This window comes from Netta rufina (assembly GCF_964035555.1).
Source record: "Netta rufina genome assembly, chromosome: 12".
Classification (NCBI taxonomy): Eukaryota; Metazoa; Chordata; class Aves; order Anseriformes; family Anatidae; genus Netta; species Netta rufina.
This window is the reverse complement of record NC_140135.1, coordinates 6,540,183-6,609,551: the sequence shown is the minus strand read 5'-3', so window position 1 is coordinate 6,609,551 and position 69,369 is coordinate 6,540,183. Positions and strand designations below refer to the sequence as shown.

General features: G+C 47.1%; 4 protein-coding genes across 6 annotated transcripts; 2 read left to right on the top strand and 2 right to left on the bottom strand.

Moving 5' to 3' along the window:
* Nucleotides 1-11,597: 11,597 nt before the first annotated feature.
* Nucleotides 11,598-18,034, top strand: LOC311214019 (endothelin receptor type B-like; the record flags this gene model as incomplete). The annotated part of the gene is made up of 7 exons (XM_084294394.1): nt 11,598-12,095; nt 13,979-14,091; nt 14,594-14,798; nt 15,483-15,632; nt 16,296-16,429; nt 17,010-17,118; nt 17,885-18,034. 7 exons carry the CDS (start codon nt 11,598-11,600, stop codon nt 18,032-18,034), a joined length of 1,359 nt encoding a protein of 452 aa, XP_084150520.1.
* Nucleotides 18,035-22,979: 4,945 nt separating this feature from the next.
* On the bottom strand, nt 22,980-25,415 carry LOC311213725 (DNA-directed RNA polymerases I and III subunit RPAC2-like). The gene is made up of 5 exons (XM_084293921.1): nt 25,368-25,415; nt 25,181-25,278; nt 24,686-24,762; nt 23,690-23,772; nt 22,980-23,143 (listed from the first exon to the last, which is right to left on the bottom strand). Exons 1-5 carry the CDS (start codon nt 25,404-25,406, stop codon nt 23,096-23,098), a joined length of 345 nt encoding a protein of 114 aa, XP_084150047.1. The 5' UTR covers nt 25,407-25,415; the 3' UTR covers nt 22,980-23,095.
* A 153-nt stretch (nt 25,416-25,568) lies between these two features.
* Nucleotides 25,569-42,050, top strand: VAMP7 (vesicle associated membrane protein 7). 3 transcript variants are annotated; one of them, XM_084294302.1, is made up of 9 exons: nt 25,569-25,620; nt 25,895-25,960; nt 28,417-28,575; nt 31,560-31,617; nt 32,189-32,326; nt 35,569-35,659; nt 36,203-36,270; nt 37,722-37,814; nt 38,426-42,050. In XM_084294302.1, exons 3-9 carry the CDS (start codon nt 28,430-28,432, stop codon nt 38,471-38,473), a joined length of 642 nt encoding a protein of 213 aa, XP_084150428.1. In that variant the 5' UTR covers nt 25,569-25,620; nt 25,895-25,960; nt 28,417-28,429; the 3' UTR covers nt 38,474-42,050. The 3 variants fall into 3 exon arrangements, with proteins under 3 accessions (XP_084150428.1, XP_084150429.1, XP_084150430.1); XM_084294303.1 differs by lacking the exon at nt 25,895-25,960 and having other exon boundaries at nt 25,595-25,620; XM_084294304.1 differs by lacking the exons at nt 25,569-25,620; nt 25,895-25,960 and adding an exon at nt 26,447-26,522.
* A 1,188-nt stretch (nt 42,051-43,238) lies between these two features.
* LOC311213979 (SLAIN motif-containing protein-like) lies at nt 43,239-68,557 on the bottom strand. The gene is made up of 8 exons (XM_084294333.1): nt 68,480-68,557; nt 66,780-67,504; nt 57,049-57,185; nt 49,534-49,674; nt 47,237-47,554; nt 46,883-47,020; nt 46,403-46,721; nt 43,239-44,391 (listed from the first exon to the last, which is right to left on the bottom strand). The coding sequence occupies exons 2-8, from the start codon at nt 67,484-67,486 to the stop codon at nt 44,325-44,327; spliced, it is 1,827 nt and encodes a 608-aa protein (XP_084150459.1). The 5' UTR covers nt 67,487-67,504; nt 68,480-68,557; the 3' UTR covers nt 43,239-44,324.
* Nucleotides 68,558-69,369: the final 812 nt, after the last annotated feature.

Genomic DNA, 69,369 nt, shown 5'->3' with positions numbered 1-69,369 from the left:
ACCAAACTCCTGACCCAGGCTTCAAGATGGGTGAATATCCAAATTAACCCAAAACTTGAAAAGGCTCTGGCAGAAAATCCCTACTAGATGCAACACAGAGGATACTGTTCTCAGTTTCCTGAGAACAGTTGGACCTTTAGCATCTCCCTCCCTATGGAGCTGAAGGTCAACATGCTTCTCAGCCCTTTACATCTCACTGGCAATGCAGAGGTGGCTGGAACACCAGCCTAACACCTGGCAGATGCTTCCTGTCTCTGCAGTATCCAGAATTTGTGGAGTGCCTGGAGAAGCAGGTCCCCTCTCCACATAGGTTGGGATCAACATTCTCCCATCACGCTGGTTTCAGTGGTATCTGAGGAGAATGGAGATGGCCACAGTTTCTATGACTTCCTTAAAGGTTCCCTCCACCCATGAGGAATACAGAGTTATCCTGAACCCTGACAGCTTCTAATCAGTGCCTTGCTTTAAGGCATCTGAAGGAGACGAGAGGCTTGTCCACACTGCAAGTCCTAATTTATCCAGTGTCAAGCAGGAAGTCACAGACGTGCTCCCTCAGCCCTGAGGCTAGGACCTGATGGACAACCTTCAAAGAGAAGAAGCTGGCAAGCATCCCTTTCTACTTGTGGCTACTGTCATGGAACTCCCTAAGGCTCAAAAGTCAGAGCTGCAAACCCTCTGTCATCCGCAGCCAGCTTGACTTTGCTTGTCCCCAGCTGATAAGAGCATTGCAAGCATAAAAAAACATCAAGTGCAGGGTCAGTGCAGGCTCGTGGGAACAGCGGAGGTCTGGCTTTGCGGCACGGAGATGCTTTTTGATACATCCCCTCCTCCAACAGGAAGGAAGAGGAGGAGCACCCCATGTGCTTTAAGTGAGCCCATTCCGCCTCACACCCATCCTGACTGGTGGAAAGGGATGTGGCTGCAGGCACACTCACAAAATTACTATTTTCCAGCCCTTTGCAGGGGAACACACTGAAAACATTTGGTGGGGTCCAGCCATGGTGCTGCTGGTGGTTGTGTTGTGTGGGGCCCACACAAGGCTACCTGTGGTTCTTGAGCTGATGCAGACCAGTTGTGGGGACCACTGACTAAAGTCTAGGGGGCTGGGGCTTTCCATCCCACTGCTTCAAAGCTTTCCCAAGCCAATGGGACATCTCTTTGGGCTCTTTAGAAGAAAGGAAGAGAGCAGAGGGTAAGAAAGGTCTTATCACTATTGTTTGCTCTTTACTGTCCATCGCTACAGCAGTTGCACCAGGGGTTAAAGCTGGAGCACATCAGCCTGGAGAGGGTAAAGAATAAGACAAACATCAGAGTGCAGCAGCAGCAGAGTGCCCAACACGAATGAAAACGTTTGCAGCAGGAAAGCACCCCTGGAAAGATGCCAGAGCTGTGCTCCAGGACTCCAGAGCTCCCAAGCAAAAGTAAAAGAGTAAAAAGGAAAGCTGGTGGCAAAATCTAGAGAGAACTAGAAACAAAGGCACCTTGCTCTTCCTCTAGTGGAAACATTGGTTTGCTAACAGGTTTCTGAGCTGTTGACATCAGCATTCCTAGAGCCCCAGAACTAAACCCAAACCTTCCTGGAGCATCACCAAACAAAACCACACCAAACTTGTAAATCAAATGAGAACAGACCCCACAAAGGCAGGAAGATTTGCCTCTCACTTCCCTAGGGAAGCATACCCCTAAAGGATTTGTTCATGCAGGTCCCTAGCAGGCTCCTCTCCTTAACATTTCACCTCTTCGAATTCCTGTCTGTCTCTGAGCTTTGCTGTGCAAGTCCCCAAGGAGATCCAGTGCACTGACACCTGCAGGTGTGCCCTGTCCTCCCAGAACTACTGCACATTGCTTCCTACAGCACACTGCTGGAATTTGGGATAACACAGACTCGCATTCCAGGAGATACCAGCTTGGACAAGGGAAAAAGCAAATAGCTATTCCCCCAGCTGATTACACTGACTAATTGCAGGCAGTCTTAAAATGATATTGACTGAATTATATTACTTCCTAGTGGCAAGATAACTCTTCATCATATTTGTTTTGGAGTGGAGCATAGGGGAAGATGAGGACAGGACAGAGAGGAGGGGAAGGGCAGGATCTGTGGGAGTGGATGAGGAGACAGCCATGGCACTGTGACAGGCAGGGAGGAAAAGGAAGGGGAAGATGAGACAAAATGAAGGAGCAGATGACAAGGTGGCCCTTGGGGCAGATTCCTCTTGCTTCCTTAAGGGGAGATCGAGGAGAACCAACTTTAATGCAGTTTCTCCCCATTGAGACAGGTTTTTCCTATACACACAGTGTCCACCTCCCCATCATTGCTCATGCAGTCAGGCCACCATCCCATATGGCACCACAGTGGCAAGCAGCTCCCCAAAAACCATAGAACCAAAGGGATACCCCATGGCAGTGCATCATCAGCTGTTGCTTGTCAAGCAGGAGCTAGCTCCAACCAAAAGCCCAGATCACTGGGTAACAAAGCAAGCCCTGAAGTCAAATCAACCCACAAACAGGAGTGCAGCAGAGAGGAACCCTCTTATAGCTGGGCTGAAATAGGGCTTCTGGGCTAGGGCTGCAGGTGGAGGTCTCAGGTGAGGCTGCTCAGGGCCATTAAGGCCAATTAGTGCCCTCAATCACCTCCAGCCCAGGCCTGAATGTACATCAGGGTACAGAGCTGCTTTTGCTTGGCAGGATGGACATGGGTGTCTGTGTGTCCATATGTCAGGGGCTGTAAGTTGAACCTCTGATGATTCTTCCAGATGTTCCTCAGCTCTATGACCATATCCATATGATCTGTGTGACATACGATTGCACAAACACACAGAAGCACAAAGAAAAAAAAAAAAAAAAAAAAAGAAAGTATAAAAAAAGAGCACAATTGACTCTTCGGGGGACAGTTCCAAACTTAATTACCTGCAGGCTAAATCCAGTGATTCCGGCTCAGAGTGGAAGTGATTATTTTTATTTACCAGCACTTTAAGGACTGCAGTTCCAGTGGCTTTGACTAGAAAGCCATCAACATAGATCCTCATTTCCAAAGCTAAGGAAGGAGGGACATCCTAATCTGTGCCTCTCTCTAGACAACAGAGGAGAGCTGATCACACCAGTAAGGGGATTTCCTGCTGTAGCGCAGCACAATGGGACTGGGGTTTTCCTTGGTTTAGCAGCTTTAAAACATTCAAAGTTAGCTCCCAGGCAAAGCTGTGCATTGAGATGCCTAACTCTGAGACGAGCAGGAGGCTGCAGGCCAAAGGCTGGCAGCAAATTCCAGCTGAGCTCAGAGCTCTGGAGAACTGCTTCCCAGGAGTATCTCAAACTGGGAATGCTGGACCTCAAGTTACCGGCCAGAGATGGTCCCAGGGGGCACAAGCAGCCTGAAACTTGATTGCCATTCATTTAATCTTGGATTGACCTCTTCCATCACAGTAGGACACTTTTAGTTATGCTTATTCACAAGACCTTTTCTATGACGTAAGAAATTCATGCTTCTTAGGTTCTACCTATTAGCCCTTCCTATTGTGAACGTCAAATATTGTGATATTCGAGTACCACAAGGACAGGAATAGGTCAGGAAAGAGCAAAGGCTGTCAAGGTAGATGGCCACCAGCTGATCCAAAGCCTATGATAAGAGGAACTAAGGGATGCAAGAGGATGAGCACTGGACAAATCAAAGGGATGATTCAGGTGCTTGAGAAAGCTACGTTCAGGGTAAAAATGTGGTTTTTCCACAGTGTAGCTTCTTGCATAAAAAACAAACTGGAGAAACCACAGAAGTTTAGTTGCAGAAATCCATTTTTACAGTGCATCCTTCCAGCAACTCACTAAGTTAAAAGCGAAAGCTACATGTTTTTTCTTGTGGTGTGATTAAACCGTGGTATTTCATTTCACCACAGACCCATCGTTTTTCTCAATGACAATGACTGAAGCATCAGCAGGAGACACTGATGGGCAGATGGCAGTCTTCAGCAAGGTCTCATCCAGATGCTCTCTCAAGGACTTGACAGCGCATCTGATTTCCAAATGAAACCTTAGCTCCAGGCTGCACATCAATCATCCAGGCTTAAAGGTAGAGCGAAGACAAAGTATCTGTCTTCATCCCTTCTAACATGTCAGCAAGGACTCTGTGTATTTCTGAGCCATGGTTCCCCTGAGCTTGCCATGCATGGGACTAGCCAGCTTTGCCAAGCCACCTTCAGTGCTGAATGCACAGGAACAAGTTAAGGACAATAGTAGCAGAAAGCAAAATTAATTATACTTGATGTGTTGTTTTTAAAATGGAAGGACAGTTTGTGCCAGACATGAAGCTGTTGTTTGCCTGCATGATGCTGAATGGTTCAGAAGTAGTTTCTTCACTCTGATCGTTCAAGTGACCCTTAACATCAGCCCTGAATTATGTTTCGGGGACAGCAGTTGACTGTACAAGAAGATTGCTATTTTCCTGGGGGTCTCCAAAGGGGGCTGGAGCCGCCCTTTGTCTCCAGCAGAACAGAAAGTCCCATTCATCCCCCTGTCACATGCCAAAACATGACCATCCCAGAATAGGGCTGCAGGATGCCTCCCCCATGGGGTGAAGAGAGAGGTGCTGTGCAGACTCGTGTGTGCTGGGAAGAGAGCCAAGGAAGGGCTGCAGCCCTCCAAACAGTTTCCAAAAGGTTGCAGGAGGGGGTGACCGATGTGCAGTGACTCCTGCCCTAGGCTGAGATGAGCTGTTGGGGGTGCCTGGGGAGCATAAGTGTGCAGGGGAACAGATTCTCTTGGGGACTGGGGAGAGGTCACCTCAAAAGCACCCCAACCCAGGCCTGTCTGTGTCAGGGACATCCACCAGGGTGTAGAAAGAGTTCACCAAGGTCCAGAGTCAGGCAAGCTGGAGACATCTGTGAGCATTGCTGACCAAGGCAGAAGGTACCAGATGAATGCCTCTGGCATGGGCTGTACCCATCCAGCACAGTCCACTAGCTGCCTTTTCCCTACACTTCCACCCCCAGAGGTACATGGGGGCTACCTGGGAGAACGAACATTGCGGGGAGAAAGAAGCTAAGCTGAGATAGGCAATGAAGCAGGAGAAAAGAAAGCAAAATGATGCAGTCCAATCACTACGTGGCAATATCAGCACAGAGGGTGAAAAGCAGGATCTACCCCCTACAACAGCATAAAGTGGTTTTAAATAAAGCATTCAACTTAAAAACAAAGGGTGAGCAAGCAAAAATAGATCCCTCAACACCTGTGCATCACCTCTGTTGCTTCTTGTACCTGAGCAAAGTAGTGGTGGGAATGTTTCATCTCCATCTGCAGAGCAGGCATGTGCCAAGGCATGAGAAAACACGGAGAGGCAGTAGTGACAGGCCTTCCAACTTGGGATGCTTCATAGGCTGAAGAGAGGAGAGTCTAAATGGAAGTTTTGTTCCCCTCTCTACTGAGCAGGAGTCATCTCTAATAAACAAGGGTTAGCACTAAATAAAGACATTAACTTTTCTGTGGATTATCCACAGCTCTGATTCATCAAAGCTGCAAGGAATCGTGGAGACAATTAAGCGGAGAAACATGATAATTTGCTTCCACACCAAGAAGAAAGTTCCCAAACAACCAATGTAGATTATCTATACCCTATTTACAAATCTTGACCACTGAGAAAAGCTAGGCTGGTCAAATTCTCATTGGCTTCTTTGGCCAAATCTCGAGATGAAAGGGAGTTTCTTTCCAAGTCCAATCCATTCTTGTGCCTTGGTCCACTCAGGAAAAGGCTGTAACAGCACATAAATGCAAAAATATTTTATTATAAACTTCTAAAGCTTTCCCACAAGTAGCAGAGCCCCCGCACAAATTCAGTCATGATATCCATGAAAAGGGATAGCCACAAATTTGAATGCTATTGGAGTCACGTAGAAGTAAAGGCAAATGTAGCGTCTTCCATCATATTGCTTGGCAAATGCCAACAGTAATGCCAGCAAGTTTTCTCTGCTGAGAGTTGTCCAAGTTGTCATGGTCTGATTCTCTTTTCCTCTTGAAATTACAGGTCCTTTAGAATCACAGAATGGCTCAGGTTGGAAGGGACTTTAAAGATCATCTAACTCCAACCCCCCTGTCACAGGCAGTGGTGCCACACATTAGATCTGGTTGGCCAAGACCCATCCAGACTTCAGGAATTTGTCCCTCATCAATTTGGTTCTTCTTCAACACTAAGCTATTTTGTTACTTTCTCAGTTCCTGAAGGAGACTTGAACAATCTGACTTAATCTAGTTTAAAGTCTATGATTCATGCCAAGACCACATAAATCACGTATATATCTTTATTAAAAAATAAAATGGAAAGAATAATTAATTTATTTTTTTTTTTAAAGAAGAAAATAAACCAGACCAGAAATAATCATCATAACCACAATCTGGTCTCTAGTGTGGGAATGGACAAGATTTGAAAGCATGTACTTATGCCAGATGTAGGTCTAGGAAACTAAATGCTACTCCAGGGTCTTAGGAAGTCACGAACACCCCTTGGATAAATGAAGTTTGGGCAGCACTGGGGGAAGAAGGCATGCCATCAGAACAGTCGGGCTCTTTTTAGCTGAGGGAGCAACTGAGAGAGACATTTATAGCCATGAGAAGCAGAAAAAGAGGTCGCTAGAACAGAGGAACACTGGCAGGAGAAAAGCATCCACATATTTTAATCCTGTGTGTTAATCTGTCCATTGATTGTGTTACTGCAAGAGAAGAGTGGTCCCACGATTTCTTGCAAAATCCACAGAAGGACCTTCAACTATTCTGTGTCCTCAGAGTACTAAATGGTTAAAGATGTATGAAAACATGTTTTAAGATGCAACAGCTGAAGACCAACAACGACTAGTGGGGCTGAAAGGAGCTGGAGTCCAACCACTTCCAGTAGCAAGCAACAATTTGCTCCCAGCCAGAAGGCAGGACCCAGGAGGGTGTTGTGCAGGAACCTGCTCAGACTCAAAAGTCACAAAGTCACAAAAAGAAGCAGAGTAGAAGGGAATTAACATTTTATTTGCCATTTTCAATGCTGGGCACACTTAACTGGCTATTACATTTGAAGACTATGGTAATGGAAAGGTAATGGAAAACGTAGCAAGAAAAGAGAGTAGAAAAGATCATAGCTTGAAGATAAAACAATATTCAAACAACATGATGCAACTGGACAATGTTCAGAGATGGGCAACAAGGATGAGCAAGGCTGAGGGATGGCTTTCTAGGAGAGAGCTAGGTTGTTCCTCCCTGGGGTAGGACTTGGGCTTCCCTCTCCTGACCTGTCAGAGGTTGCTGCCTGCCCTTCCCCAGCCTGCTCCTGTCGCTCTGGATGGCAGCATGGCCCTCTGGTGTACCACAACCATCATCTCCTTCTACCTGAGATGCATTCAGCCTGGGAAGGAGCCCAAACCCATTCTTTCTGTCCTTGTTTTGGGCACTAAAAGGGCAAAGAGATTCCTACACCTAAGTGAAGTTGCTTTGATTTTGCCAAGACACCTTCCTGAGCCATCGAGGACACTTAAACAAGGTGATTTGTCTTTTTTTTTTTTTTTTTTTCTTCTATTTTTTAGTAAAACAACCTGCCACATACCAAACAACCCCACAGTTCTGAGCAAAGCCAGCTTCAGAGCATGGTGAGGAAAGAAAGTCTTCCCCAAGCAGCTGAGCCAAGGAGGTCAGGAAAGGCTTTGTGCATGAGCTGTGCAGCAGGACAGGTTGTCTGCAGGCTCACAGGGGCTGGAGGAGGACAGGAGGAGTCCCACGGATGAGCTGCTTGTGATCTGTTCACAGGCAGGTGGAAATCAGAGGGAAGTCTTTGATCCAGAACCGTGTTCAGAGACAGGACCGGACAAATGGCTTGTGGGGGAGGCTGGTGGGACCCCATGGCAGCACTGACGTGTTGGCCATGAAGAGCTCTGCCCTGCATCTTGAGCAACTGGATGAGGCTCCTCAGGCAGCTCAGGATGCTCAGAAACAGCAAAAATCAGAAGGGCTGGCATGTGAAAAAGCACCTCCTGGCAGATGGCACTGCAGTCCGAAACCTGTTCTCAGCCTGCTTCGCCCAGACCAAGGCTCAGGGAGGGAGCAGTGGGGTCTGCCACCTCCAGCTCCTCACTGGGGACTTCTTGTCCCCCGTCTGCTCAGCCAGCAGGGAAACATCATCACATCCCCTTGAGCTGCCTGTGCTCCTGAAAGCCCCTTCAGAAGCTCCATGCAGAGCAGCTGGCTTTCGAAAAGGCTTCGATGCCTCCCCAAATCCTTTCCCCAGAGGTGTTTGGGGCCACAGGTCCCTCTGCCAAGGCGCAGCCCCTCAGAGCTGTCACAGCACCGTGCCGTGCAGGCACGCTGCCTGCAGTCAGCAGCCGTCCCCCAGCTCCCTCCCTCCGCCTGGAGCTCTGTTTGGTTGTTATTTTCATCCCTCCACGGGGCTGCCCGTGTTTCTCCCGCTTCGCTCTCCTCCTCCATCCCTGTCCTGCTCTTCACTTATTGGTCACAGCAGCTGCGTTCGGGGGGAGCCCTGCGATCTTCTATATAACCAAGTCCTCTGTTTGGAGAGACCTCAGCAAGTCACGAGAGGGAAGAAACTTCCCCCCCCCCCACCCCCCTGAAGCACCAGCCCACAACGCAAAAGCAAACTGCAGGATCTACAGCGCTGCCGTCCTCCTGGGACCTGCAGGACATGGCAAGGGGCCGTGAGAGGGAGAGAAACTGATCCCGAGAGCACCCAAAGCTCGTGGCCTGGAGGAAGGTAACCTAACGCTGATGAAAAGCTTTGCTGTGCCGTGCACTGATTTGCAAACAAAACGATTTCCTGCAGCTGGGTGAGTTTTCACACGTTTCTTGGTGGGACCCGAGCAAGGTCTAACAGGTGGTGCAGGGGCTGGAGAAGACATCCACCCGGCACGCCTCTGGGCAAAAATCAGCCAGTTTTGGGACCATGGTGGGTCCAGGTCGGGGAAGCAGCTGGGGATGTGGTGCTCATATCTGCCTCTCCCCCCCCTCTTCCCACTCATTGCACTTTTGCTGCAAGAGATGTTTATTTGCAGAAAAGAAGAGCCTCAGCTGGGCAGGTGGGATGGGGATGTCGGGCGCAGAGTCACCTCCCTGGAGGATCAGAAACACAAGGATTTGGGATCAAGTGATGCTGACTTTGGTTTCACATCTGCTGGGCACCCAGCAAGCCTCTTGGCCCTTTTGTGCCTCAGTTTCCCCCGCAAATGAGAAAGAGTTGTGTTTGCAAGCACGCTGAGATGAGGGAGGGGAGAGGCAACTCGGAGGACAAGAAGTCTGCGGGCTGTTGAGCAGGAGAAAACAATGCTCCCCTTTTACTAAATTGTTGTATATTAAGGCAAGAAGGGGGAGAAGCCCTTATTTTTTTTTTTCACTGTGGAAGGGATGGGCAGGATCCAGTGAGCCGTGTCCTGTGATCCTTACTCACATGAGCTCTCCTGCCAAATACCCGGGGGCTGAACAGCACCAGGCGGAGCAGAGAGGAGCAGCCTGCTGCTGCAGAGGGCACAGGACACCAGAGCTTCCCAAGGACGCTCTGGTACCTACACAGGTAAATATCAGGAAGATGGTGCTGGAGAAGCTTCTCCAGCCACAAGGTCCCAGGCTGGGCAATTGGGACTTAATGGATGTACTGGGACCTTCCTAGCCACCACCACGGAGCGAGGTTCTCCTCACAGCATTTTACAGGTGATAAGCTGGCACCCCAAGGTCCCTGCCTCAGGACATCAGCTCTGCCCACGCAGGATGGGCAGGAGGGGCTGAGGGTTCCCCAGCTTTTGGATTATTTTGTGCTTAGGAGCAGCAGGACACACCTGCAGGCATCCCTTGGGGTTGGGATAGCCACATAAACTGGGTGCTTATAGGACAGGTGGCGGTCCTGTAAGATATTCCCCACCATCACATGAAGACACTTCTAAATGCTCTTGAAGGCATTGAAAACTTGCTTTTTTTTTTTTTTTTTTCTTTTTTTCCCTCAGCCAGAGGCAGGCAAATAACTTTGTAGAGGCTGTTCTGGCTCACACCAATGTGGCTTATCTGCCAGATAAGTTTGCAAAGCTGCTTTAGCCTGCAGAGATTAAAGGTACGGTGAACACACAAGATTGCTGTGCACCAGGCATGAATATTTTAGCACAGGGAAGCATGCTGATGGTGAGCTGAAAAGAAAAGCGATGGGATCTTTAACTTTCCTGTGGTGAAACCATATCTGAGGTGCCATCACAACACAGGGGTTCAAACTAGAAAGAAAACATCTTCAAAATTTGGCTGCTTTAACAGAACTGAAAGCTAACCTGTCTAGTTGGTGAGGTCTGAACTGTGGCTGAAGGGATTTGGTTATTTTATTGCCTATGTTTGATGTGTAACTGAGAATAATTTGCAAGTTTCCTCCCGACACTGCCTGTTTACAGTGGCACGCACTAAGGACCTGGCCGAAGGACATAAGGGGGTCGGCGAGAACCGAGCCTGATTTAGATTTTCTGGCAGGAGCAGTGGGGTGAAACCGAGAAAAGGGTAGGTCAGGTTAGGCTGGTTCCTTGGGAAAGAGGCCAACTTCACGTTGATCACGCTTGGAGACTTCCAAACAAGCAGAAAGGTGCACGTGCTCCTACAGGGCCTGGGGGGAAGCCCTAAAAGGTTCCCATTTTCAGTCCAGGCATAGCAACTTTTCCTCCCTTCAAAGCTGCAGTTTTGTAGCTTGAGCAATGTGCTCTTCACCCACTCCTACCAGCAGAGCCAAGATCTGCCCAGGTGGCTCAGCTTGGCAGGGTGCTGGCACCTTCCCCTCCCTCCCTGGGCTCATTTTCCACCAGTGGCCATATCTGGATCATCCAGAAGCCCCTTCCCCAAATCCACATCGTGCCAGGACAGTGCTACAGCATCCTCAGCTGTCTCATCAGCCACTTGTGGCCGCAGAGCTGCCACTGGGCCAGTCCTGCCTGAGAGCATTGCCTGAGATTTGCAAAGCAGAGCCTGCTCGGGTGATATTTATTAGCAGTGCTCCAGCCTTGGTCAGCTTGAGAGACCTTTTACTGTGCTCAGCAGCCAATGCCACAGCCAACACAGAGAGATTAATGTCCCCCGGTATGGAGCTGAACAGCGTGGTGGATTTGGAAAGGAAGCAGTTCAATTAACAGCGATAAGGATGGGGAAGGAGGGGCCACTCTACTAGCACATAAATCCGAATAAGATGTCAGGTATCAATACAGCATTTCTGGAAAAACCCTCGTGGCATTTTCCCAGCACGTTTCCCAGCAAGACCGCGCTGAGGGTTGTCTCTTTGCGCTGAGCAATGCCGCATGGGCTCTGCTGACGTTAGCACTGCTCCGGTTTTCCCCTTGGCACGAACTGGAAGAAAAGCTCCCCTGGTTCCATGGACCCAGAGATGGGGTTTGCAGAATTACCCCGATGCGTTGGTGGGGCAGGTGCCTCAAAACTGCTGCTTGTGCTCCACTGGCTGCAGGTGACCGGAGCACAGGCCACCACCGCCTGCTTGCAGCCAGAAGAAACCCTCTCCAGCACTTCCTCGAGCACTACCAGGCCCCCTTCTCTTCTAACCCATTTTCCCCCTTGTCCCTTTCTCCACCCACAGATCCAGACCCAAGCAAAGACGCCCCATGAGCATCCCAAGGGCTCCCAGGGCCAGCTTTGCCTCTCAGTCCTCCATGGCGAGCATCCCAACTCCCATCACTCTCGCCATTCTCCTGACCTGCCTCTTCTCCGGGGCATGCAGCCAGACCCCGGGGGTTTTCCCGGAGAGCACCATCCCCTTCGAGGTGCTCAGCCAGGAGCAGGCGTACAGCCTGCTCCAGCCAAGCCTGCTGCAGGACCCCAGGCTGCCCAACCGCTCCGAGAGCCTCCCCCGGAGCAGCGGCTCCGAGCCACCCCTGCTGCCCGTGTGCATGAAGCCCGCGGATATCAGGCACATCTTCAAGTACATCAACACCATCGTGTCCTGCACCATCTTCATAGTGGGGATCATCGGCAACTCCACGCTCCTCCGGATCATTTACAAGAACAAGTGCATGAGGAATGGGCCCAACGTCCTCATCGCTAGCCTGGCGCTCGGAGACCTCCTCTACATCCTCATTGCTCTGCCCATCAACGTGTACAAGGTAGGTTTCGTGCGGCAGGAACAGCGTCTGCTCCCACCTGCCTCAGTGCCCTGGGGAATATCTATCTTCCGCTCTTTATTTCAGGCTCCAATTTGGGCAGGAAAGGGGGAGGGAGATCCTGCTCTCCAAAGGAAAAGGAAAACATGAGCTGACGCAGTATGTTCCTGGGAAAGCAGAGGTGTTCCCACCTACTGCTGTGTTTTCCACACACACACCCATCCAGATCTTTTAAATCTCATTTAACATGTCAAGAAAAGAGCCACTTGCAGTCTCCCGACATTACAACCCAAAGTTTATTTCAGTCGAGCAAAACCCGCTGTTCTCGTGCGCTAGGCACACCACTCCCAGCACAGCTCACAAACCAGCCTCAGGCAAACATCTGCTTTATTCCAACTAAGCAGAAAGACTCACCCAGGAACAAGGAACAGGGCTGTCCTACAAAACAGGGGGCTTCTTTCAGACATTGCTCCCCGTGCTAGAGGGAAGAGACGTGACGAAGAAGCGGAGGAACCCGAGCTCTGCCCGCTGCAGCGGGGCAGAGAGGGGTGGGCAGAGGTGGCTGTGGGGCTCAGACCCCAGTTAGGAGCAACAGTCGTGTGGCGTGAGATGTGCTGGGGCTTGTGTGGCTCCTTCTCGCCCACCACATTAGATTTTGGTGGGCCGGGTCTTGAAGGGATGCCATGGGGTGAAGGACGTGGATCTCGGCTTGATTTATATAACTGGCTTTACACAACAGATACGTTGGATATAGAGCTGTTATATAGCTGATTTATTCAACAGGACCAGCCGTAGAGATGTCTAACGGCCCTCCCTTTTGGGATCTGTTTGCCATATTTCGTAAGCCTGTGCTATAGGAAGGTCCTGTGCTTCATAAAAAAAAAGGTGTGGGACCAGATGGAGGCTGCAGGAATGACCCCCCTGAGGAAGGTGCCACAGGCTGAATACCCAGCCCTGCATCCAAGACAGGCAAGAACCGGGGGGCACAGCTCTTCATGCTCATGGCTTATACCAAAGGCCTCACCTATGGGATGGTTCATGTTAACATGAGTTCTTGGCTTGGAGACACAGCTAGCCATCTCTTGGAGCTCCCTTTTTGCTGTCTCCGATGCATATTGTCCCCAGTGATGCCCTCTGCTTGCCCCAGCTGGGTTTCAGGCCGTGAGTAGGTAGTAGCTTCAAAGGGAAAACCAGATCAAATCAACTGCCAGAGGTGAAAAAAGCTGGGAGCAGGAGTGAAGAAGGCTGTTGGCATTGGTGGTAGATTGGGGCTGGGGTGAGGGAAGGAACCCTCTTCAAATTCATGTGTAAGCAAACCTTGCTTCTTGCCTTGCCCAGATTTGTTCAGGGTGTTCTGACATACAGGGGATGCCCGATTGTTTGGTGAAATCAACCGTTGCTTTCCTTTGGTCTCAAGCAACCAAACATCATTAGTTTCAAATAATACTGCACAGAAGTTTGGAGGAGGGTTTGCACAAAGGCATGGCAGAAGGGCAGAGCACGGTGAGGATGTGAGCCTACATGGCTCTGAAACAAGCTGTCCTTGCTGGACTTCGGCTGCTCAGAGCACGACACCCTCCAAAAGTGACCCAAAGCCCATTGTGGCTTTTCGGATTCCAGTCCACCCAAAAACACCCAGGGTGTGGGTTCAGGACCTGTTGCCTGGACCATCCCTCCACATAGGTGTCAACCACGAGCCCCTGGGGAAAGGAGTGGTTCCCAGCATGACGCAAAGCACCGGGAGCACACACCGCACAGCCCCGGTGGAGGTAACCTCAGAGTGCTTTCAGCTGCTCCTTGTGGGCTTCTTGCACCTTGTGGGCAACCACCAGCCATTACGGGACTCCAGAGGCACTTTTCCTGTTAACCCTGTGGTTCTTCTCCAGCTCCTGGCCAAGGACTGGCCTTTCGGCGTGCAGGTGTGCAAGCTGGTCCCCTTCATCCAGAAGGCGTCGGTGGGCATCACGGTGCTCAGCCTTTGTGCTCTCAGCATCGACAGGTGAGAAACAACTCCTACAGATGCCTTGCCCATCCTGGCCCATATTTAACCACAGCATAGCCCCCTCCGTCGTCACTGATGGGAAGACTGCAGGGCAGCTTGGTTCTGGGCCAAATTCAGAGAAGGGAATAGGGTGTTGTCACATGCAGCTGAAATCCATCAGGAATTGACTCCTCTCTGTGGGGATGAAGTGTAAATCCTGCTGGAAAAGCTTGAGAGGAGGAGCACAACATGTGAAAAGAGCTGCCAGGGTGGTGGGGAAGGGTGGCACCCCTCCCACTGGGAGGTGGCCATATATTGGCCAAGGAGCGCTGCCCTCACACTCCTCCCCTGAGCCCCTGCTCCTGATCCTCCCCATTCCATGGAAGGAGAAAGCTCAGGGGTGGTGGAGGAAGGGGCAAGGGAAAGGGGACAACTTTAATACACACCTTCCAGGCCCCTTTCCTGTTGGTGGCTCTTCTCACTCTTCTCTGCTCCTGTTGTGTCCCCACGCATTGAGCAGGTACCGAGCAGTGGCCTCCTGGAGTCGGATCCAGGGGATAGGGATCCCCATGTGGAAGGCAGTGGAGGTGACGCTGATCTGGGCAGTGGCCATCGTGCTGGCAGTCCCCGAAGCCATAGCCTTTGACATGGTAGAGCTCAACTACTGGGACCGAGACCTGTGGGTGTGCATGCTCGCCTCCGAGCAGAAATCCAGCTTCATGATGGTACGTACGCTGCCCCATCCCGGCTGCAGCATGAGGGAGGCATGGGCAAACGGGGCATCCTCCCTCCTCGATGAGAGGTTGGATGCTTCTGCAGATGGTTTCCAGGCATCGGGGTGAATTTGGGGAGAGCAGTATTAGGCAAAGCACAGAAGACTCAGAAAGTATTAACGGGGTAGAGTTGCTTTGAGCGTGGGGGCCAGAAAACAGGCAGAAGGTCCTGAAGCTGTGTTGTGTCCTCATTGCCCACACCAGGTCATGACCCATCTCAGGAAACCTCAGCAAGATGCTAGGCTGTCACAACAGGCCAAGGAGCATCTCCACAACCAGGCTACACTAGTAGCCATTAGCACAGGGCCAGCTAAGGGTGAGCAAGGGGATGAAGACACTTGCAAAGCATCAGAACTTACCCTCCCAACCCTGTATCTGCCAAAATGTGCTCCTTGAAACTGGTTCTTGTACAAGAGTGATAGACCAGCAGCCAGATGTAAAACAGCCTTCACTTCTTTGGGTAAAACATGAACCAGCCTCAGGGCAAGATTACCCCAGGTGTACTTAGCCTGGGGCAGTTACACTTTCACCTATCTGAGGTGTCGGAGTGAGCTGATGGGGGCAGCGTCAGCGTCAGGGACCGATGCCCCATTACCCCCTTCGCCCAGTTTTTGTTCCTCTCTGCTTTGCACGTAGTTCTATCGTGACGTGAAGGACTGGTGGCTTTTCGGCTTCTATTTCTGCCTGCCCCTGGTATGCACCGGCATCTTCTACACCCTCATGTCATGCGAAATGTTGAGCAAGAGAAACGGCATGAGAATCGCTCTGAACGACCACATGAAACGGGTAAGAAAGCCAGGAGGGCAGAAACCCCAATATTTCCCAAAACGAGAGGTAGTGTTGTAGAAGAGGAGAACAATCCCAGCTTCCTGTAGAGGACACGAATGAGCTAACGTAACCTCACAGTGGTCAATGACTTCTTGACCCATCAATGCATGGATTCAACCAGGGAGAGGGGCCCTCAGCTCCAGTCCCCCACCTCAGTGCCAACACAAGCCACCAGCACTGTGGCCATGGACCAGCTTGCTTTTCAATGTCTATGGCCATTTATTTCTGGCCTTGCTGTAGCTTCCCATTCCCTCCCATGCTTTTCTGAGGAGCTGGTTGTCACAATAACCTAGCGTGAAGAGTGGACAGATGAGGGTCCATGCTCCAGGGTCTAGCAAAGCAACCAGGAGTGATGGTAGGATGGGGTGAAGGAGACCCTATCCTGATCTATCTCGTGCTACTGGTACCTTACTGCTTTCTGCAGCCTGGATCTCATGAGTCGTCCTCCTGAAGCAGGAGCTGGGAGTGTGCTTTGGACTCAGAGGGGTGCCCAGCCCTGCTCGGGTTGTAGAAGTAACTCGAAGGGCCCTTGCTCAGCACGGGGAGATGGTGCTTGGCCCCGGCCGCTCTCCAGTGCTCAGCCAGAGCATCCCTTCTCCCCTGCCCACCTTCTCCTCGCAGCGCCGGGAGGTGGCCAAGACCGTGTTCTGCCTGGTGGTGATCTTCGCGCTCTGCTGGCTGCCGCTCCACCTCAGCCGCATCCTCAAGAAGACCATCTACGACCAGACGGACCCCAACAGATGCGAACTGCTCAGGTAGGGGACCCAGACAATGTTCCGCTGGGCTCATTGCAGGCTGGTGGAGCTGCCTTCCAAAAAACTTTCAGGCCGCTTTTCTGGATGGCGTCGCCCCCCCAGAAAGGCACAGAGAAAGGAGGTGGGGGGCCTCAGGAAAAGAGGAAATTTAATTCTGAAACGTCTCTGTAAAGCCTATGGGTTAAAGAGGTCTCCCGGGCAGAGAAATGTTCTCAGCAGGGCCAAAAGGACTGTAGCACACTTTCCGCTACATGGCAGGTGCCCATCTTCCCCTCTCCTCCCTGCCCATCACCCCGAATCCAGCTCAGGACAGACCCTGCTACTGTGCTTGAATGTGGGAGCATCAAGGCCACCGGGGGAAATCAGATCTCCTGCTCTTAGGTTCCTCAGGAAATGCTCCTTACAGGAAAAATTGTTGTGCCACTGCTGAACCCCAGGAGGGACGGTTTTGTGCTCTTCTGTCTGGTATCTGTCACCGGTCCCCCCATGGAAGCAGGTTTCCAGGCCAGGTAGCTTGGAAACTCTCCTTCAGGGGTCCCCTCGGCGAGCTCCCAGCCCCTTCTCTCCCCTCTTGTCTCAGTTTCCTCCTCGTGATGGATTATTTTGGGATCAACATGGCCTCCCTCAACTCCTGCATCAACCCCGTGGCTCTCTACTTCGTCAGCCGGAAATTCAAGAACTGCTTCCAGGTAGGGCTGGCTCCTGGAGCCCCTGGCTGTGCTCATTTTGGCTGCAATTTCATGCACGGTGCGTGCCCAGACACCGGTCCCAAGGCCACCAGCTCCCCCAGACCAGGCACTCCCATCACCATGGGCTTCTGGGCGTCCTAGATGGGGAGAAAGGCAGGCATCAGGCACATGCTGGGGCTGCCAGCAGCTCACAGCATTCCCTTTTTTCCTCATTTTCCTCATTTCCTCCCAAATTTTCACCCTGCTGGGTGCCTCTCTTCCCAGCTCCAAGCACGCTAGAGCTTCCTACCCTCTTCTGGTGGGGCTTTTGCCAGTGCAAGACCAGAGAAGACTGCTATTCTGGGTGAGAAACATCCCCACACGCCTTTAAACCAGGACTGGGGCTGCTCTAAACTTTTGAGCCCAAATCGCTCGGAGAAAAATCTCAGGAGGGGAGGCTGGGGAAAGGAAGGGGATGGGATGGGAATCACCTCCCAGTGGCTGTGGCAAGGGGCTGAGCCCAGGCAAGCATCAGCCCTATTTGCTGATGAGAAAGCACAGCTGCAAAAGGTGCACAGTGTTTTCCCGTCTTCACTTCCAAGACTCACCAGCCCTGTCTCGACACACCTGAGCTGCAGGAGAGCCGCGCTCACCGTGCCTGTGACTCCCAGCCCAGCACCGTGCGGGTTGACCCCCAACATCACTGGGAACTTTCCCACATTTCCTCCTCTTTTACCCCATAATCCACACGTGTAACCTCTGTCTCCCCCTGCTTGTCTCCCCACAGTCCTGCCTGTGCTGCTGGTGCCAGAGACCCGCTCTGAGCATCACGCCGACGGACGAGAAGGGCTCTGTGGGCAAGTGGAAAGCCAACGGGCAGGAGCTTGGCTTGGACCGGAGCAGCTCCCGCTTGAGCAACAAGTACAGCTCTTCCTAAAGCTCCCCACGGGGCAGAGCGGAGAAGGCACTGTGAAAAGACAGCAGGACACCTCCATTTCTCTCGCACGGCCATCTCCTGGCTGGGCTTGAGTTGTTTTTGCCTCCACGTCGTAACCCACCTGGCAGGAGTTGCAGCATTTCACTGATGCCTGGGACTAGCTCTGAACACTGCCTCTGAGCTCTGCTTGTCCTTCCTCCCGTCCAAATTGCCTCTGCAGGAGGAGAGGAAGAATGGGATCCAGCCCCTTGTAGGATTTTTCAGTTCCCTGCGGAACAGCCGAGTGACTTAGAGCCATTCGTCTTGGGTAGCAACATGGGGTGGGGAGATGGGTGCGAAAAGGGAAGGAAAGTTGAGATGCTGTCACCTGGAGATGGATGTGGGATGGGGAGGAGAGGGCAAGGCACCTGAGTGACAAATTTCCAGCTGAAAAGGCCAAAAAGACACCCCTTATGATCTCCCTCTGCTGCTGGAACAGTTTGTCCCAGGGCAGAGAGCCAGGATAAGACCCAGGCACACATAGGCCTCGTAGACCATCAGTGGCCTGAAATCTCCCCGCCTGCAGCCACGGCACGGAGGGATGGGCAGCAACCCAGCTTTGTGATGTGACCAACCTCACCTGGGACTCCTCCTAAAGGACTCCTCCTCTTTCCCTTTTCCTGGGAAGTCTGCCCCAGGTTCTCAGGAGGTGACTGCACACATGCGACAGCACAGCTTAGGAGGGCAGTTGTCCTAGGCAGGAACCAGCAGCAGCATCCAGGCACACCAAACCATCTGCCCCAGCTTCCCCCTCCCCAATTCCTCGACCCCACCACATCCTGGACACAGCACTGTGACACCCCAGCTCAGATCCTCACCCTCAGGGTCAAGCTAAGGTACAAAAGGCAATGGGGAAGGGGCAATCTCAGCTGAAAGAGCTGCTGGAGCTGACCGACACACGGCAAAGAGACTTACAAATTTACTAATCAAAATGATTAATCCCCAAGTGCTTTTTCCTGCATGACTTCCTAAAAATCATGCTTGTACCTCTTGCCAAAACTTCAAGAAAACCTACATGAGGAAGCTTTAGTTGCCAAGGTTTTGATGATGTCCCTGTTGTTTTTTTCTTCTTTTACCTCTTTCTCCTCTCCTCTTTTCCCTTTTCACCTTATCATGGAAAAAAGGGAGAAAGGAAAAAGGGAGAAGAGAAAAGACCTGCAAATAAAGCAGAACATTTTTGAGGTGATGGTGCTTGTTTTTTGATTTTTTTTTTTTGTAGCTTTGCTTACACTGAAATGCAAATTTTTACAAACAGATCGTATTTTTGAAAGACGAATGGGTTTCAGTGGAAACCAAAAAACTGAGGGTTATCTAGACCAGCATGTTTTCCATAACCTTACCTCCCCACTGGAGGAGATTTGTCTGTATCCATTTCACAGCACTGCTGCTGTGTGCCAGAGCTGGACAAGTGGAAGTTGATGCAGAAATGGTTTAGACTGAAGTGTTCTAACACAGGTATCTTAGCAGAAGGATTTTTTTAAACGACTGTGCTTATTAAAAAAATACCTAAATTCTGCATGTTTCTATATTTGTCCACATTTACAGGCGAAGGGATTCTGTGGCCTCAAAAGAGCACCCCATACCACTCCAAGGATGTAGCAATGGGTAAGCCAGCAGCACACCAAGCCTTGTTCCAATTCTGCTCTATCCTAAATTGTGGCAGATGCAGCTCTGGCCAGCCCAGCCTCTCAGCGGTCTCCTGCCAGGGCTGGCCCCGACCCACCAGGACCTGTCCTGCTGGCTTGCAAGCAGCTGCCACGGGGTGATTTGCTTCAGGTCAACACCTTCGACGCTGCATCTCGTTGGTGCTCCCTGAAACTCCTTCACTCGCCTGGATTTAGCCAGCTCAGGAGGTGCCAAGGCAGACGTGCAGTGCTGGTGGCTGGAAGGGAGGGTGGGAAGAGGCAGGTGGGGCGCAACGAGGAGGCCCATGGAAGTGTCAAATGGCTTGTCAGGGAAAGAGGTCCCGTAAAAAGCAGTGATGGGGATACAGGCTGGCAAACCAGGCTACAACCTTCCTCCCACTCACCTGGAACGGCTGGTGCCTCGGTCACAGGTTGAGCCAAAAGCTTTTTCAGGGTCCCCGTTACATTGCATGGGCCTGGAATGGTTGGAAGTCCTGGCTGGTGGGAGCCCCAGAGGTGAGCAACCCCGCATAAGCCCAGGACTTGCTGGGGGCTGATTTGGGCCAGTGCCTCCATAGCCGGGATGGCCTGGAGGAGGCTGGCAGCTCCGGAGAGCAGACGATGCTGGGGGTCAGATTTGGAGATGGAAATCTGGAGAAGTGTCAGGCTAAGCTGGTAAGTCTGGGTCACAGCAGGTACCTCAGGGACAGCGGCTGCACTGCCTCTGAGCAGGGCCAGCTGCAGCTCCAAAGCAGAGCCAGTTACACATTAGGTCAGTCCCAAGTGGTAAGATTCAACCTTCATCATGCTCTGTTTCAGCAAATGGTTCCAAAACGTCAGAGCAAAGCATTCAGGAGTCCTTTTCCATCCAGGACAGCCCCAGTTATGTCAGCCTGGCTTCCTCCTGCTCTATCCAAACCAGCAATCAGCAGCCAGGCCGTTTGGTGCCTGCCAGGAGCTGGGCAAGGGTTGTTCTGTCTCCTGCTTGCATGTGAGCTAGCAGATGTAAATGCACAGCTCCCATTCATTTCAGTGAAGACTGAAGCATCTGAACAGCGCCCCAGCAGTGACTTTTGGTAATGCCCCAAGGAGCAGAGTCCTAAACATTCAAGATTCTCTCCTAAGGTCAGCTAGGACCTGCTAATGCTCACAAGACAGACAGCAACTACAGGAACACGGGGGAATCCTCTTACCTTATTAACATCCTGGGCCCCACATGGCTAACATCTCTTTTTATGCTCCAAGAGCAGATTTAATCATTCCCGCATTAGCAGCTATGCTCAGATCAACATTTTCACCTTAAATGCTTCAAAACCAGTCTCAGAGCTGCACACAATTAATATTGCAACAAGCAGGCTGCGCTGTGCTCCTCCCAGCTCTGGACATTGCTGGCACTTGCTGTGTGTCTGCCTAACAGGGACTTTTGTCTCCTTCGCTTCCCCCTTGTGTTCTCCTCCCAGGTGCCTCCTGTTATAACCAACATCACAAAATTTGTGAGAGGGGAGGGAAGAGAAGAGAGTTATCAGCTGGAAACAATATCCTTTTAGAGCTCTTCTGTTGTGTTGGCATTCTCATGGCACCTTCCCAGCCCTCAGGGGTCTCTGTAAGGATACAATAAGCCCAGGATCAGCTCAAAAAGAAAGCAATGAATGTCAGAAAAGGGGTGCACGCGCAGCCTCGTTTTATCTGCTTATGGAAGTGTAAAGACAGCTCCCTGCTGCCAGCTCCTGGCCTTCGAGACCTTTTTGAAGGGTTGTCCTCCGTGACACCAGGGCTGAGAGGTCACAGCACCGAGCACAGGTGGATCTGGTTTATCCAAACCTCCTCCCCGACCCCGCCAGGCCAGGAGGATGAGCCAAAAGCAGCAGGGCCACCGCAGCCACTTGCTGGAGATGTGGGGGCCTTTCGACAGGGGCAAGGTGAACCCATCACCAAGCAGGGAGGTGAAGGAGCCTTATTACTGAGTGTAGGGTTCAGCTGGCCTCAGGGCCCAACGCCTGCCAACACAACCCCACTGCCAGCCTGGCAGAAATCAGGTCTGTCAGTTTGTATTTGAGAGAACAGTTTTCTGGAGAAAACCTGACATTTTACATCCTCTGCGTGTTAATAAAACATGCTGGCGTTTGAAAAGGAGAGGCTCCGGGTGTTTCTTATTAAGCAGCAGGGGGTCTGCAAAGTCTGCTAAATACTTAATTGGGTGCCAGCAGGTTCCTTTGGTAGCGGCAGACCTCCGCGGGAGAGACAGAGGTGTCCCCCTGGGCAGGGCACAGTGGGAAGGTTCACAGGCCTGCACCCCAGCACGGAGCAGAAAAGCTCCTGTTATTTCATGCCACATAAGGCTGGATGAAAGGCTCTCCCCCCTCGGCCGGCTGCCAGCAGATCCGAATGAGGCCAGGGCTCCAGCACTGCACTCTTCAGACCTGCTCACAAGGAGCGGTCTCGGCTTGCAGCTGCCTGCATTCCTCAGAGGTTTAAAGAGGAGAAAGCGTTGTGTTTTTTTTTTTTTTTAATTATCTCACCCCCAAATGAGCAGAGGAACCATTTTATAGTGATCTGCTAACAAATGAAGACTGGCTGTGTTACTGAACGCCTCCAGAGGAGGGCAATGAAGTGGGTAAGGCAGGCAGGTCCTGTGAGGAGAGGCTGAGGGAACCTGGGATGTCTCGTCTGAAGAAAAGGAGGCTGAGAGGTGACCTCGTGTCTCTCTGCAAATTCCTGAGGAGAGGAAACGGAGCAGGAGGTGCCGGTCTCTTCCCCCTGGTCAGCAGTGATAGAGCACAAGGGAACAGCACAAAGCTGCCCCAGGGGAGGCTCGGAGTGGGCATTAGGAAAAATTTCTTCACTGTGAAGGTGGCCAAACACTGGAACAGGCTGCCTGGCGAGGTGTTTGATGGCCTATGGTTGTCAGTGTTCAAGAAGGACTTGGATAACGTCCTCCTCAATACACTTTAACTGCTGTTCAGCCCTGAGGTGGTCAGGCAGTTGGACCCTACCTTTTAGGTCCCTTCCGAGTGACCCAACTCTTCTAATTCTCACCTGTTGGAGTCAGGAGCCCCCAGTAAGAGGAAGATTTCGATCAGGAGAGGGTGCTGCCTCTCAGAGCCTGGCTGTGCACAGCACTCTGCTCCCCGTGGACGTTGGGGCAGCCTAGTTCTGTCACCTGACCATCCCCAGCAGAAACCAGCAACATTTGGAGAGGGGAAGACATGAAGAGCGAAAGAGCTGCCTTCTAGCTAGCGTTCACACAGCAACAACTCCGCACGTCAAACTTTATATGCTTTATTATTAGAGAAAATACAGATTTGCAGCAAAGTAGTCATAAAAAAAGCACCTCCTGACACAAGGAATTGGACACACAGACATTACACACATCCATGGGGACTGCCAGCCCCGATTGCTACTGCATCTCTTCCTCCTTCTGGGCTCTGTATTCCTTCATGCTCTTCTGTGAACAAGAACAAAGAATAAAGGTTAACAGCACGCATCTGAGCAATTCACACACCTCTGCCCCCACCCCGCTCTGTGCTGTGACTTCTCTGCCCAGCCCTTGGAAAGGCTGCGGGACCCAAAATGCTCTGACAGAGCTCCAGGTGCTTTCAGAAGCGACTGAGCCCTGCCCCTGTACCCAGCTGCAGGAGCGCACCCTACAGAGAAGCTGTGCAGGCGCTGGCATCCTCCTGCTGGAGACCCTGAGGCTGCCCCTTTCCTTGGAGCAGACAATCCAGCACGCTGGGTCTCCTCACCAGCCCACAGCTCTACCTCTCAGCCTCTCTCGTGCTAAAACACACGCGGCAGAGGCAGCACTCAGAGCTGTGCAGCCCACAGACTTGGAAACCCACAGCCAAACCAAGGTCAGGCAGAAAATGTCTGAAAAAAAATACATTTTTTGTGTGTGTCAGAAGTGCCTACGACACAGTTCTCAGCCCCCTCCTTTCCCCTGTGAGACCAAGAGGCAGAAAACGCTCCCCAGCTCTTCAGGCAACAATCTCACCTCAAAGGTGTTGAGCACGTGCTGGCAAACTCCCATCAGGTCAGTCAGCCCCTTCCGGAACGGCTCAACAGCAGGGAGGGACCCTTGAGGAAAGGAAATGCGTTAGTGAAAGGGGGGGGTTGCTGAGGACCTCTCCCTCATCACTGCAAGGCAGCGCAGCTCTCACTGAGTCCCTGTGACGGGGAGAGGCTCTCACACAGCACCCAGAAACGTGCCCGCACCCTCCTGCCTCACAGCCCAGCCCAGCAGCCTGAGACCTGACCTCAGAGGGGTGGTCCGGGCCATGCAGGAGCAGCAGACACTTACCCTGCAGTCAGTCCCATGAGGAAGAGGTGGTTTTGGTGAGGCTAGACTAAGCAGGAATTATTTTTTAAGAAATTAAAGAGTCAGCAAGCGCAGACTGACTGCTTTGCTTCCAGGAACTGGCTTCTATGGATCTGATGCTCAAGGGAACGGCCCCGTGGGGAAGGAATGAAACAACAGCACCCCTCCAGGCAGCAGGCACAGCTGCTGGGTTGGGGTGCTGGGAGCAATGAGCGAGTGCCAGAGGCTCAGAGCTGTCAGTGCTACCTATTTCCAGGGGACAAAGTCCTCTTTGAGAGGCAAGCCAGTGGGACAGCACAGGCAGGGGAAGCTTTTCAAGAGAGCCTCATCCCATAGCTGGCAGGGAGAGGGAGGAAGGAGCTATCCTGCTGCAGCCAGGTATGTCAGCCCCATTTCCAAACCCCACGCTGATTTACAGATGACCAGCCCTGCCAGGGAGCAGCAGATCTGTTTCATCCTTTTGTTGCCGTTCAGGGCCTGCTGCCAGCCAACCCAGACACCTGGGCCACGGGTTCCTCAGGCCTCGGCTGGCAGGATGCTGCAGATGGCTAGCAGAGAAACGAGAGGAAAGAGCTGTTCTTTGTTAGAACAACCCAGGGCTGAAACCTGACCCGAGCAGGGGGGATTTCCCCCAGAAGAAGCCCAGACACAGAGGGAACCTGGTGTCCGTACCTCTGGTCTGGATGCGGAAGTTGATCTTGCTTTCCGAGGGGTGGGTGATGCAGTAGCCACAGAACTGCACGTCGGGGCTGCAGGAGGAGAGAGAAGCGAGCAGTGAGGGCCAGGCCTGCCCACGGCACAGCTCGGGGAAGTCAGAAGCTTGGGCCAGCCAGACCCACTGGGGCTTGTGGAGTTGACAGAACCGGGATCTCACAGGAGGGGTACACTGAAGGGGAGCAGCCTGCGTGACTTTATTCGTGTTCTCCACCTCGCTGCAGCTTTGCAAAGGAAAAATACGCCCAGGCACCAGCCTCGCACCACCAGTCCAGTGGCGGGCCAGAGGAGCTAAAACACCTCTGACATATCAGACATTAAACTTCTCCCACAGCTAACCACGGAGGAGAAGAGAGGGGCAGCCGTTACCCAAGGGGCAGCGAGCTGGGGGCCATAAACAAGGCAGAGCCACCCCCAGAGCCCCCTCAGCGCCCCCCAGCGCCCCCCACTCACTTCTTCATCACCATGTACCGCAGGGAGTTGCCCAGCGTGTGGTCCTCGTCGTGCAGCACGAAGGTGACGCAGCTCCCGTCCGTCCCATCCGCCTGCACCTGCCGCAAACGAGGAAAAAAAAAAAGGATTTGAGGCCCAGGGAGGGAGGGGGGGGGTTCCGCGGAGCCCCCGCCGCGCCGCCCCTCACCATCTCCAGCGCCGCCTTCCTCTCGCCCTCCTCCGCCATGCTGCGCCGCCGGACTACAACTCCCAGCATGCCCCGCGCTGGGCTAGGGGGAGCCTTCCGGGATGCTCCCCATGGTGGGACTACAACTCCCAGCGTGCCCCGCGCGGCGGGAGGGCTTAGCGGGGACGCCGCCGCCCGCGGGACTACAACTCCCAGCGGGCACCGCGCCGCAGGCCGGAAGCGCGTCTGGCGGGGCGGAGGAGCCGGGCGGGCGGTGAGCGGCGGGGCCGTGAGGGGCTGTGAGGGGGGAGGGGGCGCGGGGGGGGGGGCTCCCGTGCCGTGAGGGGGGTTATTTTTGCTTTTTTTGAGGAAAATTCATGCGCTCCCTGCCTGGCAGGCGCTGCCTCACGGGGCTGGAGGGGCCTGGAGCGGCTGCGCGGCTGCTGCTCGCGCCTGTGGTGATAACCGCAGTTACCGAGGGTTTAATCGCTGCCCGCCCGCTCAGCTCTGTGGTGTTTTTTTTGTTGTTTTCCCCCCGGCTCCTTCAGGCGGAGGCAGCGGCTCCTGCAGGACGCCCCCAGGCAGCTTCCAGCCCCCGTTGGCCCCGTCTGCAGGTGGGTGGCTCCGGCCCCGCGTTGCAGGCCTGTGGTGCTGCGGCCCTGGGGGGCTGAGGGGGGCCCTGGGGGGCTGAGGGGAGCTCCCTGAGGCAGCAAAATGTTTTGGGACCTGCCACTGCTGTGCCTGCTGTCACACAGGCAGCGTGTGGCTGATGCAGCAGGTCAAGGCTGGCTCAAAGTGATGGATGCACCAGCTTGGCCCACCTGAGGTGGGATTTTGGGGAGCTCCGGGTTGGGGGCAGCCCCTCTGGGGGCAGCTCTCTCTGCCCAGGCGGCCCTAAAGCCCTCTGGGTGAGCTTCGAGCCAACAGGCAGGGAGGAAACGCTGTGGTCAGGCGTGTGAGAGGCTGGCAAATGGCTGGGCGCTCTGCTCTGCTCGTCATATGATGTGCTGCCTGCCCGCTGAGCTCGGGGGAGCCATGCGAGGAAGGACGGGGCGCTTTGGAAGCGGGTTTTGAGGCTGCTGTAAAGCACCTGGAGTGGTGGGGCGGGGGCAGTGCTGAAATGTGAACGCTGGGAGGGTCCCTGCCTCAAATGGGGCTCTGACGTGAGTGCTTGAGGTAAGCTCTTAGGCTCCAGTGAGCGGCTGCTCGGATGCGTTTGGTTTGATGGGATTCTTTTCCTCCCTAAGCCTGTCAGTCGCTTTCTGAGCCCGTGGGAACCGTTCTGCTCCTCGGTGTGGTGTGGGAATGAGCTCCGGAGGATGCGCTGTGGGAACAGCCGCTTCCTTCTGTGGGACCTGTCCTTGAACTTCTCAGTTTTGTGTTAGAAACGGCGAGCAATCACAGCTTTCTTCTCTGTTTGTATATTCTGTGCCCGCAGTGATCTCCAGGTGGGCGCTGACATGGATTGGCCTTAATAAGCGCCGGCTGTGCCTGCCTGCAGAGATCCTCCTAGATCCGGGACGCGAAGCCGTGGGGCTCGCTCGCTGTGTTGCTGACAGACTCTCTGCTAGAGGGCAGCTGTGAGCCTGCAAGTCCTGGGCTGGGGGAGGAAACCCAAACCTGGCTGGTTTTTACCTCTCTCTGCTGCCACTTTTAACCGTGCTGGAGTTCCAGCCCGGAGGGGAGAGGGAGCAGGCAGGGGAACGCCTCTGAATCTTCAGTAGTGAGAGGGGACTGCTGGTGTGGGCACTCCTCATCCTCTTCCCTTACAGTGCAGTTGTTTAAGTCCCTGAACTGTGTCCAGATGAGGATGGAGAGGGGAAACAAGCAACGTGTGGCACAGGGAGGGCAAGGGGAGCTGTCATCTGGTGAAGAGCAGCAGGTAAACGCAGCACGCTGCCTGTGCTCCGAAAATAGGCCTTGCTCTGAGGCGGGGTAAGTGAGAGGCCGGCCATGCAAAGCAGCACGAGGGGCTCCCCCGAATCCCTGGTGGAGATGCGTGGGGCTGAGAGGTGCCAGGTGTAAGCCGGGGGAAGTGAAAGCAGCAGCTCTGCCTGAGGAGGGGCTGCAGCCCAGCGTTTCCTTCCCCCCGCAGTTGTTGGTGTGCTTTTGTGGTACCAGGCAGGAGCAGCAGAGAGCAGCTTCTGTCTGCACGGCGCGGGGCTTTCTGGGTGTCCTCCCTCCCCCCCTGCTGACACCGAGCTCTGGCAGTTTTTCTAGAGCGTGCTGTGCTGGAGCTGCATGCTCTGAGGGCTTCTGCTGCTCCGGATCCCCCCTGGCTTGCTGTGGTCTCTTCTCAACCTAATCCTCTGCCTTCTGCTCCCTTAGGCAGTGCTGGTCATGAGTTCCTTGGTGCTCCCAGCTGGTTACAGATTGGGGATTAACCATGGGGTGTCTCCTCTGGATTAATCCACACCTTTATGCTTTTCCCCTCTGATCTGGAGCTCTCACACCTGCAGGAGGTTACCTGCTGCTGGCCGAGCCTGAATCCCTACAGCTCTGGCTGACAGAAAGCAGAGCCGTGAGCCCTGGTGCACTGCTTGGTTGTCTCTTAACTTCATGGTCTTGCTTGTGGTTGCTTTTTCTACCTGTGGTCTTTGGATCCTGAAGCTGAACCTGTTGTACTTACTTCTGGAGAAGTCTCCAAGCTTTTGTGTTGCCCTGCAGCAGGCGTGCAGACATCCCAGAACACAGAGACGGCGCAGTGCAAGGCAGGCAGAGTCGAGTGCAAAGTGAAAATATGAGATTGCATTGATTTATTGCTTTATTTTGGTAAGGTCAAAAGTCTTTCCGAAGCAGAAAAGAGGCTGACGGAGGTACTGAACCGGGCATCAGTCACAGCTGTGGTCTGATGTGGTTTCATAAACGCTCTTCTAGAGGTCGTGGTAGCATTGGTGGTGTTGTGAACAGAATGTAAAAGGGGGAATGAGAGAGGTTTTCTGCTAACAATATCCCGTTGGAGCACTGACCACGCTCCCTCCCATCATGCTGAGGGCTGGGAGGATGTTGTGAAGGTTGCAGTGTGTTGTCTGCCAAATAACAAGCCAAATTCTCCTGTTTTTATTTCCAGATAGCGTGAAGTCATGGCTATCCTGTTCGCTGTTGTGGCGAGGGGCACAACCATCCTTGCCAAGCATGCCTGGTGTGGAGGAAACTTCCTGGAGGTGACAGAGCAGATCCTGGCAAAGATACCTTCGGAAAACAACAAGCTGACCTATTCGCACGGGAAGTGAGTCGTGTTTCTCTTCTGGGTGTCGGAGAGCCTGGCTGATGTGCGGGAGGATAGCAATACATGGAGGCAGCGAAACTGAGTTCTTAGCAACGTGTCTGGATGCGTTATGTTAGTCTTTCCTCTGGGTTTGCAGAGTAACCAGGATTTGAGCTTAGCTTAAGAAATGAGTCCCAGGGCAGCTGGTGTGAAATGAAGTTTCCTGTCCTTACACAGCTTCCACAGTGAATGGGAGGGTGCTCAGCTGTGCGTGTGTGTTTGGCTTGTTGTGTCTGCTGGCTTTTCCAGTGCTTTAGGCAAAACCATCGCTCATCTCAGAGCAGTTGTGCATCCTGGTTGCTTTAAGGTAAGTCCCCCAGGTTGTTTCTCTGAAAGGCAACCTGAGCTACCACGAGTCCAGTGTCTGGGACAGGCGTTTAACTCGGGCTGGTGTTGATAGAACATGTTAGATTCAAACCCTCCTGGCACTCTGCTGATTTGTTGCACGTGAGAAGTAAATAAGTTAATGTGCTGATGGGCACACTAAAGAAAAGGGCGGAGAAAACAGATCCAGCAGCACTGGATGCTATGTCAGCTGTCTTTTGAGTTAGCATTGTGGTTGGATTCTCAGTATTGTCCAAGCTGTTTTCTTAAAGCTGTTTTGGCTGCCTGAGGATTCAAAAGATAAGAATTTGGGCAATCTTCCTTCGCCTTTCTCTGCCTTGGGACCACTAAGAGTCCCCGTGGAGGAGCTTTCTGAGGAGGCTGCCTGTTCTGTGGTCTAAAGTACTTTGGATGCTGAATCATTTTCTACTGTAATTTTCAGGGAATGGTCATTTCCTTTTGTGTTACCTTCGCCTTGAGCGCTGCTCACCCAACTACAAAACTGAGCTTTAGGAGCGCCACGGTGTGTTCGTAGAGCTGAAAGCTGGAATTGTGGTGTAGAGGTTGATTCTCTGTGCTGGCAGCACTGAGAGGCAGTTAACTGATGCATCTATACTTGCAAAGCGTGCTGTGAAGTGTATAATCTTTGTGCTCACTTCTGAAGGTTTCCTTAATGAGGCTCCAACAAAAGTTGCAGAAGATCAGAGCATCTTGCAGTGTGGTTGTTCTGCTTTGCATTGTGCTGTTAAAAATCAGCTGGGGCCCATCTGCAGCTCTGGGTGCTGAGCTTAGCATCAGTGTCTCCTCTGCTGACGTTCAGTCTCTTCTGACAGGTCTTCTACAGCTTCACTTTTCCTGTGCTCTGGAAGAACACCCTTCTAGGTCAGAACCTGCTAACCCTGCCTCCCCGCTGGCAGAGGGGGGAAGGAAGAGTGCCTAGCCATGTCTTTGGGCACAGCATTCACTAATATCTTCCACATGCATGCTTTGGAGCTGGCGCTTTCTTCCTATTGTCAAAAAGCAAGGATTTTGGTTTGTAGAGGTGCAGAATAGGCACTCTTTTTTTTTCTTTTATTTTTTTTTCCTTTGCATGATCACAATACCTGGGCAGATCGTTACAGTTTTAGTGAAGCTGAGTGTGCTCAAGGAGTTGTTGTTCTTCCTGTCTGCAGGATTTCAGAGATCTGCCTTGTCAGGGCCCCAGCCAATAGGCTAGAGAATTGTACCATTGCCTGTCCTGGGTGATTGTTTTGCAACAGGAGGATCTTCTTCTTTTGCAACAGGAAAAAAATCAGGTTATATTCCATTTCATGAGGGTTGTTGCCATTGGTTGTTGGTTTTTAGAAGAACTTCTGGGTCTTTCATGTAATCTCCAAGGAAAATCAGCCTTCTAGCATCAGGAGTTCTGGGTGGTGTTCTGTCTCTGCTGTTAAGATTCTTCTACAAGTCACTGGGGAGTCCGTAAGGCAGTGCCAGGTGAGCTTTACCTCTCCCTTCAGAACAGAGGGGCAATACCTGTAGGTATGGAGGGATTTTTTTATTTTAAGAGAAGTCAGCTTAAGGACAGCAAACTATTCCTACAGCATGCTCCCGAGGCTTATTTCAGTGTCTAGTTATTCATATAATATAAACCCTGAGTTTTAAAGCTACAGAGCTGCATCCTTAAAGCTGTACAATGCAACTGCTCTGCAGCAGTTTTTTGCAGCATTAACTCCCCTGTATTGTAGAGGCTTTGTGAAAGGGTTCTGCAGTGGGTGGTGAAGGGACAGTGTCAGGAAAACAACAGCTAAAGCCAGTGAGTTGGCAGCCAGTGAGCTGCTCTGAGCAGTTCTGGTTTGCATTTTGTTGTGTATGAACTTTGCTTGTTTTTTCTTCTTGTCATGTGCCTCGAAACAACAGCCTGGTTTTACTTGGAGAAGAAGATCCTGCTTTCAACCATGGGTTGTTTGTTTTGCATTTACCTAACGTCTGGTTGCACCACACCTCCCAAGGCATTAACACAGCCACGTGCTTCAAGCCAGTTTGCCCTGATTACTGTTCTGTCAAATTCTTTTTCTTCTGTGGCTGCTTTTGTTTCGTAGTCTTTGCAATAAAAACTTGAGGCAGTGCAAGGTGGTCATACAAACACGGCTAAAGCAGCAAGGCACTGTTGTAATGAGGTTCGTTAAAGTATTAACTGGCCTGTCACCCCAATCAACTCATCTCTCAAGCTAACTATGCGTGGATGCTTGGATACCCTGACGAGGGTTAGACAGGAATCTTACCGCTGGGTATCCCATCGAGGTTTTGTTTTTCACAAGTAGCTGGAAGAACATGGAAGTGAACTTGTTCGGCAGCTGAATGTCCCACAGTTACTGCAAAGCACAGGATGCTGACAAGTGCACGATGTCAGGGATCCCTTAATGTGTAAGTGGTCTCTCAGTGGAGCCTATAGGAATGGAGATGCTTAGGATCTGAACAAAGGTGGCTGGGGTATGTTGGCATCTGTGCCTTTTCCTGTACTGTAACTGGAATTTGCCCTTTTACAGCCCTTGAAGGTCCTGCAGACACTGGCACCTTCCAGAAGATTAGTCTTGTGGCAGCTTCAGATGACTTGTTTGGTTTTTTTTTCCTCTTTGCAGTTATCTGTTTCACTACATCTGCCAAGACAGGATCATATACCTCTGCATCACGGATGATGTAAGTATTTTGGGTACAGCTATTGCGTATACAGGCTTTTCACGAGATTTAGCTTTTCCTGTTTGTCTGTCAAAGAAAAATCAATAATGGGTGCTAATTTGAGATGCCTTTTTTCCACTGGAGCTTTTAACTGATAGGAATGAAAACGCAGCTCTGATGGCTTAGCCTGAAACTCAAATGCACTGAATAGTTAGCCTGAAGTTAAATTCTTGTTTTTCTTGGTTTCTCTCTCAGCAGCCCCAGTGCGTAGAATCTAGATGTAGAGATTGGTTTTTAATGGTCATTGTACTCCAGTTCTAGAAATGCTAAAGCAAAAACTTCTCCCTCATTAGAAAAAGATACCAGGCACAGAATGGGAACTACGTATATTTAAGTAATGTCTGCTTCCAGCTGATGTCCAGGAAGGTGCCTGGGATTTGGCTGCTATTAAAACCCCGGGATAACCAGTCAGATCCTGCAGTGTCGTGCATGGCGTGCCTGCTAGGAACTGATAACTGTGGTGTCTTTGGCTTCATGCCCCGTACCCTTCATTATCTAACTGACTGGCTGTGGTTTGCTCTTTCCCTTTTAGGACTTTGAACGTTCCAGAGCCTTCAACTTCCTGAATGAAATCAAGAAGAGATTTCAGACCACGTATGGCTCAAGAGCACAGACAGCCCTTCCCTATGCAATGAACAGCGAGTTCTCAAGTGTCTTAGCTGCGCAGCTGGTGAGATCTGTTGCTACAGGGGATATTGCTCTGACAAATTAAACTTCTTCCCAGAAGGTCTTCCTGTATTTGTTCACTTGTAACCGAAGTGCCACGTTGAGACTGTAAAGCCAGGGGAATTGGCTGTTTTCCCTGTGCTCTCCCTACAGCTGGGTTGCTTTACTGCTTCAGTGATTATTGTCCCCAATCCCCCTTTTTTTTTTTTAGGGATGCATTCACTGTTTGCACCGTATAGGTGCGCTTTAGATCTTAAAGATAACATTTGAAATCTCAGATTTGAAATCTCAGGGCATCGCTGCAGCACAGATGCAGTGAGGAAAGCCGCTGTCTGCAAGGGAGCTGCCAGCAGCATAGTGCATCTTCTTGCCCAGTTCTTAAGAAGTTGCCAGGTTTCAGAAGAGTTTATTCTAGCTACCCTGTGCCTGATTTTGGAATCCTGAAGGGACAGGTTGATCTGGTCTGGAGTCCCTCTCCAGCTGGGAGCGCAGAGGAATTGCGTGCTTATTTCACTCGCCACAAGATCCTGGTACAGCCCTGGAGCTACATTCCCACTTTCAGAGAAGTGCTTTGCTCGCTGCTGATTTGAGGTGTGGCAAAGCCCACAGCTGCCAGATGAGGTTTCAAATACCAGTATTGATTTGTGTTTTATTCACAGCAGTGTATGGGTATAGCTTCTGAAGTATTTAAGTGCACAGCACAGTGTTTGCATTTTCCTTCAGCTTCTGTAGAATGAGATGAGCTGCATTTCAAAGACAGCACTGACTTTATGGGTAACCTGAGTCTGCAGACAACATCCTGCCCTTCTTCAGTGTTTTTTTTTGTGTTGGAAACGCAGAAAGCAGTTGCTCTAGAAAAGAGAAAGGATGCTCTGAAAATACAAGGTTTCTGGTAGTGGCAATGTTGTGGTTCCTGCTTATCCCTGGTGTTTGGTTTGCAGTGGTAAAGTTCAAGCACCTGCAAAGAAAAGAGTCCTGTGGAAACGTACAGGCTTGGTCGTGGTTGCTCGATGTAATGTCAAATTAGAGGAATGAAGTCAGATAGGAATAGAGACGGAATAAATAACTGCCCTGTGACTCATGATCAATAATGTTATTAGTGCACAAAGCCTCAGGCTACATGGCCTGCAAGAAAAGTGTTTTTAATCTTGTTTAAAGTTCAAGTCACACTTCTAAGAGTTCGTAATTGACTACAGACAATTTCATAAGTTGAGCAATGCTATTTTTTTGAGACCTGTCTGAAATTAAAAGGAGGATGTCCTTGGAATATTGGCTTTCAGAGCCAGTACACAGGCTGTATCTGGGGCAGCTACAGCTGGCACTGTACACAAGGTGTAGGAGGCTCCTCGTTTGCTTTGCTGTGACTGGTGAGCATGTTAGTGTTGCTGCTGCTGTCCTCAAAGCTTGTTTGTTTTTTTTTCCTGTTGATTTGCTAAAAATGCCAAATTTCATGATATTCCAGGTGCAAAAGGAAAAGTGCTTTGCTGCTGGTCTGGGAGCATAGCTTGAGTAAGTGCAAAAACCAAACTTAATAACGCCCTCCAGCAGGAATAGTTGCATTTTGGGATGCAGAGTGTAGCTGTTTTTTTGACGTGGGGGACCCTGAAGGAAGGATTTGTGCTCATACTGTTACTACCTGAAGCTTGTACTGGAGCCTGTGAAAAGAGTCGTTTTTGTTGGTACCTTCAATGACAAGCAGAGGTGATTCAGAGCATGTAGAAGTGCACGTAGTTTATTGCACAAACTGTTCTTTGGCTTACGCAGCAGACAGAAAGCAGTGAATAACAAAGCCAGTGTGGCTTCAGAAGAGCCCAAGGAGTTGTGCATAATAAATTAGATTCAGTCCTATCACAGATAGGAAGTTCGTTTTTTCCCTTGCCACCAAGCCTTGATGTGTGGAGTCTGAAAGTGAAGCTCCTCGAAGTGATGACTTGTCGAAATGTGATTCTGGGCTGCAGTAAGCCTAATGAATTGCCTTATGAGAAGAGCCATGGTGGCATTACTCCTCTAAAAATCCCAGCCTTTCCATCTCTTTAAAGCACGGAGTAGAGCTGCTTTCCTCAAGTTTTGCATATTGATGAATTCCAAGCATCGACTGATAAAGGTTAAGCAGTAACAGAGAGCTGTTCCCTCAGGTGGCTCTAAAACTCGCTGAGCTTAGAGCCCCTAACGATCAAAGGCCTCATAGTGCAGGAGCAGGGCTGTATCGAGGTGGTTACAGAAGTATCTTGAGGATGCTGAGTGTGGAGGAAGAGACCATGTGGCAGTTCAGAGATCACACTACTACTCAAGTACTGTTGCTGTTGATTATGGCATGAGCATATGGACACCGTTAGAAACTTGCTTCTTCCCATGTGGTCAGAAATGGATGCAAATTGAGTGCTTAGGGGGGAGAAAACGGGGTTAAGAGGCCACACGGGTTGTCATGTAGTACAGCAGATGTGATGTCCTGGTCTCTGCTGTCAGCAAGAGTGGTCTCTTATTAAGAGGTGCTTTGTGAAGGCCTTCAGATATGAGTGCAGTGGCTGCAAGTGTAGAGCAAGCTGAAGGTTTATCCGTGAATTTTTTGAGAGAGACCTGTTCCCCTGGGTGAAGGAGACTTAGGGAGCAGGGCAGTGGAGCTGTAGCCAGTGTTACTTGACTGCAGAGGACCTGTGAGGTCAGCAGACTTAAAGTCAATCCAGGAATAGCAGAACGTAGTTATCTGATACTGACTTCACCTCAACTCCCCTCCTCTGCTTCCGCAAACATCGTGAGACTCCTTTTACGCTGGGGATGTTGGCTGGTGCTTCTTCCCCCTAGCAACCCACCAAAGAACCCACCAAAGGTTCACTGGTGACCTGCTTACATCTTTGGAGGGCAGCTCATACCGGCCATCCCAAACACTGTGTGGTGTTTGCAGTTCACAGGCCCCCTCTTCTCCTTTATCAGAGCTCCTGCTTGGTGCTCACCTACAGAGAGACGCGTTCTGCCTCGCGTGTGAAGTTGCAGGGTTCTCCTGATACATTTCACAGTGAATTATAGAAGATCGTGACAAGTACTGAAGTATTACAAAGGCAACAAAATGGTGTGTGGGAGTGGGAACGGTGTCCCACCTTTCCTCACTGCAAACTGATTAAACCTTTAGAAGAGGCTGTTACTTTTTGGGCACTCTGGAAGTTGCTGGCACTCGTCTGCTGCCTTCCCTTTTTGTTTGAAGTGCTGTGTGTGCAATGCTTGCTGTCACCAACTATTCATTTTTTACAGAAATACCACTCGGAGAGCAAGGGCACTGACCAGGTGGCGGAGACGCAAGCCCAAGTTGATGAACTGAAAGGAATCATGGTTCGAAACATAGGTACCCGGCTGCTTCTTGTGCCTCCCCTGCAGGGAGAGTTGCTGCGAGCAGAGCTGGTGGTGGGCTGTCCTCTCCTGACAGAATAAACTGGGGAAGCTCGGAGTTTGTGAGCTGTGAACTGTGTTGGATTTGGTACAGGGGGGCTCACGGGGGCAAGGAGCACTGCTTGATGGCACTGCAGAGCTCACGATGGGGTGCAGCGTGCTCTGGACTTGGTCTCTTTGTCACTGTGGCCTTCCTGCAGCTGCTGTGAGGAAAATGTTCTCAGCATTTTGTCCCATTAAGACTTTGGACTGGATTTGGACAACTCTGACCACTTAAAAATAGAGGAGTAGATCTGGGACTGACCCAAATTGAGTGGGCTTAGTCCCAAAGCATGTGAGACTGTTCCTTAAGTACCATTGCCTGGCAATCTGGAAGTGTTGAGGACCACTTCTTGTCTCAGACACCACTGCCAAGAGCTCCTGGCTTGCACTTGAGCTTTGGGTATTACAATCACAGTGCAAAAAGCTTCTACCTACCAATTTTTCTTTCTTTCTTCAGACCTCGTGGCACAAAGAGGAGAGAAGCTGGAGTTGCTGATTGATAAAACCGAGAACCTCGTGGATTCGGTAAGGCTGGGGAAGAGCTTTAGAAATGGGGAAATTGGGGCCCTGCATCCGTTGTGTTCATTGAAGAGCAGCAACTAGAGCTGCTTTTAAACAGACCCTGAAGCATCAAGATGTAAAGGCTCCCTGTGTCAGAAACGAGTCCTGTCTCATTTCCACCCTTCTTATAGCTGTTTTACCTGCTGCATACCAGCCTTCCAGCTCCTTAACAGAATGAAGGAGTAAAGTAAGTAAGAAATGGTTTAGGAGGCAAATTTAATGCAATTACAAAGCATATGCTACTCAGTAAAATGGCCTAGGCTCTGGGAACTTTTCTGCCTTTTCCCTAGGAATCCCTAGACCTGACTCAGCATCTTCCTCTGCAGCGTCCAGGAGAGTCCAGTGGGTCCTGTATGGGGCCTGAGGAGATGTAAATGTCTCAGAGCTGGCAAAAAAAGAGTAATGCTTTAAGAGAGAGACACTAGAGAAGTTCGTGGTTACCCATTTGGGAATACTGCCCTCCAGCACTGGGTGTTTAAACTTCACCACTTTCTCAGATAGTGACAGGAAGCGTCGGTATCCAGCAATCCTAGAAACACCTAAAGACTTCACAGCTGGGGAAGAGAAGTGTTCCCAAAGTTGAGGTGGGGGTTGAGCCTGGAAATCAGCTTTAAATCAAAATTATAGTTAGGGATGCAGTTCCACTCGGTGTCGCCTTATCTGAGAACGCTGAGGGGTGCTTTGTGGGGAAAACTTGAAAATAACCAGCAGAGTGTGCTGCTGAGCTGGCTCAGCGCAGGTTCTGCAGCCTTTCTCTGTGCAGGCATCTGGCATGCATGTGAAAAACGTTACGCTAACGCAGCCTGGTGGGTGTTCAAGGTCATCTAGCAACCACTGCCTGTCTTGAACAGGAGAATTGCGGGATATTGGGCAGACTCGGAGCAGGACAAGCATACTGGGGGAAAGCTCTAGCATTATAGGGCTTGTTGACCAGCCTGAGTAGATTGGCTGTTGAGTGTAGGAAATATCATGAAGTCCTTAAACATTTTGGAGCACTTCAGTTCTCCAAAGTTTTCAAGTGGAATGAGAATCCAACCAGATGTAATCCAAGGTAAACTAGTCCTTGTGGACAGCCTACAGACCTGGTGATGATCTGTGTGCTTAATTCTCCCGAGCTAAGTGTGGGAGGGCACAAATCCAAGCTGGTTCCAGACTTACTGTTATGCTTTTTTGTTTGTTTGTTTTTTGATGTCACCCCTACAGTAGCATGGGAGAGAATTTTTGTCTTGATGCCTGTTTGGCTTTGCAGTATTGTGACTGCAGGAATTAAATGACTGGAGGAGATAACTGTAGTGCTCTGGGTTGTTAGGGAGGTAGGATGGTATGGGTGAATGCATCTTCATCTAGCTGCCTGGGATGCAGCTTTCTTTACAGTAGGTTCAGGAATGAAACAGCTGCTTTACTTTCTCTTGCAGTCGGTCACTTTCAAAACTACCAGCAGGAACCTTGCTAGAGCCATGTGCATGAAGAACCTCAAGCTCACCATTATCATCATCATTGTATCAATTGTAAGTACAGAGCTCTTAAGTCAGGTTTAACTACTGGAAAATGCCACCAGCACGTAGCTGTTGCATGAATGCATGCATGCTTGGAGTGGTCTTCACTCTAAAACAAGTGTTTCGGTGGTTGTATGGGAGGTGTGGAGAGAGGAGCATTGTGCCAGGCAGCTTTTCTTGTCGAGGCAATAGGAAAAGCTTTCTATATAACTTTGTCTAGCTTGTAAGAACCTGAGACATTAAGCTCATGGCTCCTCCACCTCTATTGGCTTTTTAGGCCTTATTTCTGTTGGTATTTAGTTAATTAACTCAGGACGGTGCACCTCCAGCCTGCAATAAATGCAAATGGTGCTAATGATGCTGAAGTGTAACTTCAGGTTAGATACGTGAAGTACTTTGTCAGCACTGAACCCTTTGCTGGAGGACATTTCTCATCCTGTGTTGCTGCGTGGATGTGGAGGAGGAGGTCTCGGTGCAAAATTGTGTAGGGCATCTGACAAGTTATTTCAGGGTGTTGATAACCTGGGGTTTCTAAACTTGTTTTGATTGCCAGGCCAAGTCAGCAGTTGGCTGAAGGACAGAAATTTGATTCTCTACTGAACTTTACTGTTCTCTTTCTCCAGGTTATCATCTATATCATTGTATCGGCTGCCTGTGGTAAGCTTGCATAGCCAACCTGTGTGCAGAAGTAACCGGGAGCAGTTGGTGCTGGTCAGTTGGAGATGAGAATCACAGGAGTGTGAAGAAGCGACCTACAGAATAACTCTTAATCTTTCACTACTGACACCTTCTCATTCTTCATCCCTCCAGGACTTCAGACTTCTTTGCCTTACCACCCCAAACAGGCCCAGCTGGTCGCTGCTTCTGTGCAGCTGTAACCTCACGAATGGGCTGTTTTAAATTACTTGAAGGGATTTTTGTTCTGTTTTTCTGTCCCATCTACAGCCTTCTCAGCTGGGTAGGCAGTACAGCCAGCTCAGGAGGGCACGCGCATGCTTGCCCATGTGCCCCTGCAGCTTTGCACTTCCACGTGAGTGTGCAAGTGGAGAACTACGGTTTAGCATCCTACCCACAAGGATGGCACTGGAGGGTAGTTCAGGGTGGGCTGAGCCAAACTAACAGGAGAGACACGAGATGGATGTGTGTATTTCCCACAAAGGGTGGAGATCCAGGTGCCCCTCCCTGCATATCTGGCCTCTTGCAGTGTTCCAGCATGTCGCGGTTGCAAGTGCAATATTGGTAGGAAGAAAATGGCTTTGGGGCTGGGCTTTATGCACTGTAAGATGTAGGTGCTGCTTCTGTATGAAATCTCCCTTTTTCCTGGTGGTCTTTCTGCAGTTGGTAGGAGAGGGTGTTAGGTCACCTTGGCGCTTTGAAATGGCCTCCTCTTCATCAACATTTCTTCCTCGCCCTTTAATTTGTGGCTAAATCAATCCAGTAAAGGAGAGTGTTCCATATAGTTAAGGTTGCAATAATGCATATGCTTTGTCACCTATTATTTCTCTTGTTCTTTTGAGGTTGGACTAAAATGAATATTAACATTCTCACTTGCTAAGGTGAAGTTGGGGGGCCAGTCAAGGCCAGACTATCAGTCTGGCTTAAGGTGTCAGGTATTAGCTGCTTGTGCTTCTACTCAGAAGGTTTGTGCTAAAAACTGAAGACAGAGAAGGAACAGAAGGCTGGAGCTGAATGGATGGTTACTTTCTCTATGGTCTGAAGCAGAAAAGCTCTTTCAGAGGATGTAGTAACAGGTATTCCTGTGTGCAAAAAAAAAATAATATATATATATATATACCCAAATCTCCAAGGCTAATAACCAAATGTAGGATCAGGTACCCTGGTAATGTGCTGCTATCAAGAGTATAGGGACTGCTCTGCCTAGCGTTGGAAGCTGTGATCACTATTTTTGTCCCATCTGGATATCTGAATTACCAGGCCACGAGCCCCAGACAGCCCCAGGATGGGGGCTGCGCAACAAGCAGGCGGGGCAGTGTGGTGGCTGGGAGTCCTGGCTGACTGGAAAAGAAGCTGTTGTTGCCTGGGGGGCGAGGAGCATGGGGCTTCCATCTCATATCTTAAAGGATTATTTCCAAGAGAAGACATGGGAACACCTGAAATCTCACAAAAGCATCAAGTGGTGTAATGAGGAAGCTGCATTGCTTTGGCACAGGGAAGTGACTTTTAAGGGTGGGTGTAGCTGTGGGAAAGGGAGGCTCAATTTGGTGACTAAACTCTGACACTTGGTGCCATGGGTTCCCTGAGCCCTGCAACATGGGCTTGCCACAGGCAGGATAGTGATGTTAAATGGCTGCTCCTTCACATGCTTTGCTTGGTGTATGGTACATTGACCTTGGAGCTTTCCAGCAGGTGCCAGGTAAAAAGTCTTCCTGTAAGCTTGCATGGTTTTGACTAATTTTGCTGATGGTAATCAGATCTTGGATATCCAGGAAGTGCCAGTGGTTCTGATCAGTACTGTGGTCACTGGCCTTGGTTTCTATTTTGTGTTACGCCACTGTAAAGCAGAGACTTCCTCTTACCTGGAAGTGGATGTGGAAGAGAGCCCTTCTTCCCCTCCTTAGTATCCGTACAGCCTCCCCCGGCTCAATGTACAATTGTGCATGTTTTAGGGATTGTTGATGTTACTGTGTTAATTTCTATGATTTGTTGTCTTATGTACAAACACTTTTTAATGAAGACTTCCTTTTCTTTTAAAGGATGCACTGAGATATTAGTGTAAAAACAAAGTTAACCTGATTTAAATAAAATTACTGTACAGAAAGCAGGTTTCCTTAGTTTTGTGAAAGGCTGCCTGATGCTAGATGTAGACCGTTGATAGGAGCTACTCTGTGAAAACAGTGTGTCTGTGGGGACGTGGGTCTCCCTGTGTAACACTGCAGCTCTGAGCCTGGTGTCACCCTGTGTGGCTGCTTGACAAATCACACGTAGAAATCCTGCTGTGAAACAGTTCCCACGAAGCCCGTGTGTAATTTCTCAGCTTTGGGAGGGTTCTGACTTAGCTTTGATGCAGGTGTTAGAGCCTGTCATGACTTGACAGTGGCTTTCTTTCTGATGATGGAAAGAATCTGCTTCTGCCTGGTTTTAACTTAGAGCATCTGTGAGTCCCTGGGACAGAGGGATGCTGAGAGATACAGGACAGGATGCCTGCTTGCTCAGGGCACTTGTGGGGGTGGAGGGAATATAAAAAGAAGTGATGATACAGGCAGTGGTGCTGTCACTTGGAAGCTAAATAAAAATTTGTGTGAAAACATGTTTTAAGGCAATTGTCAGCAACATGAGATAAAACCCCTGTGTTAGGCAAAATCCCTAATAATGGATATCTTTCCTCTCTCAGTCTTAGCGAGGAAGAACCCGTCTTTTCTGGAAGAATTTATCATACTGTGCTGGACTGGTTTACTGCAGCAGCAGCTGGTGCCTAAGCTCCCTGCCTTGCACTTGAGTCTCCATGTTTAAAAGAAAAAAAAAGGCAATAAAGCTTGGTAGCCTTTCATCTACCTCAGGAATGTTAAGTGGCTGGAGTAGTGTTAGGTGCTGGAATCAGACTCATGCATCGGTATGAGGGGGTTGGATTTCCTCTTAAACTTGCAGAAACTGTTCAAGTTCAGTTGATTGTTATCTTGGTGTGAGGTAAAGAAAACTTGCATCCTAACCCTGGCTGCTAGGGCTTAGAGATGATACAGAAGATCAGACTCTGAATGAAGATCACCTGCTCTAAGCCTGGCTGGGAAAATGAAAGGATTTATCTTGAATTAACATCTCTTTAGTCTGGTAGTTCTTATAGAGCTGGGTTTTGTGCTTCATGCTCTTGATCTGGACCATATGGCCCTCCTCTGAGGAGGGATAACCATCTTCAAGTGCTTGTTGGTGTCAGGTGTATATTGAAAATGCCCATGAATTCAAGCAGAAGCTAACCTCAGAATATGGGCAGGGCCTGATTAACCTTTTGGCTTGTTTCTTCTAAATTAGCCTCTGCTCTGTCTAGAAACATGTATCTAAAACTGACTCTGTAGACAGCTATCTTGCTGTTCACAGAAACAGTTTCAAAAAGCTGTTAAACTTTATCTCCAATATAATCTTAAAGTATTTAAACACTTTTACTTTCTCTAGAAAGCTTTTGTTCTTTATTTTCTATTAAGTACCTGATTAAATAAGTAGCAGCTGTCTCAACTTAAGCGGCTGCAGAGAACTGTAGTGCATGTAAAATGCTGGCATGCTCTTCACTTTGGAATATAAACCCCAATAAAGACAAAAGAAAAAGTCTACATAAAAACAATAGAGAAATCTAGCTAAACTGTTGCTAGTCTCTTATTTACTTTCCAAATGCACAGAGAGATGAGTCCAATGTAATGAGGTTTCCCTTTTTTCCACCAGACAGATGTGTTAAAAAAGAATCTTCTCCACAGAGAAGCTTTTACAAGACCATCCTGTACACTTTCAAGGCTTTATCAGGAGTAGCAAGAAGCCTGTCTGTCTAACAGCAGTCATCTCTGGCCTTCTGGCATGTGGAGGGCAAGTGCTTATATTCAGAGATGAGGAGTTGTCTTAATTCATTCTCATTGGGCTCTCTTCTGAAATGCAGCTGTGCTCGTAACAAAAGCCTTCCTTTTTGCCCTTCCATTAAGTGGAATTGGCTTTGAGATTTACCAGGGGATTTCTCTCCATCCGCTCCTATCCACACTTTTCCAGCTAGAGGCTGCTCTAAAGTGGAAGAAGTGTCAAGAAACAGTTGTATACAGCTATCTTCTAATAGGAAAACACTGATATTCATTACAAGGAGCATGTGGAATGGGAGAAAGAAACCCTTGCAGTTCTCACTAGCTTACACGTATATCTCTTTCAACAGGCAACAACCTTAGTCTCAAAGCTTGCTCACCCACTGCAAAAAGCTGCTATTGTGTAACTGTTCTCTCAGCCCCTTGTGCAAAAAGGTCAGCTAAGACCAGTCCTGCACCAGCATTACCTTTCTAGCAGCAGTCAGTAGGTGACACAGGAACATATTCATGAGAGCTAGTCTGAAACTCAATTTGATACAGCTCTCTTCCTCTTTTTACCTTTCTAAAACAAACTTAATGCAAAGCGTGATCTCTGCTGTGGCTTCCTAGTTGCAAGTAGTTTCCTATATTTTATTTTGCTTAAGCCCTTTGTGGATGTTCTCCTTTAAGGCATGAACTGAGTGCTATGAATTGTTTTCCATTGCTGACACCTACCTCATTCTTCTGAAATCCAAAGAGCTGAAAGGTAAATACCGATACTTGCATCGTAAAGCTCTGTCTAGGTAAACAGGTCTCCAAAGGGAGTCTCTCAAAAGAGCTGAAGCAGACTTCTGTAGCGCTGGGGCTGTCATGAAAAGCAGCCTCACTCCTAGCACAAAAAACACGCAGTCAGGCTCACTGTTTGAGTAAGGCAGATCTATTTCAGCACCATAACATTTTATTAAACTACACTATCAAAATCACATTGATGGCAGGGAGAACATTGCTATCAGTGCATATTTTGTGTACTAAGACTGTAGCCTCCAGCACTTGCTGAGGAAAAGGACATTGAAACAGAATCCTTCATAGCCAAAGAGACAGTAGAAAACTCTTCTACAAAAATGAGGGCAGTTAGGGGCTAGTTGAAAGATCAAAGGGAACCACTTCAAGTCAAATCAGTCAGTGGGAGCTATTTTTTTTTTTAAAAAGTTTGCTCGTAACTGGTGTTTGTCAACTTCCTCGTATGAGATATGAAGATGCTGATAAACAGCAGTTTTCAAATAGCATCCCCCGTCCCTGCAACTGCCTGGTCACAAACCCACACAAATATTGTGTACTGCTCCTTCACTTGTGAACTGTGATGCACACACTTGAATACAACAGCTTGAAGTATGCTACAGTTATAAAAACCTGCTTCATTTCCTAGAACAAACAATAAAAATTAGCAGAAATACATTCTATACAGAAGTAAAAAAAAAAAGTTGTTTCAGACCAATATTAGAATACACCAGGTTGAAGTTAAAAAGTCTTACTTCTAACACCTATACAGCTATTTCTAGTCTCCCCAGGCCACCGCCATGTAACACGCCACAGCAGTGGCTCAGAGCTGCTTTCTGGCACAAGCAGGGCAACCAGCAGCCTTTTTAAGCAAGCATCCTCAGGAGCAGTTCGTAAGAAGCTTTTTTTTTTTTTTTTTTTTTTTTGCAACAGGCCTTCCAAAGGGCTGCAAATAGAGGTTAGTATGAAATAAGGCTCTTTTCAGTCTTCGTGTGAAGACTTGTATTTCAGTAACGTTTTGAACGGTGGGAACGTGGTAAAGCAGTTGTGTGTTCCACCGCTCAGGACAGGCTCTTGACACAGTTTTGGAAGGCGAGGATAGTTTGCATTCAAGAGGAGAGGAACTATACACATCAGTCCCAAAGAGATGGGTCTCTCACGTAGAGGATTGTTTTAAAATAATGTTCTCAAAGCCCAGCCAGCTGGGGTTCTGCTTCACAGAGGTGTTTGGCAGTGCATCGGCATTTTGGTTGTGTCAGTAACACCCATCCTTCCAGGAGTCGTCCACAGTGTTCTGAGTGGTCTTTGCTGATTGAAGAAATCTGGTTTGAGAGACAAAGAAATCACTACCAGCTACAAGAAGCAAAGTTCCAGGTAATCTGCTGGTGCACACAGGAACGAATGCCTGTGTGAGGCTTCAGCTTACACAGGGCTTTTGCAGCATCTGTCACATGACAGTGTCAGCAGCAGCCTGTTTTAGGTAAACTGCTGCAGTCACACAGGTGCCCAGCCCCTGCACCACGAGGCCCACGCAACAGGTACAGCAGCAGCTATTTCAGGCAGCTTAAAGCAATTGAGTATGAATAAATACTTCAGCAGAGACCTATTTAACCTGCTGTGCTACCTTATGAGCACTACTGTGGGTTTTCCCACACCTGAGTCTAGAACAATTTTTTTTCTTGTGAGTATGACTGAATACATGAACTACATTCAAGTTGTATGTAGAGTACTGCTACAAGTCAAGCACTTAAAAATTCCCTTTAGTGTGCTTTTGTTGTTGTTTTTTTAAGTAGTAGACACATGTCAATTTAAGGCTATAAGCAGACATTTAAAAATCAGAGTACAATATTCCTTAGCAGGCTGATATTCAATCAAGTTAATTTCCCATTAAAAGTTTACATTAAAATTGTGCTGCAAACAGCTGTAAAAAAAATAGCTTTGGGCAATTTGGTAGGGGGCTTGCCATACACAAGAATACAGCAGATGGCTGGGGACAATGGGATAAGAAAACATTGCTCAAATGGCATAAAGCAGTCCATGCATGTAGTTGTTAAAGCCATTTTAGAGGTTTTAAGGAAATTGGATATGTTCTAACTAAACAGCTGTTGCTTTAGACTATCTGCAAACTTCAGACATCCACTGTCTAAATATTTAAGTATCCAATCACAAAAGCTAAAGAGCTAGAAGTAATTGTAAAACAAATTCAATTGCATCATACTGGGTTAAAATACAACCTCAAAATCAGTTCACTTATGCAACAAGAAGAAAAATTACATTTTTTGGATACCATTATGTTTGCTTTTTTTTTTTTTTTTTAAAGTTACTTTAATGACATAGGGCAAAATAGTCAAGGTTTGTCTTAAACATATTCCTATTTTCAAAACCCTTCTAAAAACTCATTAGGTTTTGGACAATGTCCACCTAGACTCCTAGCTAAACACTAAAAAAAATAAAATATTTTACGAGAAGCAAAATTAGAGTATCACAGTCAGTCATCTGGGAAGATTATTATATTAACAGAAAATAGAGTTTATTTGTCTTTTGAAAGATTTTTTTCCTTCCCCAAACCAGGTGTATGCACCAAATAAAAAAGTTTCATAACGTTCATTTCTTATACAAATATATTTGAGCCTATGGCTCCACGTTTTCCTGGACAACTAGCTTTGTTTAAAAAATAGATGAATAGAATTATTTTTTTTTTAATGATGGAATATTGAGGCACAGAATATTGTATGACTTGGTCACAGGGCATTTAAGCAAGAAGCTGATGAGTTCTAGCCTATCACTTCACACATGCATTCACTGAACTTAATTTTAGTGGTATATTAAAGAACTGCAACTCTTTATTTCCTGACTGGCAGCAAAGTACTTAACCTCCATGAACGTAACAGCTTTGTGCTACCCTTTCTTTAATGGCTTCCCAACCTGACATCTAAACATCTGCATTAGAGCAGAGTTTAATTTTCATATTCATGGAGATCCATAGGCAGACACTGTATTAAAATCCATCCAGCTGCCTCTCATGAGAGAGATAATAACCAGTTTGAGAATTCCAAAAACAATTTCCCTGTTTTAGCTATGATTTCCTGAAAATACCAGGACAGATGTGCTGAACTATCACCTCCTACAGCTTCACCTGCTGAGACTGTGAGATCTGAGCCTCAAGCTGTTTTCAATAGTAGACATCATCAGTAGGTCATCAGTACATCTGACCCAAGCTTATATCCATGGCACACTTTAGAATAATTCCAAGATGAACATCCCTCTATTAAAAAAGCTTCTAATTTGTGAAATGAAGGTAGACATTCAGGTCTGTGAAGCTTAACATCTTACCTCTTGGACGGTGGCGTCAGCTTGCTCTTGGGCACTGAAGATCCTCCAACAGACGTGCGTGCTTTAATGGGTGAGTTTTTGGCCACAGTGACCATGTTGCTGCTCCTAGTAGCGGAACTGCTACTGGAAGAGCCTGTGCTAAGCGAAGAACCCTGCGGCTTTCGAACTCCACTGACAGGATTTGTGTAACTGCAGGCTTTTACTGGCTGCCTGGGTGTTAACAGAGAGTTTGTGCATGACCCGGCTTTCATTGGTTGTCGCACTGTTAAGGGAGACTGCCCAGCACTGGAGGAATACCTGAGCTTACTGGGAGCCAGACCTAGAAATGGAACAACAAAGAAAGAATAACCTAGTTGGCAACGGTATTATAAGAATTCATCAGGACACAATGCGTCTTAAGGGCCTTGGTTTTACTCAGGGAGGTTTAAACAAAAAAAAGAAAAATGCACTACAGCAATGTGTAGAAGGCATTGCACTGACTTGCTGATGGTTGCTGAATTCTTGAAAGTCGACTGCTTGGCACCTGCAGGTCCGACTCCAAGCTCCGGCTGCTCCTGACAGACTCTAGAGCTCGAAGACTCGTCCTGGCTAGGTTGGGCATGCTGTGGCGCATCTCCTCTGAAATCAAGAGCAAATCCACTGTTTGCTGCTTCTGGTAGCAACCACGAGGTAAAACTGTTCAGATTATTAAAAAATCTAAAAAGTAGACAGGTATAGAACTAATTCCTGAATGAACTATTTCCAGTAAATAACAACACTTTCAAAATGAATGCTTCAAAATATATACTTTATTTTTTTAAATTAACTTGTACCAACAGCTCATGAGTAGCTTACCTTCGCTGTTCGCGTACTTCAGCCGGTCTTGCATCGGGCTTTGCACGGATCTCCTTGGGGGACGGATACGGGAAGTGGATGCCCTACTATAATCTGTACTGGAAGAAGGGGACTGGCATCTGGGTGAACTGAGCGGAGATGGTGAGTATCTGTGAGCACTGCGGTATGACAGGGAACAGTCATAATCATCCTCGTCCTCAAGGCTGTACGTATCGAACTCCTGGTCACTGTAGGTTCCTCTTCGCAGGGAGTGAAGGGAGGCGCTGGAACTGCGACGTGATACGGAAGCAGAGCTAGAGGCACAATCCTGACGGAGACCTGGAGGCAGACGGCAACGCAGCTCAAGGTCACCATATGTTAAAATAAAAATTCCTTACCCATAAACAACACAAACTCAGAAGCAATACTTCCATCAGTAATTTGTTTCACCCTTGAAGGAGACTCAAGCTGGTACAACTGTCTTTACTGAAGGCTCTCTCAGCACACTGAATCCCTAAGCTGGAACAGGAGTCACCTGTATCAGCATTGTTTAATTAGAGCAAATAATTAATATTCAAAATGACCTAAATTACTCCTTATATCACACACATGAGCAGCTGTGCTTGTGGACTATGTACTGCCATGCAAGCTCTGTTAGGTGAGCTCTGTAAATGAGTCTAAATTACACTATGAATTTTTCAGTGCAGTTAATTATGCACCCACCAGCATTTCAATGTGAAACAAAGATTTGAACTTATGCCTCCAAGTGATAAAAGGCCTGCATTTACTGATATCCATGGTGCATCTGCCTAGGATACTTACAGCTCCTCACCCAACTTGTGCCTTTATTTAAGCTTTCTTGCCTAAAATGCAAGCAACTTCTTACCAATAACTAATTTAGCGAACTCGTTGATTGGGCTTTTGAAAAACATGTTAGTCAACATTCTCAAAAACTCTTCTCACTGCATTCCCTCCATCCCAGGGAATAAAAAAAAAAAAATAATAAAAAAAAAAAATAAAAAAAAAAGTGTAATTCTCTACTTACTTCCCTTCACAGTACAGATATGAAAAGGGTACATAATTCTGAGGATAAAGCAATCTTTTCCTACCTCACTAGAAACTTTGTGATGTGACAGGATTTCTCTGCTATACTCTTTTTTTTTTTTTTTTTTTTTTTTAAGTGATCACAAAGCCTAAGAAAATACTCAAGTTTAAAAAGAGAAGGGCCGTTACTTGCTTTATTCCCTTAAACAGAACTTGCTGCACTCAAGCATAATGAAGCAATAACACGATCTTTTGCTCTTTTTGGTCTCACATCCAAATTACTGTTTCATAACATCTTTTATATTTATAAACGTACAGTACTAAAAGGAGGTGCTCATCAAAAGAAAAACAGAGACTTTCATTTTCTGTTTCCAGTAAATCAAAATCAATGATTAATTTGCACAGACTACCAAATCCTACAACTTTGTTCCACCTTGATTTTCAGTCAGGACTTCTACAAATTGCACTGAGGTCAGCAGTGAGTTTTTACCAGGAACTTAATGGGAACTGGCTCATGGCCCTGAAATCCCCACGCCGTGACGCAGACATGCTTTACGCTTGGTTAAATTTGCAGAGCTGTCTCTAAGCACTTTACCAGAAAAAAGCTTAAGTTGTAATTTCAGCTCTTTCAGTGTTAATGCTCTTGAACTTTTGGTTTACTCAACACAGCCATAGAATACAACCTGCGTCTTCTGTGAAAAACACAGCTTGTAAAATTCGGTTCTCTAGACAGCTTCTAATGTGATTTCACGCTGCAGTTAGGCAACCTTGCTCAGAAAAACAAAAATTTACAAGCAAAACTATTTGCAGGGTTATTTTCTCAGCTGGATCAGTTCCCCAAACTGACACACACTGCAGCTCCACAGCTGAAGCAAGGCAACAGCAGTCAAACAACTCGAAGAGCAGCTGCTGTCTGAACTGCCACTGCTACAGAATGGTTACTCATGAAACCTCACCTGTATTTGAGAGACAGTCTGGGTTAGAACATTTTGAAGACTAAAGGGTGCTTGCACATTTAACAAGGCTGGGGTTTGGGATAATACTTTCAAGACCATTCTCTGCTTTACAAGGTATAATCTTGACAATGTTACACAACTGCTAAGTTTAAGTGGCAGTTTGGGTCTGCAGACTTTTAAAGGAAGCCCTTGCAAAACACAAAGGTTACAAATGATCTATCAAATCCTTTTGTTGTTTGGGGAACAGAACAGTTGAAATCCACCAACATTTATCTACGATTCTAAAACCGTATCACACATAAAATCGCTGCCACATACTTTCTTCCTGAAGGCGTGCCATAACCTGGACATCAGTCAAGTCCTGCAGTTTGTATCCCATAGAGATGGAGTCATCAGATGTGCTCAGCTCACTGTCCACAGATGACTGAGAGCTCAGTGCAGAATGCATGCTCAAGTAACCTTTAGAAGAGAAAGAATAGAAAAAACATTCAACATCCACATACAAAGCAAGAACAAGCAGAATAATATTTATTCCAGTAATAAAAATCAGTACAGTTATGAAGTTAAGGTATGATCGCTAGAAATAATTAAGAAGTTAGCAGTGACTTGAGAACACAGTGCTCGGGGCTTTAACTTGCAGTTTTAAGGAGGCAGAGAGTCTGCATGGGGATAAAATTGCCACCTTCTGGACAGAAGGTAACAAAGATACATATATTTCTAAGTTCAAACTTGCCAATAAGATCAGTATTTATTATTGCTGCCGATTTTGAGGAAGGGGCAGCTATTGATTTAGATATTAAGCAGCAGAGCTACATGAAGCATCTGCTAAGGTGTTGATGAGCAGGAGGAATAGGAGTAAAAGGATCCAACTGGCTTTCACACTACAATACCTCAAAAATCATTCACACAATTTGATAATGTAAAGTACAGTTTATACAGGATTACCTCCTCGTTTTAGAGATTTATATTCTTCTTTCCTCCCATCAAAAAACAAATTCTCTTTCTTACAGGAAAGGATACAGCTTATACATAGAGCAGGTCATGGAACCTTTACTATAGCTAATAAAAACAAAAGTGGAAGGATCTTTCTGCAAAGGGAAGCCTTTCAAAAACCAGGCATTAGAAAGAAGAACAACCAATTTTCCTTTAGAATAATAAATAATAACAAAAATAATCACAATTAGCACGTGCAGACCTTCACCTGCTTGTACTTTTTCTGAGGTCAAGCAAGGCAGTGTTTTCCACGGTGTACAAGCACTACTACTTGCCACAGAAATAGGAAGACAAGAACAAGTCGTGTAACTCTTGGGTTATGCTGGTACTTGTTCTTCAGATGTAGGCAGCTTGCAAATAACCCCGTATACAGAAATCAGGTATCGCAACAGCTTTTGGGTTTCCTCCAATACTTTTCTTCCTGGCAACTTGCTGTTACTGCAGCCAGGGTAAACATCACCAGCAGTTAGCCCGTCCCCATCTGTAGATGGCAGGCAGATGCAGGCAATGTTACAAGAGCCTTGCTGCCATTCCATCAGCATTAATTTCAGCTCGGGGTAGTATCTTTGAAAGACAGCATGAGAGCTGGTGAATGGTTATTACACTAGCCTACCTCCATCTTCTCCCATTTTAGAACATCCATACTGCTTTGTATATATAAAAAAGCATTACTAGAAAAACTATTTTTAGAAAAGCTATTTTAGGAGACAGAACCCCATTACCTTTGAAGAAATTACAAGGTTGTCTAAATATATATAGTACTAAATGCAAAGAAAAAAAACAACAACAAAACACAGAAATAAAACCAATCTGATAGAAGATAAAGCTATGGATATGCAAGAGGCTACGAACGCTTGCCATTACTTAAAGCTAGAGTAGGATTAAGGAATACAGATCCTGCTCAGACAGAGATTCAAGCTCATCACTGATACAAGAAGCAACAAGTAGGCTGTTACAGCATCAGCAGATAAATCAAGAACAAAACGTCAGCCGCCCATTGCATTGATATGATGTCATTTACCACCTTCACTTTAGCTCAGTTTTGCTATCTGCTTTCTAGGAAAAAAAAAGAAGTACTGAAAGCAATGTAGCTAATTGACTAATTCTCAACAATACTACAAATGACAATTGAAATAAAACATTTTTGTCTGTTCTCAGCAAAACATCTACAAATCATTCCTGAACAACCCTTTCAAACAACAGTTAACTCCATCTTGGGCAAGAAAAAGCAGCAGATTCCCAATGTGATCTCTTCAAGTTTTTTTTTTTGCACCAGTTGTTAAAGGTAGTAACGGACAACACTGAAAACACACGTTTCAAGTCCAGGTGTAAAACAAGTTCCCTACATGGGTATTGAGCAAAGTGCTTTCTACCGATGAACTTCAAACTCCTCATCTGAAAAGGTGTAACATTTTTCCAGTTTCAAGATGCTCACATATTGCATAGTAGTGCGACTGTGGTGTAAGGGACACATGTGTGCATTATACAACCACACTCGCCCTCCAAACCAAGACACTCCAGTATTAAGACTGAACTTAATTCCAGGGATTGCACCTCCAGGATGCATTATAATGAATAAACTACAGGTGCTCTAGAAACATTTCACTGATTAAAAGAGGAAGGCTGAAGTGCTCTGATGCAAGCAGCAGCAAACGACAGAACACAAAGTACTACCTGACACTTCAAACCCGGGAAAAGTACAACCGACTTGTTTTAGTTGACAGACACGATGATCTTCCAAAAATCAACATACTTCCCTTTCTGGCTCTCCAGAAAAGGTTTAAAGACATTCTGAGGCCAAGAATAACAGAGACTTCTCACTGACTGAATGCATGTCAGTCTAGTTCTCCCGTGACACCTGGGATTCAGTGTCTCAAAGGAAATGGCAAGGATGTAATGATGTAAGCCTTATCCTACAGACATGCAGTCTGCTTGACTCACTATATCAGCTGTTCTAAGTATGCAGAAGTAGTTGAAATTTAGACCTTGATATTATTTTGAAACTCTTTGCAGCAATAAAAGCACAGAAAAAAAATGTCTCCATAGAAGAGAAGATGAGACTGGATGGGAAAGAAGAAATCAGGAACAATTTTTAGACTGTAAGAAACGTCCATCAATTGCCTTTTTCAGGTTATTCATTAGTTGACAAAACTACATTAGAAATAAAATGAGAGAGAAACTACAGAAGGTTACGAAAAAGTTCCTCCTGTCACACTCTCATAGTCCACCAGAACAGCTTCAGAGGTAAAGGAGGAGAAATACATGAATACTGAATCATTTTAAAATGCAGTACTCACTCTGCATGCAGTCAAATTGCTCAGAAGAAACTCAGATGAGTTTCTGTATCTTTGTAATGGTCTGAATTTGCTGGCCTTCTGTAAGTATATTTAGATATTGATACTTGATTGTTATTTGTGGACAGGGAAAAAGAAGTTATTGAAGAAAATATACCTCAGGATTATATAATTTGTTTCTTCTTTCCTGTTGTGACTATCACCTCCCAGTTTAATACAGCTTTTTTTAAAAGCAAATTTCCTGCTTTAGTTGCGTGTATCTCCTTGTATTTCAAATTACAGGTCTACTTAGAAACAGTCAAGAAGGAAGGGAAAAAGCCAAAAAACTTTTACACTCTATCATCAGTAAAATCTGCAGTGGCTCAACATTGCAAAATGAACTGATTATGGTTTTCATTTCAGAAGCTTAGCACTATGGATTTTGGAAGAGCTTTAAGTTGCTGTTGAACATTTTTCACTTGAACTATTAGGAAAGCTCTGTTTTTCTGAGAAATAAAAATAGATCCAGATCAATCAAGTTGAAAATGAACTTTGAACTCCGTCAGCACTTACAGAAGGTGTGTTTTCAACAACTGAAATTAAAGGAGTGGGAAAGGAAAGAGCCACAGAACAGGTGCGTAATGACCCTACGGGGAAATAGCCTGTGCTATGCTCTCTCTTTATGTGGTACTCTTGACAACTTCAGATTTGCAAAGTGGATGATGAATTTTAGAAATTGCACAGACACTTCAGTTTTAAACAGTAACTGTTTCCATATGAAAGTGATGAGATCATAAATCTAGATTTAAACCCTGCTGCTAACCATCTTCATATTAAAAACCAAGAAAACCTATTACGGATATATTAAAAAAAAAAAAAAAAAGTTTATTTAGAGCATTTTCCCTGAAGAATTCAACTATCAAAAATAATCAGGTGTACATGCATCCTTTTGTTTACAAAACAGAGCCAAGTGTTCATTTCTATTTACAGCAGAAAACCAGCAGATCTCCTGCAGCTGTGAAAACATCCATATGCAAGGTGGTGGTGTGGTTTTTTTTAAACAGGTTCTTTTTACATCAACTTTCAAGCCAGAAACTGTTAAATACGCTTTATGTTTCTAAACATGCAAATTAGGATACAGCATTCTCCACAAGTAAATAAATAAATAAAACAACCAAGGAAGACTCTTGATAATAAGCAAGGAGGCAAAGCATTTCTATTTGGAAACCGAGCATAAAGTGCATCAGGGATCAACAATGCTACTGAAAGAGCCTGTGTGGACTCTTAAGGCTGCAGCTTAAGAGCAGACACAGACTTGAGGCCAAGGCATTTAGGAGAAGCTTCATTATTATAATTCATTAATATAGCCTTCTGACAGGAATTTTGTACAAGTTGCCCTAAATTACGAAATCTTACTCCAAACACAATGAAGTCTGACGGAAAGCTTCTGCTATTTGTGTTTAGTTTTTCATTCAGACAGTTTACAGACAAGCACAAGGCTTCTTTTTGACTGTATTAATCAATATTTTCAAAAGAAACTTCACATGCTCAAGCCAAAAAAACAGAAACCAAGTAACTTTATATAGTTAATACCTACATATAACAATGTTATTCGAGACAAAGGTGTTTCCCCCCCCAACATCTGTTTTCTATTTTAAATCTATTATAATTAGTACAGTTTAAAGGATATTAAAAGTTATAAAAACAAAAACAACAAAAACTATAAGACATTTAGAATGCAAGGAGGTTTTCTCCCCACAACAGATGAAACCTGGATAAGAGAGCAAACTAAAAGGAGAAAACCCCATGGGTGAACTTACAGCTCTTGACAGCTTTTCCCTGTGTCCTTTAGTAATACTCCTTGCATTTTAAACACCACAGGGTTGCACTGCTCTACTGACATGCCATACCTGAGCTGCCACAGGTTAGTAGTGCTTTGTTAGTCGATTTGAGATGCCCGGGAGAGTTTAGTGCATTGCTAGAGGAGCATGTCTCTGTATTCAAATTATGTGCGCTTGGTGATGCCAGTGGACTGCAATACAGGTTTTTCCATCTACTGGCTAGAAGGAAAAATACAGAAAAGCCACAAAGGTTATCAAATTATTAAAAAAAAAAAAAAAAAAAAAAAAAAAAAAAAAAAGAGCATAAGTTAAAGAAAGGCATTGGGACAAACAAAATTAAATGTTGTGAAGGATGAACTTCGAATGAGACATCCTGATGGTGTCAGTTACAAGATACAGGAGGCAAAGCAGTGCCTGTTCCCTTGGCTCACTCTCCACTTTAACTTGTTTTTGTCACTTCTAAAGAATTCCAAGAATAACTTCTGAAAACCGCTTTGAAGAAGTTGTATGTTCCTGAAAGTTTCAATGCTGGTCTTCAAAGATGACTGTTTCCATAAATATCTGTCACTTTTATACTGTCTTCATTTTAAAGAGCTCCATTGAACTTTATGTTTAAACGTGTATCATTTTGAATTCTTAATGACAGAATCAAACCAGCATCAAAACTATAAAAGCTATGACTTTAAATTAAAAGGAGAGCAAATGACTATGAAAAACAGCTATTCTGAAGTATTTATTCAAAAAAGACCTGCATGCAAGTTAGTGGAATGATCAAAAAGAAGCCAGGTAGCAAAATTCAGTGCATCCATGCTTACTGAATTTGGAAATAAGCAGCTACAACATCAACAAAATGACTCACTCCGTGATCTGCATATATTCAAGGGGCTGCTGAATTACCCACCCCTGAAATCCAGAGAACAGTAGCTGAGGAAGTGAGTGAGAATTCCCCATATAAATACAATTGTTGGTCACCCACCTCCCCCCCAGTGCACACAAATATTAAGTATTGTAGTTAAAAAGACTACAAATAAAGCTTGATACATTTCAGTTAGAAAGCAAAGAGTTAATCAAATCAATCCGCATTTAAATTGTTAAGCACAAATGGTTTATAGAAGTAAATGAAGTTTGTTCTCAAACTACATTCAGTTATCTTAAGTCAGGAATTTCAAGGCTAAACTCAAAGTGAGCCTGATTGCGAGCTGTGCCAAAACACTGCTGGGATGTAATCTTGAGAAGTCAGCAGACTCCGACTTCCTACCACTGAGTTAGGACTGCTGCTCAACCTGAAATCAAAATGATTGCATTCATATAGAAGACAAAGCTGACACCCACGCAGACAACTATTTCTGTACCAAATTGGTTGTATTTTCAGCAGTTAACATCGAAATGTTAAAATGATAATTAATAAAATGTTAAGGGACTCCCAAGTGTTAATTCTTGCAGAAACTTCACTTATTGAAGCACACAACTAACTGCTGCTTTGTGGTTAGGTGCTCCTGAGTCGAACCAGACAGATGGGGCTGCAGCATGTCCCACTCTACAATGTTTTTCAGTGAAGAGCTGTTAGAAGGAAATAATAAAACTAGATATCCCTCCAGCTGCGGGGAAAATCACAGCTGCCTGTAAAGAAAGCTATATGATATAGAAAGCTGCACAACATAGAAACCGATTATTTATTCACTTCAAATCCCTCAGCGTCTTGGCTACGAGCAATTCAGCTCAGGACTTGCACATTTTAAATATAAACCAGGAGCGCATTTGAAAAGACAAAAGGTAGGATTATCCACCAGATGGTTTCCAGGTGATGGGCTATGGATATGTAGATATAAAATAACAAACTTGGTTCTGTAATGAAATAAACTATGCATCCATTCACAGAGCTTCTGTATCAGTGAATGATTAATACGGGATTGATCCTTCTGTGCTTTGAAAAAGGAAAATAAAAACATCTCCCTGCCCTGTTTTAGAGAATAATAAAACTGGAAGCAAAACTAGTTTCCCAACTCACACCATTTCTGCAAGTTCCAGGTTTTAACATTTAATTATTAGAAGCTCTTAGTGTCAGACAATTACTTTACTCAGGTAATATCAGTAACAGTAAGATACAGTAAAAATAATCATCATTAGGAAGAGTCAACATCAGCAGAACTTTTTACTTGAAAAAAGATGTAGCAATTAATTTATATAACCAACCCCTCCCGCCCCCCCCAAAAATACACTTTTTTTATATATATTTTTACATTAAAAATTTTTAAGTACTAAAAAAAAAAAAAATTAAGAGTCTGAAAACACTGATATGAATTGTAGTGTTTTTAGGCTCTGCACACATTAAAAGAACAGAAAACAAGGTGGTCAATTTGGCATTAAATTTGTAGTGTCTGTATTTGCGTCTTAAAAAGATACACGAAGGCAAAACAGCAGGGTTCCTCGGTCAGTCTCTTACTTGCAATCAGCACAGTTTTCTTAACGTTTACAGAACAATCTCTTACCTTGGTCAGCTGATGGCACTACTGTGGTAAACCAAAGGCAGGGAGGTTTTCATACAGTGACAAACACTGCTGCACAAATAGGCAGTAAGAACACAACATCTGAAGGTGCTGTCTCTGCAGATACTCTCCAGGACAGTAACTGCAAACTTCATGTCTCTTTATTACTCCTCAATAACATAAAGCATGCAAGGGGAAATAAAAAGATACTCAAAGAAGCAGAGCCTGTAGTTGACATACCTTGATCCAGCCTGTTGATCAGAGTTCGGCAGGCTGCTTCTGTCTCGGGGCTGGGGTTGTCCAACACCTGGCGGCACCATTTTAAAGGTGAGCCCGTTTTCTGGTCCACAGCAGATTTTCTCGGGGACACGTACAGCCTTTGTAAGGATTGAAAAGGGACAGCAGAAACGCCCATTAACGCATGCATGCGAGCACAGAAGTAGCATTTACTGAAGTATAGCTAGCAGTAAGCAACAGAAATGTTACCCAACTTAAAAACAGGGAAAAAAAATGCAAACTGTAACTCAGAAACCAAATGTACTACCATGATAGTTAAATTCACTTAAAAGACAGCTTCACAGAGAAATACACAGCCTCTGCAAAGCAAGCTTCAGGCCTGACATGCAGCAGTACTGCTGGAACTTTTAAGCTGTTGAGCACCAACTTCCATTTGGCACACTCACCATCACCTATCGCCCCTTCCTCTCCCTCCATCCCTCCCCTCCAAAAAACATCCCATGACAAAGATGACAAGGAGATTCTAATTTGATCATCTTCTTTTAGAAGTCTTTAAATGTTTGGTTGGTTTTTGGTCTGTTAAAAAACCCTACAGGTCAGGGTGTTAAAGCTGTATTACACAAATGTCTAACATTTGTCTCCTGCCTCATAACAACAGCTCTCAGCCCCTGCAGGAATTGTATAGAGACTAGCCACAGACTGACAGGATAGGCAATTTAATTAAACACTTTAGAAATCTTCAAATAATTAGGAAGTATTAACTTTACATTACCTTTCCTTTTTTCAATTGTTGTGTTAACTAAGTTCTAACAACGCCCAAGTTTTTGACAGTTTTAACACTCTTAGCATCATTTTGCATGCCTAGACTTATGTATAAACAGTTTAATTAGCTTAGAGCCTTGGATTATTTACAACTGATGATGTGTAAAGCAGCGTCATAACTATTCCATAAGTAGACAATTTCTCTCAAGAAAGGTCAAAGGGTATAGTTTCTGCATATAGTAATACATGCCTTGCTTCAATATCAGAGTTCCAACTAAATTGTCTTAATCTGCACATGCTACAATATTTATTGTACTATGAATGCATTGCTACAAAAATGGATTTAATAGAGCATTCTCCTGGAGTCATCCAAAGCATCATACAAAAAGGATTCACAGGTAGGGAAGCACGTTCTGAGATGACAAACTTTAGGACCCCCATCTGGACAATTGGTGGAAGGGTCTGAGAGGTGACACCTCTGAGCTCAGGAAGAAGCAGAGAGCAGACTGCTGAAAGCAAAAACTTTTCTGATCTTGTTAACAAGGCCGTAAGATTCTCAACCAAAGGCTCAAACTGCTGAATTTGGATCGAAGCATACCAAAAGATGTAGAGATCTCCCAACTCTTTGAAATCTTTGAGGTACTGAATACCTTTCAGGAAGACAGATGGTTTGAGACTAAATGTTTGGGGTTGAACAAGAAGCTGTTGGAGAAGGTTAGCTGTTCTTTGCAGACACAAAGTCTGCGGCTCCCAAGTCCATCTGTCTCAGCAGGGCCTGCTCAGCGCTCCTCTCCTAGCAGGAACATCGTGTGCTGCGGCAGCGAGACACATCAGGTCCTTCTGCTCTGGGTACTCCTCACACTGATGTCTCATACTCAATTCAAAAAATCCCCCTTCCCCCAACAAAACTAACATAAATCATCTGATATTTTAGTAATTATCCCACTAATTTCTAAAAAAAAACTCACGTTTGAGCTACATAAACATTCTGGTGAACTCTCAGTTTTCAGGTGTCCTACCCATGAAAGCGAGGACTGGCCTAAAGAAAACAAAGAGCTGTGATGTTTAAAATACCACACCAACATCCAAACATCCATCTAAGCTATGGCCCTGTCCCCTATCCTGCCCCCAGGCTCACACAACAGAACAGCAGATCGACCCAGAAGCTGTCCTTGCACAGAAAGCTCTCCAGGACTCCCACACCTTTGCTATTTGGGGCTACCCGAGTGAGCATCTCCACACACAACAGCTCCCTACAGATATTTTTTTTTTCTTATCTCCTTTTGGATCCTTCTCTCTCTTCTTTTAGCACCCCTGGCAGCCAACTGACGTGCTGGGACACTTCTGTTTGCTTGCTGTGAAGCTGTCACCTCCTATTTACTCCCAATACTGCCCAGTTTTTGGGGAAGGGGATGCCATTGGAGGGCAACTATTCTCCATTGTCTCCTGACATGCCACTCACAACTTTACTGATCTTAATTATATTCTTGCCCCTGGCCAGACCCTCTTTTTGGGGAGCAGAGGGTCAGTCTACATTGCCATGTCTCATGCAGAGGCTTTTTCATAGCAAGCTTTACATAAAACCACACACAAATAAAAAAAATTCCAGAAGCTAGTTTGCTATGGGAAAAATAAGTGCTGAGCAAAGGGAAGGCAGTATTCCTGAACACACAGTATTATCTCTTATAAAAGACTCCACAAGCAAGCCTTGCTGTTTCTGCATGGGCAAACGAGCATTACAGCCACTCAGCCTGAATAAAACAGAGAAAGCAAAGCGCTCGCTCTCCCTGGGTTTGTTTTACAGTTCAGACCAAAAAAGCAGCAATAAAACCATTAAAAAAAAAAAAAAAAAAAAAAAAAAAAAAGAGGCCAACAGCCTCCTTAGGGCAGGTCACGCTGTTCTTTGCTTATTTTAGGTTTAGGGAGAAAATCTTGCTCTACTTTGGGAAGTCCTTGTTCTACTCAGCTCCTTCTAATCACGTTTCTACCCAGGACCGCACCAGCACTGAATTACGATGCTCATTTGATTGCTGGAGCCACTTCCCTGCGAGGCAGAGCAACCTGCTCTGCGGTCTGCCAGAGGGCTCATTTTTTCAGCTGACAAGTCTATCGGCAAGAGACAGCCTCACTTACCATTTAACTAAACTCAATTAAGTAAGGACAACTCAATTTTTCAGAGCACTGCCAGGCAATCTATAGAAAGATAACGCCTTCGGAGGAATTCCGCCTTGATTTCACCAAGTCCGTGCTGCGCAGCTTTGGGTTCAACGTTCCCCAAGCTAACTCGTCACAACATGCTCTCACGGCTTATTCTCCCACAGCTCTGCACACCACCAGCCAACAAACTAAACCCACCTGCCCCATAACCAGAAGCAAGGATTTTTCTGGACAATATTCAGACCTGAAAGTCTGTCCTTATCACTGCCTCCACGGAGTGCTGTCCTCCATCGCCCTGGTGGCACAACGGCCGCAGCAAGCGAGGGAAGTTCAGACAGCACCACGTTTGTATCCCAACTCGAACAAGTTTTTGTCTGAAACAGGTTTTTGTGACAAAGCTAGCTCACTCTGCTCTGTTTCCAAATACACAGGGTTTTGTTTCTGGTAGTTTCACCCCATGAGCATGTTTGATTTGTCAGGATAACTTAATCCAGTAATCACTGGAAAAAATGTACTCAGGCATGCCATTAAGCATGCACAAGGCTGCCAGTTTATAAGTCAGCCAAAGTCTTTGGGGTTTAGCAAATACCTGCTTAGTGAATAAGCTTTACCTTGCACTGTTCTTACAACTCAGCAGTTTTTGGTGGCGAGCATGTTCTGTTTAAAACAGCAAAAAGTTATGCTTTGAATATTTTCTTTTGTCAAATCGCAAACGAAAACTAACAAATTGTTTAAACAGTGCCGAGGCCTAACACAGAGCTCAGGAAGCAGACACTGGGCAGATATCTATTCCCAGTTTGATATATTGGGGATTTGCTGTGTCATTCATTAAATATGAATGAGATTTTCTAGAGCTTCTGTGAGGAAAACCTTACCCAACGCATCCTTAGTTTCTCCTTACTCTGCACGTGTTTTCCTTTCCCTATCAAGTATTTTGTGAACTGCACCTCTGCTAAGAGGCAAGTGGGTTTGGTTGGGCAGTGAGCACCACAGGAGGTTTTTCTTCCCTTACGAATAATGGAAGAAAAAGTATTTCAAGAAATAAATCTGTGGCATTCCTTGCAGTTTATTCCAATGTACTAACAGCAAAACACCCACTAGCGATTTTCAAGTGTTACAGGATACATGGGAGCCAGTAGCCACTATTGTTTGTTTTAGAAAATACCTCCTTAGAGAAAACAAACAAACAACAAGGACCTAGACGATACCGTGACAACTTTCTTAAATCAATCTCTTCACTAAAAAAAGCTTCTTTACAATTTAGTAACGCATCAGATTGATTGTAAGAGCAAAAGCCAGCAGTGACTGAAAATTTAAGGTCCTAATCGTGCAGAATATTTACACAAGTCAACCTGTAGATCATAAAATGAGAAATGGGGCTGCAGAAAGTTCTATAATTAATACACTTGTGAGCTAAGTTGAAAATAAAATGAACCCCAGTTGTTATGACACAAGCTTGGTTTATTACACGTCACCTACAGGCACTCAGCACCAGTACACAGGCACCAACACATGGAAAGAGAACCCTGAGGTAGCTAAATGTGTTTAGAACATTTTAGATTTATAAGGTACACCTCCAAAGCGCTAAGAAGGCAGCTAAATTCTTCTATAAAGCAAGCATTTCTAACACAATGCACTCATTTGCCTTTCCTTTATGTATCAGCCTTTAGAGAGGTGGATTTTCAGATTTATTACTGCACTGCTGCAGTTCCCAGTGCAATCTGATGCCGCTGTTGAACAGAAATATCAGTGATGGAGTGCTGAGGAAAGCAACAGTAGGAAATATATATATATATATATATATATATATATATATACACACACACACACACACACAGAGTCCATGAAATGACAGACAAAAGAAACAAGGAGAAAATCCCTGTGGAAAACACTGCCCAAACACCAGCAGCAGAGCATTAGCTAAAAGAGCAGTCTGAGCTTTCATTCCCAAGAAACATAACTGGAGAATGCAAAAAAACAGCACGCAGCAGATCCCAGAGGCAGCACCACTTTTTTTTTATGTCTCTCTAGCGACTAATCCTGCTGAACAAACCACCAAGAATCGCGGCACTAAATCAGAGGAGCTTCCAACAAGGCATTAGCCTAATCTCCTGACACAGCCGCCCGCCTGCAAGAGCGAGGGGCACCCACAGGTCCCATCGAGGAGCGGGGCAGCACCGCTCCTGCTGCAGCCCCCCAAGGCCCCACAGACAGCCCCCTGCCCACCCCTCATTTCAGAGGGAACCCTCAGCACCTCCAGCACTTCAGGACAAACTCTGGCATTTCAGGCTTCCCCCATCACAAGCAAGCGAAGCCAAAAGGCTGCATTTTGCACGCAGGCATCAGACAAGTCGGTAGGCTTTCCTTCCAGTTAACTCCACTAGGGCACTGGCAGTTACCAGCGCTGAAGGCTGCTGATGGCAGCATTACCTTAGAGCTGCACAGAAAGGTTTTGAAGGAGCTCCTCTGCCCAAGCATTGCGCACAGTGAGTCAGACATTGCCCCAGACATCAGAACGGCTTCCTGCAGCTAACACAAAGGGCTGCTAAAACAAGCTGGAACATCAGGAAATGGTTTTGGTAAGTCATCAATACATTAATGCCACAGAGCGAGCTGGAACAGTATTAAAAATACCTCCAGCAGCTTTTCATAAGCTAACCTTGTCTGAAAAACTAACCCCGTGCAAGTTACTGTCACTAATCATGCAGTTGTTGGCAAGGGGAGATCTCTGGAGAACTACTGCATGGCCTCTGAAAGGTACGAAGGGAGTCCAGAGATAGAAGGCAGTTAGAGCTCTCCACAGCTTAGAGGGGCAAGATGTCACGTTTCCAGGATGCTGTTGTCACCCTGCAGTGTATTGAATTAAACACTGCAAAATTGAGCCAGAGCTAATGCTGAAAACATACACTCCAAGGAAGCTCCTAAATAGCAATTTATTTGTAGGGACTGGGCACACGGCTGGCTCAAAGATTATTTCAAGGAGTCCCTCCTTGCTGTGTGAGGATCCTGTGTTCAAACAGAAGACAGCACAGCACAAAGGGGATGGTGACACAGCCTGCTTGCAGTGGGAAGATGTGATTTGGGGGACAGAAGCCCTGCAAGACACAGATGAAACAGCCACAAAGGGATTCACCTGAGTGGCACAGAGATTCATTCACCTCTTCACCCCACAAAATAAAAAATAACAGGATATAAGGCCAAGTAGATTTGCACATTCGTGTAGACAACCATTTTACAGCTTTTTCAAAAAGGAGCTTAACAATTTTAAAGGAACTTACAAAGATTTTGTTGAATTTGCATGATTGGTAGGTTTGAGTTTAAAAAAATAAAAAATAAAAGGCAGAAAAACACACCTAAAAGTCTACCTGAAGCCCCGTGTTAACCTGCTGGCTGTTTAGCCTTAGCCCCGGGGATGCAAAACTTTTGGCTTAAAGATCATTTCAAACAACAGCAGTAGCACCACTGGGGAGATGTGTCCAAGGGCCTCTTTTTTCCTTCCACCAAGGGGAAAAGGGAAGCTGCTCAAGGCAATGCGTGGATGGAGGAGTTGGTACTCATCCCGGTAACAGAAAAACAGGCATTAGGGGGGACGGAGATAAAGATTGTCTGATCTGGTAACAAGGAGAAGGCGTGCAAAGCCCAGCTTCTTCAGTACTTGACCATTTTTCTCTCCCTCTTTCATGCAATGCCACACCAACAGGAACACTTTGTGTTTCAGAGGTGGGTGGAATGTGAATCACCTCATCGTAATTCCAAATCCAAATCCTCTCCCCCAAGTCTTACCAGGAAGGATAACTGACAATTTGCAAAACACCAAAACAGCAGCAGCGGTCTGCATAACGAAATGCTGAATACAAATCACCGCATGAAGAACATCAAACTAAGCTCACGGAAAACTGTAACTTAATTCTTCCATGCAGGGAGTTCACAGGAATGACAAACGAGGCAGGACGACTGCACGCGTATCCTGTCGGCTCCCTTCTGCCTTTCCACAACCAGCTCAGGAGCTGACGTGCACAGAAACGTGCCACAAAGGACTGGGCTGGAATCTAATAGGGGGCAGAGACCACTGAAGCCTACGCCAAGCATCGTGCTGAGCTGGACAGCACGGAAAGCTGACTTGCCCTCAGTTGGGCCTCGAGGATATTTACAATGTTGAACAGCTACTTGAGAAAGCGACTTAAGGAAGCAAGTCAAGGGACAGACACCAAAGAAGCGCAGAGTACCGTTACCGCCTGGGACGCCCTACCTCATGTTTCACAGGAGCTCATTCATCACACCCTTGTTTTTAAAAACAGCACACGAGACACCAGGTCTTGCTGACACCGAGGGAAGCTGCACTGCTAGCCCAGAAACGCCTGCAGTCTGGACCAAGGAATGGTATTTTCAGGGGTGCAGGAACCCAGACTCTACTTGTGCATGCAGAGACCTGGGGCAATTCCTCAGACCCGCTCCGTCGTGCTTCCCCCTTGGCACTCCGAGTGCAACAGGCTTTGCTGTTAGCTCAGGTGGCAAAAATCCACATGGGAGATTTTTGCTGGAGGTTTCAAACCCTGTCAATCACAAGGGCACCAGCACAAGGCCACCCTCTGGTTTTGGAGTATTCTTAAAGCTGGAGAAGTGACACGAGGATGTAGGAACTACAGCCTCTCGCTTTAAATGCTATTTTTTCCCCATTTCGTATTTGAAACTGGTTCATATTTCAGAAAACTACAACATAAGTTCTCAGTATTCTTTATGGTATGGAGCATCATCCCACCTACCAGAAGACATTAAGGAAGAGGTCGGGGCCAGTACCAGCCTGTCAGCTCAGCACTGAGAGGGGAACACAAGCCGCAGGGCGCTTCTCAGAGACACCAAAAATCATAAAATGTCAAAGATCTGCTTACAAGATTATCTTCAATATTAGCTACTGCTTTTTTCCCATACATATGGTATTAAAAAAGACTGCAGCTATGACAATATAGTAAGCTATTTGCTTTGACTAATGCGCTGCTTGACATATTAGTTATTACTTCTGTCCAGGCAGTACAAAATCCCCCCAAGTCAGCAAAGCCACCTTATTAAAGTTGTTCCTAAATCCATATAGCATTAGAAGCTTTTCTTTTCTTTTTTTTCTTTTTTTAAAAAAAAAAAGAAAAAGAAAAAAGAAAAAAACACCCACATAACCACTGTTATCTGGCTATTGCTGATAGGAACCCAAGAATATCAGCACAGACAGCATATGAGATGTTCTTGCAAAGTGAATTTCAAGTACTTGGCAATAAGCAGAGGCATGCGCTATTAATTCTACATCCATTATTAGTTCCTCACTTTCAGTACTTGGTAAAGAAGAACGAGGTTATTAGCCACCAACTCAAGAGGAGATTAATAAACTCAAGCCTCTGAGTGCAGAATCTCTCCTGGCTTCATTTCACAGTATTCATTGCCCGTATAAATCTCCAGCTGTGTCTGGTTTCTTTATCAAGACAACCTAGTTTGAAGAACATCTCATGTTGTAGGCTATAAGCATGTATGAAAGACTGGAAATAAGGAAAATTACCAGCTTGTTAAATATACCAGCTTGTCAAATACATTCCCTCCCCTCCCCCCCTTTTTTTTCAAAAAATCTGATCAAAATGCTTTGTAGGTATGCTGGATTCTCAGTGATCAAGTTAGAACCAGTATTTGGGTGTCCAAATGAGGCTTGCATCGTGACTGTCAGTAGCAGTTACAAACAAATGAGGAGTCACATGTACCAGCTGCAGCCAGGAAAGGTGTGCAGGAGAATTTTCTGACTGCCAAGGGAAAATAAAAAACTTTAAAAAAACAGCACACGATAAATCAATTTTGAAGAGCACTTCTAACTTTCTGAATTCTTTTCCAAAACTAATGCTGAAAAGCAGTCTTACTTCATTTTGCCATCAGAAAAGTGCTTTCCCTGTTTCTTAAATAATAACAATAGATTTGAGCTGACATCATTAAGTTACTGAGCTCCATGCCATTTACAAACAGAAGTTTACCCTTGCTTGCAACAGCTAATGAATTTTTAGATTTTATGGCTTGTTTTGTATTTAGTAGCCATTCTGGAATGCTATCTTCACTGCCAGATTAATCTCCAGCTAAATAAGTTTGGAACACAATTTGTAGATCCCTGAGGCTATCCTACAAAGTCTTAATTTTAAGAACTCCGGATAAAATCTTCAGTCCCAGTTATTGCATGAGCTGGAATTAGCCTCAAACTTTAACTAGTTTTGGAAGGGCAAGGGAAATTAATCTGCTGATTTATACAGCCAGCTGTAAATGAGGCTGCTGGTGGAGTCCTACAAAGTAAGGTCAGTTAAGGATGACATCATTGATCTGTTTCAGATCATGTCACTAAACAAAAGAAAACGGTTAACTGCAAAGAAACCATACTCAGGAAATGGAAACGGATTCTTCAGAGATGTTAGCAAAAGCCACAAATTCCAGATGCTCTAGGATCTCAGTCTGCATGTTGCTAAATACATTTGACGCTTATGTACAAAGATTAAAAATCCACACTTCTGCACGTGTTAATGAAATAACAAGGAAAGGAGGATTTCTACACGTGCTCCAGCAGCTTTAGCAAGTAAGGGGACAGACAAGCTCTACAGTTAAACTGCTTCAGGAACAAAAAAAAAAAGTTCTGGCAGAGTGTTCTTAAAAATAACAACAATCAATAACGTCAGGCACTTTCTTGCTGCTAAAAATCAAAGCATTTGATATCTTTAAGAACATATTGCATGTTTAAACACAGACACTTGGAATTGCAGCAGCACGAGTTCCACGTATTAGCAAAGTTTCAAAATACATACCAGCTATCTTCCTCTTCATTGCAGTTCTCGAGTTCTAACACTTTCACTTCATCCAGAGCTGTGTTATTCAAAAGACTTTCTACATCTCCGCAGTTTTCATTTGGATTTTGTTCATGTATTTTAACCGAGGCATCAATACCTGCAACGACCAAGTTTCCCATAAGCTCTGTGCCATTACTCCCATCCACACGTGACGAACGCCTAACGTTATCATCAGTCTTCATTTCCGCCTTGTACGTGTTGGAAGACAATCCCTCAGTGGCACTGTTACAACTATATTGCATTTGGGCATCTTTGTCTTTTCTTAGGCAATTGTTCTCTCCCTCCTCTTTCCTGATTTTGCTTAGCTTGTTGTGCAGATCTGCCATTATTTGCAACTCCTGCTTCTCGGTTATAGCATTGATGCTATTATTTATTTCCATCCCATTGAGACCAGAGTCGTGGTTATCCACGCTGGCGTGGATCTCGCTTGGCGTGGTCCCGAGCAGACTCCTGCGGCTCCTCGTTCTTAGGTGCTGATTCTGGATCTCCAGCCTCCGCACCAGCTCCTGCAGCTTCCGCACCTCATCCAGCTTCGGGCCGACCTCCTCGGACTCCGGCTCCGTGTCGGGGCCCATGGCAGAATTCTCCGTCGAGTCTCGCCCTAAGCCAGGCTCCAGAGCATGGTCCTGCTGTATGAGCGGGGCGCTCCCAGGAACTACCATCATCCAAACCACGTGGCTTCACTGCAAGACATGACAAACATACAGGAGCTCCATAAAGATGCACGATATTCTAAACAAATTGGACCTAAACACCAAAAACACTGACTTCTCTAAACATAAACTAATGGTACTGGGGTACGAGGTGACTGAATTCAATCAAAATCTAGTGAAAAAGAACAAATGCATCACTATGAAGACTTTCAACACAAACATAAACTACTCTTTTAAACACCTGGGTCTGCAACGTTTATGCTACAAATCAGGCCATATAAAAGGAGAGTAATTTAATCATGCACGACAGTTGAGTTCCCATCTGGTAACAACCAAAACACATGAGAAAAAAAACACTGATTGAGCAAAGTCAGGAAACATAATTAACAAGGTACTGACGTCAGACAATGACAGCATTAAGAAAATGGTAAAAACATCCTTTGTTTGCTGCCAGGTTTATCCTGCAAAACACACAGGCACAAAAACACTTGAAGACGTTTCTGTATCGACTTGTATCAAGGCCTGACTATGTATCAATGACTACAGACAGGAACTTCAGTTACTGGGGTAGGTGAAAATAGGCATAGCTGGTGTCTTTATTGGTGTATCTTCCGTTGTCATTGAAGACACAGAAGCAAGATGTGAACACAGAAAAAAAAAAAAAAAAAAAAAAGAAAAGAAAAAACAAACAAGGCAAAGGAAATAGAGAGAAACAAATCCCCCTTCAGATGACATATTCCAGTAAGCCTTGCAGAAGGAAGCCATCCCTTTGCCATCCTCAGCCAAAGCACTACAATTCATCGGGTGGCTGCAGGGGCCGTTTAGGGACCCGTAGCTCAGGCAGCTTCACCCTACAACTGTGTCCCAGCCTCCGGGAAGCCATAAAGTGACCCGTTTAGCGGTACTGGGCTGCTTCAAGGCACTGCATTTAGCAGTGAGGGGCTGCTTGGGGTGCAGGCTCGCAGCACACGCCAACGCCGGTCCTCCCCTGCACTAGTGATTTACCTCAGCGCTCAGCTGCGACGTGCTCAGCTCCCAATCGCGTCTTCATTGAAAAGGAGCAGATCAACGCTACGTGGAGCGAGTAAACCAGGCACCCCTAAAAAAAAATAAATAATAATAAAAATTAAACCCCGTGTGGCAGGAGGATGGCACACAGAGGAGGGGCACGGCTCGAGGGCTCTGCTGCAGGTGCCGCAGCTGCGTTTAGCCCGGGGTCTGTGCGGCTGGAGCCTGCCTGGGCTCCCTGCTCCCTGCCCCCTTCCCCGCCGGCCTTTTTTTCCCCGTTTCTGACAGAAATCCTGTCAGTCCTTTATCTCCCACGCGCCGCCTGAAGGTGCAGGGCGGCGGCGTGACCGGCACAGAGCGCACAGCGGGCACCCCGCGCTCCCTCACCCATCCCCGGACGAGCCCCCCCAGCCCTAGGAGCACTCCCCGGGGGTCCCTGGAGGCTGAGGGGCAGCACCCGAGCAGGGGGAGCCCGGCCCCGTGAGGGCGGCGGGGCGCGGCCATGCCGGGCCCTCAGCCCCGACCCCCCCCCTCCCCATTTTCCCGCCCTTTTACCTCAGGCGGTGCCCGCGGGGGAGGCTCCGTTCCGCTGCGATCCAGTCCGGTTCGGTCCGGTCCGCCCCGAGCTGCTCCGTTCCGCTCCGGTTCGATCCAGTCCGGTCCCGCCGCCCGCCCGCGCCGACCGTTGGTCGGGGACCCGCGGGGCCGAGAGGGGAGGGGAGGGGTGGGGAGGGGAGGGGGCCGCGCGCGCATTCGCCCCGCGGCCACGCCCCCCTCCCTCGCGCCGTGCGCGCGCCCGCCGCCTTCCCGCCCTCTACGCGTGCGTGGGGCTCGAGGAGGGGGGGGGGGGCGCGCGGCTTCGCTCCCCTCATGGGGAGAGGGAGCCT

What these genes read in the sequence shown, in the direction of transcription:
- VAMP7 (XM_084294302.1), top strand. Translation starts at nt 28,430, where the DNA reads ATGGCTATCCTGTTCGCTGTTGTGGCGAGGGGCACAACCATCCTTGCC. An exon ending in ACCTCTGCATCACGGATGAT is followed by an intron (nt 31,618 to 32,188) that starts GTAAGTATTTTG and finishes TTTCCCTTTTAG; the next exon opens with GACTTTGAACGTTCCAGAGC. An exon ending in TCATCATCATTGTATCAATT is followed by an intron (nt 37,815 to 38,425) that starts GTAAGTACAGAG and finishes CTCTTTCTCCAG; the next exon opens with GTTATCATCTATATCATTGT.
- LOC311213725 (XM_084293921.1), bottom strand. Translation starts at nt 25,406, where the DNA reads ATGGCGGAGGAGGGCGAGAGGAAGGCGGCGCTGGAGATG. An exon ending in CGGTACATGGTGATGAAGAA is followed by an intron (nt 24,763 to 25,180) that starts GTGAGTGGGGGG and finishes CTCCTCCTGCAG; the next exon opens with CCCCGACGTGCAGTTCTGTG. An exon ending in CTTCCGCATCCAGACCAGAG is followed by an intron (nt 23,773 to 24,685) that starts GTACGGACACCA and finishes CCTTTCCTCAAG; the next exon opens with GGTCCCTCCCTGCTGTTGAG.
- LOC311213979 (XM_084294333.1), bottom strand. Translation starts at nt 67,486, where the DNA reads ATGATGGTAGTTCCTGGGAGCGCCCCGCTCATACAGCAGGACCATGCT. An exon ending in AATGAAGAGGAAGATAGCTG is followed by an intron (nt 57,186 to 66,779) that starts GTATGTATTTTG and finishes ATCCTTACAAAG; the next exon opens with GCTGTACGTGTCCCCGAGAA. An exon ending in AATTCAGCAACCATCAGCAA is followed by an intron (nt 46,722 to 46,882) that starts GTCAGTGCAATG and finishes TTCCATTTCTAG; the next exon opens with GTCTGGCTCCCAGTAAGCTC.